This window comes from Aphis gossypii, unplaced genomic scaffold (genome assembly GCF_020184175.1).
Source record: "Aphis gossypii isolate Hap1 unplaced genomic scaffold, ASM2018417v2 Contig00062, whole genome shotgun sequence".
Taxonomy (NCBI): domain Eukaryota; kingdom Metazoa; phylum Arthropoda; class Insecta; order Hemiptera; family Aphididae; genus Aphis; species Aphis gossypii.
Genome location: NW_026082996.1, coordinates 1 through 69,271, shown reverse-complemented (window position 1 = coordinate 69,271; position 69,271 = coordinate 1). Strand labels below are relative to the sequence as shown.

The window sequence follows — 69,271 nt, the reverse complement described above, 5'->3', positions numbered from 1 at the left end:
TAAAAAAACTGTTTTGAATAACGAATCTAAAGAAAACATAAAAAAAGTTAAATTGAACTCAAAAAAACTATGGGCTGATGTGAGATTTTATTATTTTTTAGGTTGTCAGATTCTTGTTAAAATGCCTAGAAAATCAAAAATTAACCCTGTAGAATTATTCAATGTTATACAAAACTATGATGTTTTTCATGAAGATTCTAACCATTTAAAGGGCCCTGCTCAAGAATGTTGGTCTCTAATACAAAAAGATCTAAATCATGTAATTGATGCAAAATATATTTATACAATTGTTTTGCAAAACAGATATGGTATAAAGGACAAAATAACTACAATTAAAAATCAAAATCTATCATCTAAAGTATCTGATGATATCGAAAAAAAAATTACAGTTGAAGAATCTTCTGATGAAAGTCAAAATAACTCATCTGCAACATTAGAACAAATATTTGAAGTTTTAAATTTCAATATTACTCTTTTGCCTGAAGAGTGGAAATCTATATATAATCAAAATCCAAACAATTTGAAACGTTCAGATTCAAAAAATAGTACGCGTATGTATTATACATTAGTGCCATATAAATGGACACCTATTGTAAATGAACACTTTTTTGAGCAAACCAAACTAGCGTGTTGTATAAAATACAAACGTGCAAATATATATCCTGGAGGCGAATTTTTTTTAAAAATTGACGGAATTTGTAAATTTTGTAATAGCATTTTTAATGGAAACCTAATAAATCAACCTGAAGAGGGGCGTAGGGTTATTATTCGGTGCACAATGGAAGGTCCTTACATACAATGCACAACAAGAAATAAAAGACGAATAATTGGAGAAAAGAAAGAATATTTTTTGAACAAGATGTTAAAGCAAAATATGTCAGCTGCTTATGTTCAAAGATCAGAAGCAAGAGAAACCATGGAATATGGCGATCCAGAACCTAGTCATTTACCATCATTAAATGCGTTACGTGTCATGAAGTACAAAGAAAATAAAAAAAATCATTTAAACGAAGACCCAATATTAGCCATATTGTTAATGAAAGGCATGTCTCCTTATAATAATATTATTCGAGATATTGGCTATGATAGATTTTTCGTACATTATTGGGCTGCTCAAGAAGTTAACTCATACAGAAATTACTGTAAAAATAACAAAATACCAACAATCAGTATTGATGCAACGGGAGGTATAGTTAAAAGCATTAATTTAATGTCTGGTCGACAAACAGGTCATTTATTTCTATACCAAATTGCTGTCATGGATTATAATAAAAAATCTCAGTTTGCAGTAGCACACATGGTTTCTGAACGTCATGATAATAATAGTATTTCGCATTGGCTTACTGAATGGGTAAGAAGTGGATTAACTACTCCGAAAGTTGTTGTTTTGGATCAATCATTAGCTTTGATGATAGCAGCAGTAAGAACATTCACTCAATATTCTAGTCTTGGTAAATATATTAACGTGTGCTCATCTCTGATATTGAATGAACCTGGAACTGAGGTACCATTATGTATGGTTAGAAATGATTTTAACCATATTATGCACTTAATAAGTACTTGGCCTGAAATTAAATCAAGTACTTTTAGAGTAAAAAATTTTTATTTAAGATCTATTGGTTTGATAATTGTAAGTACTAACTTTATTGATGTCAAACACTTATTAAAAATGATCTTTACCGTTGCGCTACATGAAACTGAAGGAAATAATATTAATAGTCAGCATACACAATGTGAAATCGCAAAAATTTATTTGAAACATCGAATTGCAACCCATACAGATTATTATGACCAGACAATTACAGACATTGACAACATGAAGGACAATACAAATTTACAAGAAGAGCCTGTTACAATTAATGATATTGATAATACTATTTTCAATGAAATTAACTGCATTTATGACCTCTGTATTGAAAGTTCAAATGATGAATCTAACAAAACAGGAGATCGTGATAACATACAGTTTTCTCCAAAAATCGCAAAACGCTTATTAGATTTTTGTAAGTTGATACCATGTTGGTCAGCTTTGATGGTTCCAATTTTCAAGTATGGACATTTTACGGAATCAAGTTGTACGTCGGAAAGTTTGTTTAAAGATTTAAAAACTGTTATATTTAAACACAAGGCATTACCACTTAGAATTGACGAATTCTTAAAAATACACATAAATTGTACACTTGGCTCAATGAATATGTTAGCAGATACTACTAAATATGACAAACAAACAACAATACAGAAAGAGGAATCAAGTGATGAAGAAACAAACAGTATCAAGAGATCGTCAATAATTAAAATTTCTAATGACACAAACGAATATCAGCCAATATTTGAATTTGAAGTTCAAAATGAAGCCTTTAATAAAGAAGCAATATTATCAAACTATTCACCGACAGAAAAAAAAAACTTAATAGACAAATCGTATGATGATCCTACCGCACTCGAGAATTGGAAAGGATTGGGGTATCAAGTAGGTAAGAAAAAAAGAAAAGGGACTTACCTAGACAAGGATCCTACTATATTATGCTATAACGACACCAGCCGTACTAAATGTAAAGTAATTGGGCTACTGAAAAATGGAAGTATTTCAGATCTAAAAAGTATTAAAGTTGATGACAAATTATATTGCGTAGGTAACAAATACTTGCGCATTTGATAGCATAGTCCAAATATTGTTTAGCTCATATGTTGATAGTGACGTATATGCTGAATGGCTTAATACCAATAGTTCAGATATACTTTTTAAATTGGTTATTAATGCAATTAGAGATGGCATAACTTCACAAACATATAAAAAACGAGCATATATTTTAAAGCCTATTATTTCAGAATATAAACAACTCAATAAAACACCAGATGGCTTAATTATATTAAATTCTGCATGCACAGCCAATTACATGTTCCAGCAATTATTTGAAAAATATCCATCATATACAGAAGTCAAAGAATGTTCAACTTGTAGTTATTACCAAAAAAATTGTATATAACCATTACAGCAAATTTGCCGACAGAAAGTATTGATTTTATGCAAGATGTTTTGAAAAGTACATTTGAAGAAAACAGAAAGTGTATTCAGTGTGCTTCTTCTATAAAACCAAAATATACTTCTGGTAGCCATTTGCTTATTGAACCAGTTACTAGTAAAGTTCAATATGGACAAAACAAAACACAATTTGATTTACCGGTTGTTTTAAATGATATTCCTACTAAAATCAGTATGTTTGATAATCAGTTCACTCTTAGAGGTCTTATCAATTTCATACAACCACCTAAATGTATTAGTAAGGATGCAATAGGCCATTACGTATCATATAATTGGAGAGAAACGAACAATAGCTGGGAAAGATGTGATGATCTATTAAATTGTATTCGACATGTAAGACCATCAACTAAAATCAATTGTCAATTTATAATGTACACTTTGTAAAAATAAGCTCCGTTTTATATAATATCTAGTTTATATTCAAAAACTTAATTATTTATAAATAATCTGTTATTCTTTGATTTTGATTCTGATACATGTATATGTGCTCATCAATAATATAACAATGACAAATTATAAATATTAATTTAAAATATTAATACATTTTTGTAGGTATACTCTTTATAATATCATATTATTATTTATTAATATTATTATTTTGGTGTGTTCAATAAACTTTAAATTGTTACGATATCATTAATAATTTGTTTTTTATATAAGTATCAAGTATTATATGTAGTATATTTTATAATACAAATATTGTTTTTGTCTGATATATTTATGAAAATGATGTACGTAAATACGTTCATGTAATACAATACGCATTGTACTTACATATTGTGTACAATGCGTATTGTTATTATATTATACATAATATTTTTTGCTTTTTAATAATCTATTTAATTATTTTTTATTACTATAATATAAAAGCTTGTTCTGTTATTTACTTATATAAAGAGGTGTTAGGTTAGCAATGATATTATACACCTAAAATTGGTTTTTCATGTATATATTGTATTGTTTTTGATGGTACTAACTACTAATACACAATAAAATGTATACAAAATATAAGTGTTATATTTATATAATTATTATAATATTTTTTTAAAAATAATATATTATATTTGTATTCAAATTTTCAATGTTTCAGCACACCTATGTTGTAGACTATTTTCTGTTTTAATAAATTGATTTCGTTTATGTTGGTTATGTAATTTTTATAAACTAATATCATACGTTTTTATTTTTAATTGATTTAGGTACTTGATTATATTAAAATAAACACATTCGATACATAATTTTACAACAAAAAGTATAAGAGCATAATATTATGTAAACGTAATATTATTGATATTTAATTTTTTTAATTATCAACGTATTATTTTTGAAGGTAAATAAAAATTTAAGTAAAAAATTCCACCCTATTCTTACCATAAAAAAATATTACAATTTAATTTAATTTTGAAAAATATGCAACACTCGTTACATACCCGAAAAAACTTTTTTAGATAATATTTAAAAATAAAATATATTTTATATACGACTCCACTGTTATTCACACAAATCAGTTACAAAAATTAGTTTAAGAAATATCTTTATTCTTTATATCTATTATTTTGGTTACACGTAATTTCCATTGATGACATCAAAAATAATTTTTTAACGTTCGAAAATCATGGGTTTGGATTTCCAAAATACATACAATGGATTTAAAGTAACACTTTTATAACAATTGCATCGTAAGTATTTTTTTTTTATTTACGAAAATCCCGCAAAGTGAATAATATAAAAATAATTTCTAATCCACAAGGGTATGGTTTTTCTGGCAAAATAATGTTTTACAACTATAGAGAGTATAAACCATAAAGGTAAAAATAATTATAGGGACAGTTACCATCAGATATATTTTTTATTACAAAAGGGAGTAGCTGGGAGTACATTTTAGCCCCCCACATTGAAAGTTGAATAACTTTGGAAGGGGTTGAGCACAAACGACGGGATTAAAAGCACAAACCAGCACAAACGAAGCACAAACGGATGGTAAATTTTGGTTTAAAAATTCCGTGGTGGGGGGCTGAGCATGTCCCCAGCCCCCCCACATTGAAAGTTGAATAACTTTGGAAGGGGTTGAGCACAAACGATGGGATTAAAAGCACAAACCAGCACAAACGAAGCACAAACGGATGGCAAATTTTGGTTTAAAAATTCCGTGGTGGGGGGCTGAGCATGTCCCCAGCCCCCCCACATTGAAAGTTGAATAACTTTGGAAGGGGTTGAGCACAAACGAAGGGATTAAAAGCACAAACCAGCACAAACGAAGCACAAACGGATGGCAAATTTTGGTTTAAAAATTCCAAGGTGGGGGGGCTGAGCATGTCCCCAGCCCCCCCACATTGAAAGTTGAATAACTTTGGAAGGGGTTGAGCACAAACGAAGGGATTAAAAGCACAAACCAGCACAAACGAAGCACAAACGAATGGAGTTATTTTTTTTTCGAAATTCCGTGGTGGGGGGGCCAGGGACATGGAGCTTCCAAAAAAAACACATCTGACTATCACGACGAAATGAACGGTGATACATTTTTCGAATGGTTCAGTGGCATTTTACCTTTATTGAAAGATAACTCAGTAATAGTCATGGATAATGCACCGTACCATTCAGTGAAAACAGAAAAATCACCTACCTCTACTTGGAAAAAGGCTGCCATAATTGAATGGCTTGAATCCAAAGGCGTAGAGACTAACCCGTCAATGATCAAATTTGAATTGTTAAAAGCTGTCCGAGAAATTAAACACAAATATGATTTGTACGTGGTTGATGAAGAGGCCAAAAACCAAAACAAAATTGTACTACGTCTACCTCCATACCACTGCGAACTCAACCCCATTGAGTTGGCATGGTCGGTTGTAAAAGGACATGTGAAAAAAAATAACACAACATTTAAAATAAATGACGTTCGGCAATTATTAAACGATGGTATAGACAAAGTGACACCTGAAATGTGGTCCAATTTTGTTTCACACGCTATTAAGGAAGAGGACAAATTTTGGCAGGTAGACTATATTACTGATGAAATACTGGACGAACAAGAACAATCGCACGTGTTAACTATTACTGGATTGACGACTTCTGATTCAGAAAACAGTGATTGACGAATTTTAATATTATTATAATATCTTTGTAAATTATCATTGCTATGATTATTATTTGTATTGTGCAGCTGTATTTTTTCTTTTTTTTTTATATAAGTTATATTATTATATACCCATGATATTTAATAAAAAAATATTGAATATATAATATGCATGTGTGTATACTTATAAACAAGCAGGCATAATAATATGCTAATGCTATATTTTTTTTTTTTATTAATATTTATACGGTTTATAAGATCTGTTCCTTTAGGAACAATAAGAATATGTGAGTAATGAAATAAAAAAAAAATAATGATATCTCACATATCATATTATTATGTTTATAAAAATAAGTACGGGATATGTTATGCCGCACCAGCCGGCAACACAATTAATTAGCTTAATTTTATAAGCCGCTGTATACACGTTGCCGTGTAGTGGGAATGGCACCATAGTGGGAGAAAATTCGGCCGGCAGACGTCGCGAGCGTCAATATCGATGCGCGGAATAAGGTCGCTCTCTCCTGGGCCGGAGTATATAATCTTATATTTGATTAATTATTTGCTTTAACATTATAATACTGTTTTACATTATTTTTATGTATGGTAATGCCTCGTCGGCCACGTTGTATAACTATATTTTCATCTCCTATTACTTCAATTACTATGACTAGTATTAACTTTATTTATTTTTAACAATTTGCAAACTTCCGTAAATGTTGTTTTCACTTTATTACAGGTTTTCTATATTTGATCAACCTCCTTGGTATATATTATCTGTTTGAAAATTACTGATATGATTATTCGTGTTATAATTTCTTGTATTATTTGTACGTTGAAAATTATTATTATTTAGTCGTGAAAAATTACAATTATCTCTATTACTAGAAAAATCGTTCCTGTACCTATAATTATCTCTTTCTGAATTATATTCTACTTCTTCTGATTTTGCCAATTGCTTAGCTACCTCTAATGTTTTAGGATTTCGTGCCTTTACAATTGTTCTTATAGGACTTATTAATCCTTTTATAAAAATAGTTAATGTTTGTTCTTTTAAAGTTTCGTGAATTACTTTTGCTTCTGATTCCTCTTTATTAAGTGTACATGCATTACATAATTTATAATACAATTTTTCTACTCTATGGCAATAATCATTGACGTCTTCACCATGACGCATCTTAATGGAATTTAATTGTATCTGCAAACTTGAAGCAGTTGTCGTATCTTCAAAAGCATCCGATAAATAACTCCTAATGTGTACCCATTTAGCAACATTTTTATATTTTATCATTTCTAATGCTCTACCGGATAACCTAGTTGTTATATATTTAACTAAAGTCGGTGCGCATTTTTCTTCAACCAAATTTACTGCCATATCACATGCATTCATGAACGGATAGATATCGTCTTCTCCCGTACACATAGGTATAAGCTTAAATGCTTCCTCTAATTTTATGGTAACCATTTTCTTTACACGCGGTTTTCTCCCGAACGTTAACTCAGTATGTTCAAAATCGTCCGTAACCTTGCTACGTGTAACCTTTTTATTGTCTAAACTTAAACTTCTCTCTAAGCTGTGTTTTATTTTCGCGCTCTGGCGTTCACTTTGGTTTCTAAATAAACTAGGGCGTTCTTTCGGGCTTTCAATAGGGCTAGGGCTTTTACTAGGGCTAGGGCTTCTACTAGGGCTTCCCAAATCAATCAACTGTTGGGTTTATTTAATACTTCTAAACTCAATTCTGGAGTTTCTAAAGACGTCTTATTCGATGGATTAGCTACTTCCAAAGGAGATGTACCTGTGTTCTCCATAAATTGCTTTCACACTCATTTGATACGTTTTACAATCAACTATAATAATATAACTCAATAATAATCTCAATAATATATGCCCTTAAATAATTCTCAATAATAATCTCAATAATTCACAATATGCCCTCAATAATAATTCTCAATAATAATCTCAATAATTCAACAATATGCCCTCAAAATAATATAATAATTAATAATAACTCAAATAACTCAATATGCCCTCAATAATAATATAATAACTCAATATTTCTCAATAATAATTCAAATAAATCAATTGCCCTTTAATAATCAAAAAAAAATTCCTAAATAGTTTTTTTACGACCTACTTAAATATATTCAGTTACTTAAATGATATTTCTTAGGTTTTATATTTTTGAACATATATCCGTGTAATAATTTAATTAACTATTCACTCACAATAATGCGACGTTCGTTGATGTTGTCATCCTGTCTGATACTTTCTGCAACGTTGAATTGAATGGTCTTCTCTGCTGGAGTTATCAACGAAAAAGAATGATCAAGTCTTCCTTGTTGATGGTAGCCTTTGACAGTTTGCCTCCTTGAAAAGTGAATCCTACCGACTGCGCCAAATTGTTGCGTGCCAGTATCAGATTTGAATCCAAATGGTTAATTTGAATGAAAGTTAAACTTAATAACGTAATATGTTTTATTGCATACAAACAAAATACATGTAACAAATTAAATAAGTGGCTGAGTGACGTGAAAGTGCTCTGTTGTTGATAACTTTGGTACATCTGCCGTTGCTGGTCTTCGGGCTCCCTTATATATTGTGGTGCGTCTCTTGTTTACGTCGTGTTTTCGCCTTCTGGGTAAAACCAGGTGTCCTTGTTGTTGTTGTTGCAAATTCGGACACGAATTTGAGAATGTGCAATAACATCTCAAATGCATCATTAGTGCACTGTAATTATTGGTGCGCTTACTATCCCGACACGTGTCATAGTAGCACCCGCATTACCCTTGACACGAGGCATGGTCATACTAACTTAGCCTTGTAATCTCGTAGATATCTTATAGATATCTCGTAGCCCATAACAGTCTTTACATTTATTCTCAGCTAAAGCATACAATTACGTTAGAAAGCAATTCAATACGATTCTGCCGCATGCACGAACATTGTCTAAATGGTACTCGCATGTTGACGCTAAGCCTGGCTTTACTAATGAATCCTTAAAAAACCTCGCCTTGAAAGTTAAATGTTCAACTGTTCCTGTAGTTTGCACCTTGATGTTAGATGAAATGGCAATTAGGCAACACCTTGAGTTTGATGGAAAGACTTACTATGGTGGAGTGGATTTAGGAACAGGGATGGACAACGATAATTTAGAAAAAGCCAAACAATGTCTTGTATTTATGGTTGTATCAATAAATGAAAATTGGAAAATACCTATTGGCTATTTTCTTATCACCAATTTGAATGGATCACAGAAGGCTGAACTTACAAAGCATGCACTTAACTTATTGAAAGATACAGGTATCTCTGTAGTTAGTTTGACTTTTGATGGTTGCTCATCAAATTTGACCATGGCTCGGCTTTTAGGTTGCGATCTTAATATAAGCACATTAAAGACCAAATTTGATGATGTAGTTATATTTTTAGATGCCGCCCACATGATTAAGTTAGTACGTAACGCTTTTGGGGATAGAGAAATTTTTAAAGATAGTGATGATAACTTGATAGATTTCAATTTTGTAAAACAACTTTTTGTACTCCAGGAAAATTAAGGTTGCCACATGGCAAATAAGTTGAGGAAGAGCCACATTTTTTTTTTCCAAACAAAAGATGAAAGTCAAATTAGCTAGTCAACTTTTGAGTCAATCTGTGGCAGATGCTTTAAAGTTCTGCAAGTACAATTTAGGACTTGAAGATTTTGAAAATGTTGATGGAACGGTAAAATTCATTTCAATGTTTAATGCTGGTTTTGATATTCTTAACTCTAGGTCAATCAGATGCTTTGAGAACAAAAAAGCCATTTGTGATGACAATATTGAGCAGATAATTGCATTTACGGATTTGATGACCAACTATATTAAAGGGCTAAAAGTTAAGGAAAAAGAAATGTTTGTACCTATACTTGACTCAAACAGCGCGAACTGGATTTTTTGGATTTATTGTATGTTTAAATTCAGCATTATCATTGTATGAAAGTTTAATTAAACCCAAAAAAATAGACCATATAAAAATGTACAAAACAAGTCAAGACCACTTGGAACTATTTTTTGGATCAGTACGAGCATTGGGAGGTTTTAATAATAACCCTACATCCCGTCAATTTCAATCCGCTTACAAAAAACTAGTTGTCCATTCAACTAACATTGAAAACTTCAACACAGGCAATTGTATCCCTCTAGAAAATATAGACATATTACACTATTCGAGTTCTGATCCTATAAAAACAATCAATATTAATACAATTAACCATAACATTGATTCAATTTCCCGGGAAGAAAATGTCCAAGAAGTTGATTCATATATAAACGATCATGACTATATATTCACTCAAAATATAACATCTAATTTCTCTAAAGAAGTTACTATTTATATTGCCGGGTTTGTTGTACATAAGTTATCTTCAACAATTAACTGTGAAACTTGTTTACATTCATTGTGTTCTAACAACAAAGAATTATTATTCAACTCCCTTATTCATCTTAAAAATAGTGGAGGTGATAAAGGAGGTCTAATTTATCCGAGCGACGACGTCATAATTATTTGTTTACAAACTGAAAAAATTCTTAAATCTTACAACTTTGAAAACCAAAAAATCAATTCATTATATTGTAACGAGATAAGATCGAACCAGTGTCGCGCTCTTGTATCGCACATTGGCGTGATATAATTACAGAAAATCGCCGACGGTCTGTTAGACCAAATATAAACACCATCTAGATGGCGTATATCCCGCCGCCGTCATTGCGACCCGGTCATTTATCAACTCTTTTATTTTTTTTCTTCAACAATAGTTTATCTCATAAAAAAACCACCTATATCATCTTTGAGCAAAAAACCTCTAAAACAATAATAAAATAATCCCGGAACAAATATTACACCAGAAAACTACTCAAATCTTCAAAATACTCATATCAACATACCAATGTCAAGAAGATCAAAATGTCTATATAAGACCGTCCGAGCCGCCGTCAAAAACACACGCTTCCCATATTTTGGCCTTTTTTTTCCGTAGCTGGTCAAGAACTCACCGGAAGGTATATCTGACTTTCAAACGGTGACGTCACTTCGACCACACAGCTACCCAAGCAACTGTTGTCGCGACGAACTGCAGTGCCCGCTTAAGGTTAACTTTAAGCGGGAATCACGCTCAGTTGTACGAGGCATACGCGTATATTTTATGATATATATTATAAATAAATTTATAATACTAATATATAATAAAATATACGTTCAATACTCCACTATATACACCCAATAGTGTGCGTACAGCGATATTATCCGACCAAGAAGACATCAAAGACAGAGTCAATATCCACTTCGAAAAACGGAGCGATAGATCAATGACGATTACCATTTTGTGAGTGTACATTATATCGGCCCCTCCTCAAATAATTGTCATTCCCCTTCATATTTGTTTTTTATTGTATTTAACTAAACGACCTTAAGTCGTAAAATTTAAAAAAAAAATAATGTAATCATATATCAAATTAAATAAGAAATGTAAAATATTAAATAAAAATTAACGTAATATCAAAAGCAAAAGACTTGAAAATTCGTTACAATATCTACAATCTAAAGTTCTTTATCATTTTTATAACTCAAACATATTTAATTCATTAAAATCCCATAGTTCAGAAAGTAATAGTCCTCTATCAGACCATGTAACTCTGTTAATAAAATCAATTTCATCAACATACATTAAACTTAAAGTTAATTATAATTTAAAATCTCATAACGAAACCACATCTCTTAGAATGTGGTACAACAAATTGACACTTTTTAAAGGACAGTAACCTATTTTTTTACTTTGTAATATACCTATAATATTTGTAATTGTAATATATAATATTTGTAATTTTAATATAAAATAATATTTGTAGTTGTAATATAACATAATATTTGTAATTATAAATATAAATATAGATTTTCAATTGTAATATATAATATTGTATTGTATAGTAATTTACTTATATAATTATAATGAAATTTTTTAATAATTAAAGAAAAACATTAACTACTCCTGATATTTTTTCAAAAGTATTTAATTTAAAAGACAATTGCATTTAATTTTTTTAAGCTACTATTAAAAACAATAAATACTATTTCAATTTATTAAATTAAATGCTGTTTTTTATAACACCATTTACAATATTATGTTAAATTTATTATTAAGGGGATTGGAAGCATTGATTTTCTGTCTTTGTCTTACACACATGGAATATAGGAAAAATAGCTATACGCGCCTGACAAAAATTAAGGTGCTTCTAGTTGTTCGATTTAAAATATGTAAAGATGATTGAATTGGTATACAAGTTTACTTTGCATCGGTCTAAGCACTTTATCGATTGTTTTATTGTTTAAAATAAATATTTTGATGAGAATAAATATTTTAAATTTAATAAATTTGTCAATTTTTATTATTAAATATAAATTGAAAATATTAAAAATATACTTCAACTGATGCAAAGTAAACTTGTATGCCAATTCAATCATCTTTACATATTTTAAATCAAACAACTAGAAGTACCTTAATTTTTGTCAGGCGCGTATAGCTATTTTTCCTATATTCCACGTGTGTAAGACAAAGACAGAAAATCAACACTTCCAATCCCCTTAAGGAAAAAAAATGTTTTTAAACCTTTTTATGTATGATTATTAGTTTATTAGTTTAAGTTGATGTTTCCAAACAAATTAAAATATTCAATTCTGTGTTAATAATGTTACAGTATTTCAACTTTGGTGAAATGGTAACACTGCAGAAGGAGTCTATCGCCGACTCAATTTTTATTCAGAATGCCGCCTCTATATTACTCTATGGTTTGAAAATGTCACTGCGCCTCGGCGGCTAATTACTAATCATTCTTTGGGAACAAATAGAGTTTAGGTATTAACACGTTCACTGCTGATGACGCCAATTGGCGTCATTTAGCATTGTTCCCGTATGCTGATGACGCCAATTGGCGTCATCAATATATGATTTTTCTTTTCTTTATAATTTTATCAGCGTTACGGATAAACAAATAAGTTTTCGTCAGCGTTATCTTCAAGTATTGTTTAATCGTTTTGTGCTAGTCGTACCTTGATAATTCTAATTTTAGATTTTGGTTTATCCAGTTTTATCTGTTACCTTTTTCGTCAATTGTGTTTATTATTTTTGATATCATTTTCACTTGTGAGTTGTGACAAGCATAATGTTATTTCATGTTTTGTTATAAATGTTAAAATTACAGTGCGTTGGTTCGATAATTTATCAATATTTAAACTTTTTTTACGGTTTCATTGAATTTTTTTAGTGTTTTTTTTATAACAAATATGGATGAACCAGGATCATCTCGACCAAAACGGAACTGTACAAGTCGTGAGTACGAAACACGAATCGAACAAATGCTTTTTGAATCAGATAGTGACGAAAATTTTGACCTAACTGATTCTGGTAGTGAGTATATGGGTGAAAATATTGAATTTTCTGAGAGTGATGATGAAATTTCTGATATTGAACAAAATATAAATACACAAACTCAGCTTCGTATTACTGATAATGAGACAGAAATTATTTGGGATGATGATGTAAATAAAATGATTGAATTTCCATTTACTAAGCAAAATGAATTGCTTATTGAAGTAGAAAATGAAAAAAATCCTATACATTTTTTTTTTTTGCTTTTTGACGATAGTTTTATAGATCTTTTGGTTTCTCAAACCAACATCTATGCCGAAACTGAGTTTCTACGTGTTGGTAGCGCACCGACTTCACGTATATCACAATGGAAACCGACAAATAAAAATGAAATGTTAACTTTTATTGCTTTAATAATTCATACTGGTACTATAAGAGTGAACAGGTTGAATGACTACTGGAAAAAACACCACCTCTTCAACTTCACTTGTTTTTCGGACTATATGAGTCGTGATAGATTTTTGATTTTAATGAGATGTTTTCATTTTGCTCCGAGTATTGACGCTAACCAAGATCAACCTCAGGATCGTTTATATAAAATCAGACCTTTAATTAATCATTTTAATAATAAAATGAATAATATATATTATCCAAAGAAAGAGCTTTCTCTTGATGAATCTATGGTGTTGTGGAGGGGGCGTCTTAAATTTCGGCAATATATTCAAAATAAGCGGCATAAATATGGAGTTAAATTATATATGCTCACAGAACCTCAAGGACTAATTTTGAAATTTGCCGTCTATACAGGAGCATTAGATGAAATAGGAGGAAAAGGCCACGCTACTAATGTTGTGTTACATTTAATGTCTGAAAAGTTTAACAATGGTCACTCACTGTACATGGATAACTTTTATAATAGTTTTGATTTAGCTACAAAATTACTAGAGAAAAAAACGTTTTGTACTGGTACTTTGAGAACAAATAGAAAAAATACTCCTTTATGTATACAAAGAAAAAAACTTAACAAAGGTGAAACCGTTGCAAAGTATGCTGAGGGTGTAATGATTGGAAAATGGAGAGATAAAAGAGATGTTACTTATATATCCACGGAATTTAAAAATAATATGATTATATCTAAAAATCGAAATGGCAAAGAACAGATGAAACCTGAGCCTATTTGGAACTATAATCGATTTATGAGTGGCATTGACCGCCAAGATCAAATGAATAGTTATTATCCTTTTACGCGAAAAACTATACGGTGGTACAAAAAAATTGGCATACATGTTATTCAAATGATGTTGATGAATTCATTTTATTTATATAATCAAAACAACATTGGCCCAAAACTTTCATTGTATGATTATCGTATGTCTATTTTAAGTGAACTATTGCCAAAACAACCAAAATCAAAAACTTCTTTACCATCAAAAATTACACATTTGCCTGAAACACACGAAATTGGAAAAAATGGTAGAGCTAATAGAAAAAGATGTCAATTATGTTATTTAGCTAAAATACGAAAAGACACTTCATACTTCTGTTCCAGCTGTCCAAAGCAGCCCAGTCTATGTCTAGAACCATGCTTCAAAAAATTTCACGATTCAAATCAGTTGTAATACTTTTATTACTATTATTTTGAAATATGTTTTTATGTATATTTTATAAAAGTTTTTAATTTTAATTTTAATTTTTCATTAAGTGTAAGAAAGTTTATTTCAATTTATATTAAAGTATATGACAACATTACATTGATGATTTTGAGTAATTATTTGGTATTAAATTAATAAAAATTAGTAATGACGCCAATTGGCGTCATGCCGCATATAAATAAAATATTTGAGCTGGGTGCGTATGACGCCAATTGGCGTCATTAAAAAAAACATCCCAATTTTCGTCAGCATAGTGACAGGTATATCAAATTATAGTCAGCAGTGAACGTGTTAAGCATGTGTACACTGTACAACTAGATTGTTTATGATATAAGAGTTAATCCCTAACCACTGAGATATATAAGATATACTGGAGCGCGGACTCGGCCGTAAAAACGAGCCGTCGTGTTTGACGTTACCCCCACCACCGAAGGGCAAAACATTTCATTTTTACATAGGAAAATACGATGAATTTGTAAATAACGATTTATTTTCGTTCTTAATCGCTGAGATATTTACTTAAATGCCTATATAATCTCAAGCCTTTTCGTTAGTTTGTAATTTGTTACAATTTTGTATATCTAGTATATTCAATATGGTTGTCTCGTGTTCAGCTTTTGGATGTACTAATAGGCACATTAAAGGTGGAAGTATTCAGTTCCACAAGTAAATATTAACATTTTATACAGTTTTATTTGTGGCCAGGGGCCCGGAGGTTTCTTGAAGCCCCGATGGTTTTATAATTTTATATAATTAAATATTTAATCAATAAAAAATAATTTTCGATAAGTAGTCTATACAATCATGAAAAAATTCAACAATAACCTGTAGGCTATATCTATACATAAAAAATTAAAATTAATTTAACTGTATAATAATGATAATTAACTATAAAAGCTAAGTTAAAACAATACAAAATTTAACTGAATAAGTTATATTATATTAATAAGTTTGATTGAACAAAAATAACTAACAAGTTAAGTTATTATAGGTAGGTACCTACCTAAATATTAATATTTTATAATATATAGATTTTCACTTAATAATCCTTAATATTAACTTGTTGACCCGACAGGAATTGTCATGTAATTTTATGTTAGATTAAATAGTAGTTTATTAATGTTTATTTATTATTTAACAAGAGCAACTATTTATAAACAAAAATGTCCATTGTAAATCTCAAAATCCCTGCTTGATCACTTTCCATATCGTTATATCTTATATTATAATCATGGTAATACAATAAGGTAATGAATAATTACTACTACATTTAATTTGTTAAAGAATTAAGAAAATAAATTAAGAATTATGAACGAAAATAATCATAACTACACGTGATATCGTATGTAAAAATGAAATGTTTTGCCCTTCGATGGTGGGGGAAGCGGGATTCGAGACGGCTCGTTTTTTGTATCATTGCGGGAATGGCGAGTCCGCGCTCCAGTATATCTTATCTATCTCAGTGTCCCTAACACTGATTATTGTACGTTATCACTAAATAAGTTATTATCAATAATAATTGATAATTGTATAAAATTATTATTATTAATTGACAATTGTATAATCATTAATCACATATTATAATAAGTAATAACAGAATTGATATTATTCTATTCTCTGTGTGACAGGCGATAGGTACTGTGAGTGTGAGAGCTTAATAAAGTATTCAAGTAATCAGTTTTTATTGTTCCATTAGTTATTTTTTCATATTTTTTAAAAATGAATCCAGTTTATGACGCGATTGTATTACTTTTAGAACATCCTTATAGACGTTGGAGAATTGTTGACAAAAACGATTTACTTAGACAAGGTAAACCAACTCCTTTTTTAACATATTTATCCGCAGACAAAAATGGCTCAAAAGTTTTTTGTAGGTCTTTCAATTCAAATGTATATACTAAACATCCTTGGGTATGTGGAAGTTTTTATTTACAGAAGTTATTCTGTTGGCCATGAATTTTATTGAGTCAATCAAATTCTGTTTGGATCACATTAGGATACTCTGATTTTAAAAATCTCTCTAGAAGTATTCTGAGACATGAAGTTTCCAAAGACCACATTCACAATTATTTAAATCTAAAAAATTTAGAAAAAAATACTAGTACTGTTATAGACATAATCAGTGAACATGGCAAATTATTTAAATTGCGTTTTAATGAAAATGTAAGATTAAATAGGTTATGCATGGAACATATAATTGATTTAGTATTATTTTTGGCTAAACAAGAGTTAGCATTCCGTGGGCATGATGAAAGTTCAAATTCCATAAATAAAGGCAATTTTAGAGAGTTAGTTGAATTACATTTTAGTAGATGCTCTTAGAGTAAAATATCATTACAAGTCATTACAGAATAAATTTACAGGTACATCAAAAATCATACAAAATGAAATAATTTCATGTATATCTGAATATTAACTGATCATATAAAACATGAAATTAAACAATCCATGTTTTATTCTGTACAAATTGATGATACTACAGACCTAACTCAGAAAACACAATGTTCTGTAATTTTAAGATACATAACTAGAGGTCGGATTTATATTCTCTTAAAATCCTTAAAATATGATGTTTTATGTCACATAAAATAGGCAATATATTCTCTTAATATTCTTTTAAAATACCAGATATATGATGTTTTATGTCTTTAAATATGCAAATATTCTTTTAATATTAAAAAAAAATTCAGTTTAAATTTATTTTTTATTAATTTGGTTTTAAATATATTTAATTTAATTAATTTTACAATAACAATTAATAACTATATATTGTTCCATGTGTTCCGGTGTCATTTTAGTACGCCGGTAAGAATGTTCTTGTATATGCTGAAGGATCGTTCGACATCAACCGATGTCACTGGAGAATATTGTAAGTCGGCTACCATAGTCGGTGAATAATTTTCCAGAAGTTGTACTGTGTTAGGTACTAAGAACTTGTCCAATATTTTTCAAAAATTTGTATCCTTTGTTTTTTTGTTGAAGTTGCAATATTTTTGTCTTTACTACTTCTCCTTTTTCTCCTGGTATCTGCTCAAATTGTGTAAAAGTGTTTTCGATAATATTTATCATATCAACTAAGGCAGTATTTGATTTTTCCAAACTTTTGATAGTTGTAACAATTTGAAGAAAATTAGTTTTATAAATTAAATCATTTTTTACTGACTGTAAGTGTAACATGTTTTTGCATTTTTCAATACTGACTGACGACTTTTCTTCACTTAATTTGTCTATAACATTTTTCAAACTCTCATAATGATCGCAATTAAATACAGCGGCTTCCAGCCAAGTTCCCCACCTAGTTAATACAGGTTCTGGAGGTAATGGCACATTGGACAATATTTCTTTGTACATCTGGACATGATATGGCGCTTTTAAAAATACTTTTTTTAGATTACTGATTAATTTGTTCCCATTTGGAAACATTTCTCTGACCTTCTCTGCAACCCTGTTCATCATGTGAGCTACACACGTAACGTGAATTATATTTGGGTAGAAAACTTTAAGTGTATCACCGGTTTTTGTCATGTATGGAGCTGCATCCGATAACATTAACACTTTTTCGTCATTTCCACCCAACGGCCATAATAATTTTAGTCCGTCATTGATAAACCGAGCAACAGTGGAATGATTAGTTTTTTCTAAAACTTTGCATGACAGGAGAAATGGGTTAGTTGGAGTATTTGATTTTAATATTCCCACCAGTAAATTTGCAACATAACGACCGTTTGTATCTGTAGTTTCATCTACAGCAATCCAAATATTATTTTCACCAATTTCATTTTTAATTTTTGTTAAAGTATTATAGTAGCACGGCTCTAGATAATTTTTACGTAACGCACTTTCATCTGGTATGTGTTTGCCAGTGTATTTCTCTAAAAATTACGAAATTGAGGCACTTGCATTTTATACCAAGGTATTGTTAGCTGCTACTAAGGCTAGACACAAATCTTTGTTAAAATCATTTAAGTCGTTTTCTTTGGGAGTAGCTTCTGATAAAAATAATTGTTTTGATGAAGTATTTAATTTACGTTTTAAACCATTTATATGGACATTAGTATGTACATGTTGTGTTACCTGTGATTTTTTGGTGCAAGGAATATTTTTGTCACAAACTTGACAAAAAATTGTTGCACCATCTGTCGTGAAAATCGTTTGTTGGTTATTGTACGACGAAATCCATTGAGCAAATAAACTTTTTAAACTGCTTGCAGTTTTCGGCATATTTGTATGTTGTATGTTATAGATAGGGAACGGATTTTATTGTAAATACATATTTTTATTGAAATGAGATATTTTTAATCTGATTAAAAATGTGTACGATTTAGATCGTTCTAATTAAAATAAACCCAAATTTATTTTACATATTTTTAAATATTTTTGTATACATACATATTTTTACATATTTGGTAAATAAGTACATATTTTGTACACATTTTAGTAATTTTTGATTTTTTCATCGATTTCTGACGACCGAACATTATCTCATCGACCACCAAATATTATACGTTATCTAAATGGCATTTACGTACTTATTTTCGGCACACCGCATGCCACAATATACATTAGAACTAGTTCATTATTTGTCAATCTTGGAAATGTCGGACGATGTAAGTATAAAAGAAAGTGATATACGATAAACATTATCTACATTATATAAATGGACTTACGTACTTTATACACCGTGGACAAGTGAGTAGATAACGTGTTTATTCAATGTTATGGTTTCACTCTTCAGTCTTCGGTGTATGTCTAGTTACTGATCTAGTGTAATTATTTGCATCGTAGCTGTTTTTTTCTTTGTACTTACATCGAAATTTTGTTGTTTTTTTTGTAAAATTGTTTAAAATGCCTAAAATTGCAAGTTCAATCAATAATAAAGTAGCCGCATATTTAAAAGAATTTCCAAATGAAACATTTCAAAGCGATGGTAAAGTTTTATATTGTAAATGTTGTGAAAAGTCGGTATCAATAGGCCAGCGCTTTCAAGTAAGTCAACATATTTCTACCACCAAACACAAACAAAATAAAGAGCGTCAAAATAAATTTAAGCAACATTTTTTAACATCTTCTGATGATAATTCGTCAACATTTCATACTGATTTATGCCGAGCATTTATTCGTGCTGACATTCCAATTTTTAAACTAAAAAATCCAGCATTGAAGGATTTTCTAGAAAAATATACTGGCAAAAACATTCCAGAAGAAAGTACGATAAGGAAAAAATATGTAAATGTAATTTATGAGGAGACTTTAACATCAATTAGACAAAATATACAGGATGGACCTATTTGGGTTTCTATTGACGAGTCGACTGATGCGGATGGTAGATATGTGGGTAATGTTATTGTTGGTAAACTTAGTTCTGAGCCTTGTAATTCGTTTCTCTTAAATTGTGAGCAGTTAGATAAATGCAATCATAAAACCATTGCTAAGTTGTTTAACGATTCAATGAATTTATTATGGCCCGAAGGAGTAAAATATGAAAATGTATTTTTATTTTTGTCCGATGCCGCGCCATATATGTGTAAAGCAGGTAATGTTCTAAATGCATTTTTCCCTAAACTAATACATGTCACTTGTTTAGCGCATGGTTTTCATCGGGTGGCAGAAACAATAAGATCAAGTTACCCTGACGTAGACCAATTAATAGCAACGGTTAATAAAATATTTCTTAAAGCACCAAGTCGAGTTTTAAAATTTAAAGAACTGTACCCCGATCTCAATTTACCTCCAGAGCCTATTTTAACGAGATGGGGTACGTGGTTAGAAGCCGCTTTGTATTATTGTGAAAATTTCGAAAAAATTAAAAATATAATTTCAAATCTAAATACTGAAACTACCACCTCTATCGATAAAGCAAATAATTTGATGGAAAATAATAATTTAAAAAATAATTTAATACACATTTCAGCTAATTTTGGTTTTTAATTCATACTATATAAAACAAGGAAACTAGAAATATGCCTTATCAGAAAGTTTATGCATTGTTGAAGAATCGCAAAAGAAATTAGAAAAATGTCAAGGTCGCATAGGAGATGTAGTTAGAGAAAAATGTAAATATGTGATAGAAAAAAATCAAGGACTGAAAAATTTAAAAATAATTAGAGATATACTGCAAGGACTAAATCCAACAGAATTATTGGATGTCGAACTCACACCACTAGAGATAGTAAATATGAAGTATGCTAGCATTACATCAGTCGATGTGGAACGTTCATTTAGTCAATATAAAAACATTTTATGTCCAAACCGCCGCCATTTTACATTTATAAATCTTAGAGAATATGTAGTCTCACATTGTTTTAAGAAGTAGATAAGAGATAAATTTTTTATATATATTATATTGTTTTTTGTATTCATTTTTTTGTTAAGCGGTTATTACATATTTTAATTTTTTTTTTTACATATTTCATTAAAAATAAGTACATATTTATGTACATATTTTAATTTTTTTATTACAATAAAATCCGTTCCCTAGTTATAGAGTATAGACAGTAACTCAGATATCAACACTCGACGCGACGCGACGGACAACTAGTAGACGACGAGAATAGTCGTGACAGCTAACGAAATAACCGATGTGCTATCGCAATCGATAAGGAATACATGGAGATTAATTTTTATTAAAACCCAGAAATAAATCATTTAGTGAACATTGTATTTATCAAAGTGCTGATATACGTGAATTCTGTTCATTATATGCCGATGTTAGAAAAATATTCTCAAATATTCTTTAACGTGTTAAATATTCTCTAACCCCTAAAATATGCTTTTTTATGCAAAATAAATTTTTTCCTGTGAATTCTGTGTTTCATGAATCTTAAAGATTTCTCACTCCCATTTAACTGCATAAACTAGAAACAAATATGTAAAATCATAAAAATCCGACCTCTATACATAACTAATAAGTCTGAATTAGTTGAACGTTTTTTTGGTTTTTATGATGTCAGCGAAGATCATACTGCTGAAGGATTATTTAATTTAATCACTTCTCTTTTACTAGAGTTTAATATTGAAAAAAAATTGGTTGGTCAGTGCTATGATGGTGCTAGTGTGATGGCTGGGAATTTAAATGGCTTACAAGCTCGAATAAAAGAAATTGCACCTAATGCATTATTTACTCATTGTTTTGCACATAAATTAAATTTAGTATTGCAACATGGATGTAATAGTAATAAGACATGTCGCATATTTTTTGCCAATATTACTTGAATATCTGCTTTTTTTCATAATTCAACATCCCGTACTAATGTGGTAGATAGCATTATAGGCAAACGCATTCCCCAGTTTGTACAGACAAGATGGACATCTAGATCAAAAATTATACATTTATTAGTTAAAGAATGGATTAACTTTAAAGAAGTTTTTGAAGCTATAATAAATGATCCTAAGTCATCATCTGATTCTATTTGTGGAGCAGTTGGACATTTAAAAAATCTTCAATCATTTGATCATTTAAAATCATTTGATATTGAATATTGTTTAAGGAAAATAAGTATTGTATGTGATCTTATAAAAAACAAAAGAAACGAAACAGAATTTTTAAAAATATATAATAATGCAGTTACTTTAACTAAATTGCCCAAACCTTCTAGAAACAATACCAATATGGAATCAAATTATAGAATTTTATTTTTTGAAATTATTGATAATATTTTAATGCAGTTAAGTGTTAGATTTAAGGATACTTATAGATTAATATTTTTACAATTAGCTGACATTACAAAATTTAAAGATTATTGTGGTATATTATATTATAATATACCACAATATTATATTATATTATATTGTGGTATATTCCCCACATGTGCTTTAAATAATCTTATAAAAACTTATTCTAATATTTTTCATAATGTGGACAAATTAAAAGTAGAACTAGAAGTGTTGTATAATAATGTCAACTATCATAATCTACCACATATTTATGATATGATCAAGATTTTTGAAAAAGATGGCTTAAAGGAAGTTATGCCCGAAGTATATAAGTTATTTTCCTTAATATTAACCATTCCTTCTACTAGTGTTTCTGTCGAAAGAAGTTTTTCTTGTCTGAAAAGTATTAAGACTTATTTAAGAAACAGTACATCTCAACAGCGTTTAAGTTCTTTGTCTACAATATCCATTGAAAAAGTATTAATCCAACAGCTCAAAGAAAATGAACCATTTTACGAAGACATATTAATATATATGCCAGTAAAAAAGATAGAACTATTGAATTAATATACAAAGTATAATATTATATATAAACTAAAATCTGTTATAATTTTTATTATTATTCAAGTATGTTTTTATGTAGGTACTTTTATTTTAGTTACCTACTTAAAATTGTATGATGTTTTTCAATTTAGAAACTAAAAATTGTTATTATTTAGATTATAAATTTTTCTTTTAAATCAATTTATAAATATTCAATTATTTGTAACTCAAAACTTTATTTACTAGAAGAACTCTTTATAGGTTTATGTGTCTAAGTTTTATTCAAATTAAAGATATATAGTATATTGTATACCTATTATACATTATATACCAGTAAATAATTTTAAGTATGAGAAATAATAAAAAGGAAACAGTCCTCTAACAGATTTTTAAAGAAAGAATACTGTTTTTAAATAAAATAAATGTTTAGAAGGGTGCAAAATTGTTGCCTCCTTAAAAATTTTATGCCAGAACCGCCACTGCAGTCAACACTTACACCAGTGAACTTTTTTTGAAAAAAAAATAAAAACTACAGCAAAAGTTAAGAAGAAAAAATATAAAAATACTTAACCTACAAGAATTATTGAATGATTTGAAAACTAAAGGTCAATTGATGGTGAACCAGTAAATATAATAGAAAATAGTTTCAGCGGTAAATATCAATGTTTAAAAATGTGGGCAAAAAGTGTAGCAGGTTGACACGGTCGTGTCGCACGAATACCGCGATCTCACCCTCTAGACCCCCTTGCCTAGGTATCACCACTCGTTCAATAATCATTCGGGACGCCCGAGCGATTAATCGAACCAGTTTCTGAGTCGGCGATGAGCCCCGAAGCTCCCGCGACGTGGGTGACGACCGCCGAGAGCTTCGGCGGCGTTTGTCTGTTGTTAACCGTTCGTTACGACTGATCTCCGCCCGCCGCCGTTTTTCGCAGTCCGTGCATTTCCGCGACTTGTTGTGAAATATTATCTTTTATTTCTTTTTTTTTGTTTTTAGCGACAGTGGCTTCATTTAAAATCTATATATATATATATATATATATATATATATATTCTTCTCCCTGTCGACTTTATTTTGGTTTGTTTTTTTTTTTTCATTCGTTATATTTTCTCTTGCGAATTGTGCCACGAAAGTATTACCTTTCGAGAGTGTTGTTTTATTTTATTATTATATTAATTGCTGTGTAATATCACATACATTTGTTGTTACTTCATTCGTTTGTCCTTTTCCTATTATTACTTTTATTAACTTGTGCTACGTGACAAGGTGATCTACAAATTGAATCGTGGAAAAAATGACCACGGAAATAAAACCAAAACTAAAAAACACATGTCGGAAAAAAGCCCAAAAAAATATTTTATACATAATATATTTCCATTTATTTATGGATACATATTTTAAATAATATTCACAGTAGTAAAATATAATACTTTATTAAATTATACATACATACATACTTTTTAGCAATTCAATTCAATTTTATATTGTTTTTTCTTAGCTTTTTATTGTTAATTATCATTATTATACAGTTAAGTTAATTTTAATTATTTTATGTACAGTTATAGCCTACAAGTTATTATTATAATTAACCTTATAATTCAAGAATTTACTATTGTATAAAAGTAGTATTAGTAGTACTAATAGTATTAACTATTGATTGTTATCGTTTTGACACCATTTTATTATTGTCTTAAATGAGACAAATGTAATCAATGATTATTAACTAACCCTTAATAAATGTTGATTTTGCTTAAATAAGTTTAACTTTTTTTTTATAGACTACTTATCGAAAATTATTTTTTTAAATTAATAATTTATTATTATTATATTATTTAATTATTATGACTATGCGATCTCTCGTATTATAATTATTAGTTATTATTATGTTACCAGAAACGAGAATATTTTGTTCCTGTGTTCTATTAAATAATTATATGATAAAATTATTTTAAAAATATTTGTTATTAAAAATTCGTAGATCACTCTATTCGTAGATCACCTGCTATACAAATACCAAAATTTGTTTATGAAATATATTGCTTGAATTTTCTGCTTCTAAGCATAATTCATGCTTTTTTATTAATTTGTTGAATGTCTATTTTTAATTAATTTAAATATACATCTTATTAGTCTTTAACAACTTATCTATATCTATTATCTTCCAGAAGCATGCATTTATGGTTTCATTATAATTATTTATGTATACTTTTTCAGTACTATTCTAACTCTTCCTAATCCATTTTCAATTGCTAATTGGATCTTAACAGTTAAAGTCAAACCAGGTTTTTTTAAAGAATTTTTTTAGAGCATTAAGTTAATTCCAGCTAATGGGAAAGATTGTAATTTAGTTTTTGACAGTATGTCAATAAGAAAAAAAATTGTATTTGATGGAAAAGATGATAGATTTGTAGGGTACTATGATTTTGGTGGCATACAAATTGAAACTCAGGAAACCCCAGCCACTGAATCATTATTTTTTATGTTGGTTGGACTCAATGGCAAATGGAAATGGCCAATAGGATATTTTTTGCAGGCAAAAAGTACAGCTATAATTCAAGCTGGACTCGTCACCACTGCAATTCAAATGGCTAAAGAAGCCGGGGCTAGAGTTTGGGGCGTCACTTGTGATTGAACTACGACCAACTTGTCAACTATGACACACTTGGGGGTACAAACTAAATGGTTCTTAAGAAGAAATATGTGAATCATTTAGTATTCCTGGAATTGATTGGAAGGTAATGAACATTATTATGTTGAACTTAATTTAACATTAATATTAATAAATGGTTTTAAATTAATAAATAGATATATTATGTGCCTGATGCTTGTCATAATCTTAAACTTGCCCGCAATGCACTAGCTACTTATCAGCAATTCAAACACAATGACGATATTATTAATTGGTCATACATTAGGAATTTAAATACAGGTATAAATTATATTGAATTAATTGTATTATATTAATTAAATTTACATTAAATATTTTTAATTTTATTTAAGTTCAAGAAAACCTAGGGTTAAATGTCGCAAATAAGCTATCTAACACCCATATTGATTGGAAGAAAAATATCATGAAGGTAAAACTTGCAGCACAAACTTTATCCTCATCAACAGCTGATGCTCTAGAAATTTTCAGATATATAAATAACCTACATTTAAAAGCAGTTGAGATCAAGTATTGTACATAAATGTTCATAATCTGTACATAAATATTTTTTGATTAATTTCAGGTGAACCAACTGAAACATTTATTAGAGTAATCGACAGAACATTTGATTTTTTAAATAGTCGCAATCCATTTGGAAAAGGTTTTAAAAAACCTCTGTATAGAAATGATGTTGATAGAATGAGAAGTATAATTATACTCCAAATTGAGTACTTATTAAAACTTACAAATATCGAAGGAAAATTTCTTTATTTAATTCCACGTAAAACATTTATTCTTGGTAAATATAAATTTATTTTAAATGAAAACCTATTAAAGTATCTTCGAAAAATCTGCCCCACACAGCTTTCATTTCCCCTTTAGGATTTGCTGTAGCAGTTAAATCAATATTTAGCATAGCAGATGAATTGTTTTATACTACTGAATATAAGTACATCCTAACATACAAGTTTTCCCAGGACCACCTTGAAATGTTTTTCTTGAAAATAAGGCAGAGTTTTGGAAACAATAATAATCCAAATGCTTTAGAACTGTTGTATTAGGATTTAATGAATTTCAATAATTAAGCAATAATAAAAAATAGAATTTAAATTGGTTAAGATAACAATTGTGAAACATAGTGTTGTTAAAATTTTATATTTTAGTTAGCATATTCATCAAAACATAGTAGTAATAAATGTAAATAAAATAGTTATTAATCGGGTTAAAATAATAATTACGTATGTTAGGTCTATCAAATGTAAATTAGTATAATAAGAGAAAGATGTAACAATCGATAATTACTCAATTGTAAATTTAGTATATAAGAGATATGGTTAAGGCAGAAAAGGGGTCATTGGTGGTGATCGTGTGACTCGATTACCACTGGACGTCGCGTTCAAATAAAGTACTTTGCGTTATTTTGTGTTTTACTTCATTTTGGTATACGTCCAAGTAGTCGGAGTATACGACAAAACTTAGAACAGCTTTGAAACAAATCCTTTTAAAAATTCAATTTCTTCATCATATGCAGCTAATTGTATTGCACTAGATAACACAAGTTCTGAAAGTGTTTTTGAGATACGCTGGGCGAAAAAAACATTAGTAGACAATGTTATTGAAGAAGAAGAAAATGAAAATTTATCAAATTTTCTGCCTTATTTTGATAATTTTGATTTAGTGAGAGACAATATTTTATATTATATTCGTGGATTTATCGTTAGAAGTGTCTATAAAAAAATTGATTGTCAAACTTGTGCCAATAGTATGATAGAAAATGAATCTGAACACAGTTATAGTCATAAATATCCCCATTCAATATTAGCAGATGTTAAAAATAGAGGAGGTTTAATAAAAAGTTCAAAGAATGTGGTAGTAATTGTTAAATTTATTGAAAGTACATTAATTCAATTAACATCAAATTTTTATTCTTTAATACCAGGCTTAAATCAAAAAATAATCCTTGCCGTTAAAAATCATGCACATAATTATAGTATTTTTAAAGATTTAAATTGTGCAAATGACAGTTTTTTGGTAAAACACAAATTGAATTTAGTCACTTTAATTTGCAAGCAATATTGAGAGTTCGTCTTCATTATGTGGCCAAGTTAAAAACAAGTGCAGACGTTAGTAAACGTCGCTTATTGACCAAATTAATATTATTTAACCATCAATAATGTTATGTACTTATGTGTATGTTGTTTGTTGTATATTGTGTTATGACTTATAAATTGATGTAAAAATTATACTAATAAACAACTATAAAAGACGAGTTATTCATACATACCTGGTCTTAATACCATTGCTATAAAATACTTAGTAAAATCTATAACAACACATCATTTAAGAAGTTGGCGGTTTTTGAAGACTCCAAATACAACCGTCGGAATCAGATCTAAAATCTGAAGTCATAAACTTGTAAGTTATGTATAGAAGTATCGAATTTATGTAATATATTACGCTCGTAGCAGTAGAAAATTCGAATATTTTGCCAACCAGCAGTATGGCGGCAAAGTGATAAAGCACTGATAAGCGCTTGAGATCTGTCTTCACTATTTCCAATGTGCAACGACGCGATTACCTTATCTAGTATAATGTGGCGATAGTGGTTGAGTTGACGCCATGGGCGCCCATTGGGAGGGGTAAGGGGGGGCACTTGCCCCCCCTGGACAAAAAATATTAAAAACTTGTAACTCAATAAATATAACCATAATATAATTATTATCTTTACATTTGAGAATTTTTTATTTTGACCCCCCCTAAAATTTTACTTATGGGCGCCCATGGTTGACGCACTATCAGCCAGCAACTTACGCGCCTGTTGGCCGCGTGTAAGTCGGACCTCCGTTGCCTGAAAGAAGGACGGGAGCGTGAAATAAAGTACTCGAAAGAATTTCGAGTGTACGAAATAAGATTTATTGACAACACGCAAATAATAAAAATACACAATATCAATAAGAAAAAAGATATAAGAGACGCGTACGTGAGAGTTACAAAAAACTAACGTAGATCGTCGGCGCACGAGGTTATACCGGAAAGTCGGTCGATAACCAGTAAAAAAGGTACAGCTCGGAGCTTAGTGAACTTGACGATTCGGACGTCGAGAAAAGAGTGCGAAAAAGGGAAACGCGAATCGAGCGTAACGGTCGTAACGAACCGAGGAGCGCGGGCTGGCGGGGGGTAGCGCGAGATCCAGACGTCGTTACAATTGGACGTTCAATACAGACGGCGAATTGGGATTCGGCAAATTAGGTTTCGGCGACGTGGGAATACACGGTTAAAATACACATCCATAGATATAACACACAAGACACATAATACAATAATTATACGCTAAAGGTACGGTTTCCTATCTGCGACTGACCGCATACGACTGAACGCAACGACTAGTCGCAATGACTGATCTATATTTAAACTGCGAACGTGGTTTCCAATGTGCGATCGACGCGAGCGTGTTAAAAATAGTCGTTGCGGCTTGCGACTGTAGTGATCCAATAGCAGTATTATCCATCAGTCGCATGCGTATTTTCAATTGTTTATTTGTGTTTAATTTATTAGTTATTTAACGCAATATAAAATAATTATGTCAAAAAATATAACGTTAAAATTTTTGCCCAACGAGGACGAAATTTTAGTTGTTGAAGTAGAGAAAGAACGTGCTATTTATGATAGTTCTCTCGAAAAACACAAAGACTATGGATATTTAAATAAATGTTGGAACAATATTTCGGTTGTAGTTGGTAAATCATGTAAGTATATATAGATTAACAATTTTTAGAACGTCGCATTCTAATAAATAAGGTTAAAGCTCAGAATATATTCAGTGAATAAATATTTTAATTCATATTATATTATATACATATTATAGCTGAGGATTGCAAATATCGATGGCGGAATATACGTGATACCCACATGAGGCACAAAAAAAAACTTGGTACTGGATCTCCGGCCATATTGTCCAAAAAAAAATGGCCTTTAGCTGGTCATTTGTCATTTTTGGATAATGTTGAGTATGAAAGAGTGTAAGTAAATATATCAATTTCGTACTTTTATTCATATTTTAATTTTACTAGAGTTTTAATATTTTAGCACGGTATCAAATGTGTGCAATGATCAAGACTCGACAATAGTTGAAAGTAACCAAGATAATACCGGAGATCCATTGAATGAATCAACTGAAGAAACAGCTGAAGAGGTCATATAAGGAAAAGATCTAGAGGCAAGCATGCAAAATTAGAGTACGTTAAAAGAATGAACGACAGAACAGCAATAATAAATAGCATACAAGCTCAAAACGAAGCAATTTTGGGCAGAGAATCATCTACTGACGAGATAGATTTATTTTTTAAGAGCATTGCAATTTCAGTGAAGAAGCTACCTCCCAGAGGCAAAAGTGAAGCTAAACTTAGTATTCTATCTTTAGTTGCACAGCTCGAAGATAAATACCTACATAACACTGGAGCACAACCCACTCAACCGATGTTCCAAATACCCACTCAAATGATGTTTCAAACACCCTCTAGGTCTACAGATTACAACAATATTATGTCACTTTCGAGTACACCATCGCCAAGCCTCAATTCATCATCAGCTACTTCTCAAGGATTTGAGCCATTTATGTACAATAACCAACTATAACTATATCTAAATATATGTATGTATATTATTATAATTATTAATTAACAGGTTGTTTTTAATATTTTAATGAAATAAAAGTATACATAATATTAAATAATGTCATATAGTATAAGGAATATTGTTTTTAATTTTAATACATATAAAGTTTTTTCGTTTTATTATTTGATATTTAAATATAAAAGTTAAATAATATCTTAATATAAATAACTTATGGGTTATTCTGCCACGAAACAGCGCCTTCATTATTAAAAAAGTCCTTATATGCTTCTCTGACGTCAAATCCTTCAGCGTTTGCAAAACCACCTCCTCTTGCAATTGGTATTATATTGTTAATTGGTACTGGTTCTCTTGAGTCAAATTCTCTAAATGCTCGTCCGTTTTCTTCTAAATATGCATCTCTTAGCATGTTATGCAGACAGCAAGCTACTGTAATTAGGTCATCACATGTCGATGGTTCAATGTTTATAGGCTGATAAAAGACGCGAAAAACCTGACTCAATAAACCAAACGCATTTTCCGTCACTCGTCTGGCACGACTTAATCTATAATTAAATATAGACTTTGTCTTATCATCTTTTGAGGCTTGTCTTGTATATGGTTTCATTATATGAGTGTGAAGCCTAAAGGCTTCATCCCCACAATAACATGAGATAAAATTGTCGATGACCCTGGTAATTGTTTTGCTTCTGGAAAACCAAATGACCCATCTAATATTTTTTTACCCATGTTCGACTTTAAAAATATTCCACTGTCACCTTCTCTGCCAAACGAACCAATGTCTACAGCAATAAATTTGTAGTTGGCGTCAACCATAGCCAGCAGTACAATTGAAAAATAATCTTTATAATTGAAAAAAAGTGATCCAGTGTTATTTGGACTTCTTATTCTAACATGTTTTCCGTCAATTGCCAAAATACAGTTTGGAAAATTCCATTTTGTTCAAAATTCTAAAGCTTTGACATTAAAATCTACGGTTGATATATCAGGAAGAAATATAGGTGTTAAATGTTTTTTTAAAGCTGACAGTGTTTTTTTGACAATTAGACTGATATAGCTATGTGAAATCCTAAATGCAAACGACAGTGATCTAAACGATTCCCCTGTTGCAAGATACCTACGGATTTAATAAAATATATTAATTGTTTTAGGTAGGTAACTAATACTTTAAATATTGCTTGTTATTTTGAAATATAGGTATGTAATTCTAATCACTGTTTCTAATCACTGTTGTGAAGTATTGAGTGTACGAACTTGATACGATTACGATAAAACCAATTACTATTATTATTATTTAACTAAAATACTTCATAATTTAAATATTTTAATAAATGTAATTTAACTATTTTAATTAATTATGATAATTAATGGAATACAATATTTAAAAGTTACTTGTAAAAATTATGTGTTCTGCAGGTATTTAATAAATGTAAATGTAAAACATTGTTCATAAAAAGTTATTAGAGAAAATTCAACGTCTTAACAAAATTGGTCAAAATCAGGAAAATTGCAAATATTTTGAGTTTTAAGTTAATAAAATGTTCTATTTTTATAGCTAAGGATTGAACATAATGAATATCTAATATTAATGTAATTTTGTTTCTAGATCATAAGTAGTTCAAACTGTAACCGAAATATATAATAAATATAAAACACTGTTTTTTTAATAGATATTTTAAATTCGAATTTGGACATAATAAGATATTTTAATTTTCAAGTGCAATGTGATTGGTTAAAATTAATTAAAACTATATATTAGCTTACTTAATTATATTTACTTAAAGTAACTGCCAATTTTTCGTAAGGTTGAATCGGAACGTCTCGCTAGCACCGCCCATTCAAAAATTTGAAATTTTTTTTTTCGCGGAAAATTAGCATGCAATTAGCATGCATTTGCACGACTACTCCCAAAATTTGCATGACTAAGTTTACACCCCTATGACAAAAAATGTCGGGCGGTGCTGGAGAGACGTCTCTCCAGCACCGCCCATCGTGAAAAATTAATTACAATCAACAATTTTACATACCAACATTTAGCACGCGATTAGCATGAATTCGCACGACAGACTCCGAAATTCGCACGTGTCTGGTTCGCGAGTAAAACCGGTTCAACGTTTTCGCGCGTCTCGCCAGCACCGCCCAAAATGGAAATTTTTCGAAAACCGACAAACTTGATATACCAACATTTAGCACGCGATTAGCATGAATTTGCACGACAGACTCCGAAATTCGCACGTGTCTGGTTCGTGAGTAAAACCGGTTCAACGTTTTCGCGCGTCTCTCCAGCACCACGTAAGTTTAAAAATGTCGAAAGTCAGTGCACAAAACGTACGTTGCACCAGCCCGGCCTATTTTGAAATATTGAAAAATGTTTGCACCAATATTTAGCATGTAATTAGCATGAATTTGCATGACTAAAATTAGAATTTGCATGATATTGGTTTAACGGTTAAATCCAAAATTTGATGAGCCGGGCTGGAGCAACGTTGCGCTAGCCCGCCCAATAGAAAAAATATAGATATCGAATATACATATATATATATCAATATTTAGCTCGCCATTTGCATGAATTTGCACGACTATCGCCAGATTTCGCACGACAATTTTTTATGGTTAAAAAACCGTTTACGTGATTTGCCGTTGCGCCAGCCCGCCCATTATAAAAATTTCGCGAATTTTGAGATTTTGGCTATTCCAATATTTAGCACGCCATTCGCATGAATTTGCACGACAATTTTTTATGGTTAAAAAACCGTTTTCCTTTCCTGACGTTGCGCCAGCCTGGCCTACAATGGAAATTTTGCGATTTTTGGGATACGAATAGTGTTTTTTTGCAATAAAATGTACTGTAACGGCTGTAACACTGTAAAGAGTAATATCATTTTTTGATATCATCAGAAATTTTAAATTTGCATTAATATATTACTTTAAAATAAATATAATATTAAAATTGTTACAATTTTTTATGATTAAAAAACTGTTTTCATCACTTACCATTGCATCAGCCCGTTCTATTTTGGAAATTTTTATATTGGTCAAAAAACAGTTGTTGTTACCGGCTATTTTGCCAGCCAAACCCATAATCGAAAGATTTCGATTTTTGTCGTTAGATACATATAATATGCTAATTGTTTATTGGTTATAAGTATTACACTTTATTTGAGTTAATTTAAAATAAATAACGTATAAATAACATTTGAGTCAATTTATTAAAAGGTCGTATTTGATTAACATACTAAATGGTATAAAATAAAAATTCACATGGTACTTTTGTATTCATAACTATAAGAAAAGCATAAATATAATTTATTTAATTTGCTTTTTACATGATTAAATTTGACAATTGAATTGAAATTGATGAAGTGCAATTATCAATACATCTTGCATTTTCCGTATTCACACGTTCGTTCAAAAATGATTGTAGCTCTTTAATCATTTCGCCGTTATTTACTTGATATGATATAAAGTAAATATCACGTGTAGATTTTGATAATGTACCAGGATATTTCTTTTTTGAACAGGACCTTTGCTAGCAAAACAATCGTTTTTTATTTAGAACACAATCGAAATAATATATTGTTCCAGCCATCAACATAATCAAATATCGTATTATTAGTATACACAAATACAAAATATGTTACAAGCTTACAACGTAGAGATATTATTATGAACATTTTAAATTTAATCATGTAAAAAGCAAATTAAATAAATTATATTTTGTTTTTCTTATAGTTATGAATACAAAAGTACCATGTGAATTTTTATTTTATACCATTTAGTATGTTAATCAAATACGACCTTTTAATAAATTGACTCAAATGTTATTTATACGTTATTTATTTTAAATTAACTCAAATAAGTGTATACTTATATAACCATAAACAATTAGCATATTATATGTATCTAACGACAAAAATCGAAATCTTTCGATTATGGGTTTGGCTGGCAAAATAGCCGGTAACAACAACTGTTTTTTGACCAATATAAAAATTTCCAAAATAGAACGGGCTGATGCAATGGTAAGTGATGAAAACAGTTTTTTAATCATAAAAAATTGTAACAATTTTAATATTATATTTATTTTAAAGTAATATATTAATGCAAATTTAAAATTTCTGATGATATCAAAAAATGATATTACTCTTTACAGTGTTACACCGTTAGCCGTACAGTACATTTTATTGCAAAAAAACACTATTCGTATCCCAAAAATCGCAAAATTTCCATTGTAGGCCAGGCTGGCGCAACGTCAGGAAAGGAAAACGGTTTTTTAACCATAAAAAATTGTCGTGCAAATTCATGCGAATGGCGTGCTAAATATTGGAATAGCCAAAATCTCAAAATTCGCGAAATTTTTATAATGGGCCGGGCTGGCGCAACGGCAAATCACGTAAACGGTTTTTTAACCATAAAAAATTGTCGTGCGAATTCTGGCGATAGTCGTGCAAATTCATGCAAATGGCGAGCTAAATATTGATATATATATATGTATATTCGATATCTATATTTTTTCTATTGGGCCGGGCTAGCGCAACGTTGCTCCAGCCCGGCTCATCAAATTTTGGATTTAACCGTTAAACCAATATCATGCAAATTCTAATTTTAGTCATGCAAATTCATGCTAATTACATGCTAAATATTGGTGCAAACATTTTTCAATATTTCAAAATAGGCCGGGCTGGTGCAACGTACGTTTTGTGCACTGACTTTCGACATTTTTAAACTACGTGGTGCTGGAGAGACGCGCGAAAACGTTGAACCGGTTTTACTCACGAACCAGACACGTGCGAATTTCGGAGTCTGTCGTGCAAATTCATGCTAATCGCGTGCTAAATGTTGGTATATCAAGTTTGTCGGTTTTCGAAAAATTTCCATTTTGGGCGGTGCTGGCGAGACGCGCGAAAACGTTGAACCGGTTTTACTCGCGAACCAGACACGTGCGAATTTCGGAGTCTGTCGTGCGAATTCATGCTAATCGCGTGCTAAATGTTGGTATGTAAAATTGTTGATTGTAATTAATTTTTCACGATGGGCGGTGCTGGAGAGACGTCTCTCCAGCACCGCCCGACATTTTTTGTCATAGGGGTGTAAACTTAGTCATGCAAATTTTGGGAGTAGTCGTGCAAATGCATGCTAATTGCATGCTAATTTTCCGCGAAAAAAAAATTTCAAATTTTTGAATGGGCGGTGCTAGCGAGACGTTCCGATTCAACCTTACGAAAAATTGGCAGTTACTTTAAGGTAAATATAATTAAGTAAGCTAATATATAGTTTTAATTAATTTTAACCAATCACATTGCACTTGAAAATTAAAATATCTTATTATGTCCAAATTCGAATTTAAAATATCTATTAAAAAACAGTGTTTTATATTTATTATATATTTCGGTTACAGTTTGAACTACTTATGATCTAGAAACAAAATTACATTAATATTAGATATTATTATGTTCAATCCTTAGCTATAAAAATAGAACATTTTATTAACTTAAAACTCAAAATATTTGCAATTTTCCTGATTTTGACCAATTTTGTTAAGACGTTGAATTTTCTCTAATAACTTTTTATGAACAATGTTTTACATTTACATTTATTAATACCTGCAGAACACATAATTTTTACAAGTAACTTTTAAATATTGTATTCCATTAATTATCATAATTAATTAAAATAGTTAAATTACATTTATTAAAATATTTAAATTATGAAGTATTTTAGTTAAATAATAATAATAGTAATTGGTATTTATCGTAATCGTATCAAGTTCGTACACTCAAATACTTCACAACAGTGATTAGAAACAGTGATTAGAATTTACATACCTATATTTCAAAATAACAAGCAATATTTAAAGTATTAGTTACCTACCTAAAACAATTAATATATTTTATTAAATCCGTAGGTATCTTGCAACAGGGGAATCGTTTAGATCACTGTCGTTTGCATTTAGGATTTCACATAGCTATATCAGTCTAATTGTCAAAAAAACACTGTCAGCTTTAAAAAAACATTTAACACCTATATTTCTTCCTGATATATCAACCGTAGATTTTAATGTCAAAGCTTTAGAATTTTGAACAAAATGGAATTTTCCAAACTGTATTTTGGCAATTGACGGAAAACATGTTAGAATAAGAAGTCCAAATAACACTGGATCACTTTTTTTCAATTATAAAGATTATTTTTCAATTGTACTGCTGGCTATGGTTGACGCCAACTACAAATTTATTGCTGTAGACATTGGTTCGTTTGAGAGAAGGTGACAGTGGAATATTTTTAAAGTCGAACATGGGTAAAAAAATATTAGATGGGTCATTTGGTTTTCCAGAAGCAAAACAATTACCAGGGTCATCGACAATTTTATCTCATGTTATTGTGGGGATGAAGCCTTTAGGCTTCACACTCATATAATGAAACCATATACAAGACAAGCTCAAAAGATGATAAGACAAAGTCTATTTTAATTATAGATTAAGTCGTGCCAGACGAGTGACGGAAAATGCGTTTGGTTTATTGAGTCAGGTTTTTCGCGTCTTTTATCAGCCTATAAACATTGAACCATCGACATGTGATGACCTAATTACAGTAGCTTGCTGTCTGCATAACATGCTAAGAGATGCATATTTAGAAGAAAACGGACGAGCATTTAGAGAATTTGACTCAAGAGAACCAGTACCAATTAACAATATAATACCAATTGCAAGAGGAGGTGGTTTTGCAAACGCTGAAGGATTTGACGTCAGAGAAGCATATAAACTTTTTTTTAATAATGAAGGCGCTGTTTCGTGGCAGAATAACCCATAAGTTATTTATATTAAGATATTATTTAACTTTATATTTAAATATCAAATAATAAAACGAAAAAACTTTATATGTATTAAAATTAAAAACAATATTCCTTATACTATATGACATTATTTAATATTATGTATACTTTTATTTCATTAAATATTAAAAACACCTGTTAATTAATAATTATAATAATATACATACATATATTTAGATATAGTTATAGTTGGTTATTGTACATAAATGGCTCAAATCCTTGAGAAGTAGCTGATGATGAATTGAGGCTTGGCGATGGTGTACTCGAAAGTGACATAATATTGTTGTAATCTGTAGACCTAGAGGGTGTTTGAAACATCATTTGAGTGGGTATTTGGAACATCGGTTGAGTGGGTTGTGCTCCAGTGTTATGTAGGTATTTATCTTCGAGCTGTGCAACTAAAGATAGAATACTAAGTTTAGCTTCACTTTTGCCTCTGGGAGGTAGCTTCTTCACTGAAATTGCAATGCTCTTAAAAAATAAATCTATCTCGTCAGTAGATGATTCTCTGCCCAAAATTGCTTCGTTTTGAGCTTGTATGCTATTTATTATTGCTGTTCTGTCGTTCATTCTTTTAACGTACTCTAATTTTGCATGCTTGCCTCTAGATCTTTTCCCTTATATGACCTCTTCAGCTGTTTCTTCAGTTGATTCATTCAATGGATCTCCGGTATTATCTTATTAACCTTTTAAATAAATAAATCAGTCAATAAATTGACTCAAATGTTATTTATACGTTATTTATTTTAAATTAACTCAAATAAAGTGTAATACTTATAACCAATAAACAATTAGCATATTATATGTATCTAACGACAAAAATCGAAATCTTTCGATTATGGGTTTGGCTGGCAAAATAGTCGGTAACAACAACTGTTTTTTGACAATATAAAAAATTAATTTCCAAAATAGAACGGGCTGATGCAATGGTAAGTGATGAAAACAGTTTTTTAATCATAAAAAATTGTAACAATTTTAATATTATATTTATTTTAAGTAATATATTAATGCAAATTTAAAATTTCTGATGATATCAAAAAATGATATTACTCTTTACAGTGTTACAGGCCGTTACAGTACATTTTATTGCAAAAAAACACTATTCGTATCAAAAATCGCAAAATTTCCATTGTAGGCCAGGCTGGCGCAACGTCAGGAAAGGAAAACGGTTTTTTAACCATAAAAAATTGTCGTGCAAATTCATGCGAATGGCGTGCTAAATATTGGAATAGCCAAAATCTCAAAATTCGCGAAATTTTTATAATGGGCCGGGCTGGCGCAACGGCAAATCACGTAAACGGTTTTTTTAACCATAAAAAATTGTCGTGCGAATTCTGGCGATAGTCGTGCAAATTCATGCAAATGGCGAGCTAAATATTGATATATATTTGTATATTCGATATCTATATTTTTTCTATTGGGCCGGGCTAGCGCAACGTTGCTCCAGCCCGCTCATCAAATTTTGGATTTAACCGTAAACCAATATCATGCAAATTCTAATTTTAGTCATGCAAATTCATGCTAATTACATGCTAAATATTGGTGCAAACATTTTTCAATATTTCAAAATAGGCCGGGCTGGTGCAATGTACGTAGTCGGCACGCAGCGTTCAGTACTTGCGACTAGTCGTTGCGGCCAGCCGCAGATAGGAAACCGTACCTTAACGCGGCGACGACAAATACCACGACACTGAGATAATACCGTATCACAACAATAATATAGATATCTGTGGTTTCATATTATGATATTGTAATCACTAAACTATGATATCAAAAAATTGTAAAATATGTTAATGATCAAACTTTGATTATAATTTGATTGTGATATCATCATAGATATTAAAGAATGGATAGGCCATCGCTATATTAATCGTATAGAGGGAAGTGTGCCGGAATGGGGAAGAGAGAAAGACAGATTTTATTAATGCCTCTGACTCTAGCAGAGGTCTTATCATAAATTATATTTTGTGATTATTATCATTGATGGATGTATAGATAATTAATAGATATTGGAATTTATAAATTATTAAAATATTATTATTATAAAATGTAATATGTTTATTGTATAATATTATAAATAATTTTTAAATAATTAATCCTAATTCTGTTAAGACCTCTATAACCTCAAAATTATTTCTAATTCATGCCCGTATGATAAGCACAAATGGCCTATCCATTCTTTAATATCTATGGATATCATAGATATTGTGGTGATTACGACGTGTTATCACCACTTACGCTAGCGCGTCCGCCGTATTATAATTGTCGTCACTATTTTGTTTTCCGTTCCTAACGCCGATGTATTTTTATTGTATTATGTTGTAAACGTTTATTTGTTATATTGTATTTTTTCGTATCGTCTTTGATCGCGCCACGACGCGCCATCTTAACTTTTTCTCCCGCCTCGCGCGCTAACGTTTTCCGCCGTTACGGGCTCCAAGCTTTTTCTCGCTCGCCTCGAGTCCTCACTCCTGTTTTCGCGATTCGACACGACGCATTACAACCTTAAGCCCTCTCGCTTTAAACTTGTCACGCGTTTTATTTTTTCTTGTCCGTTACGACATTTTGTATTTTTGTTCCGCCGACAATCGTCCGTTTACATTTTTTTTCTACTTAATTATTATTTTTTGTTTTGTCAAATAAAATACGTTAAGTACGTCGTTTTCTACAAAACGTTGGTTTCCTTTTTTTTCTTTTACATAATTTGTAAAAATATACCTTCTCCTGTCGGAGTCAGCTAAAGTGTTTAGACCTACCTTAACGAGGTAGCTAAAATATCAAAGTCCACTACTGTCCAAAGTCCATAATCCGTATTCGTGTTGTAATAGTAAGTAGTATTGGCAGGTACCAAACTATAAGATATTATTACCTTGGGTCGAACGATAACAATTATTATTTGACTATGGGTCTTTACAAACAATAATTGTGTTTTAAATTTTAATCAATGTAATTAGCCGTAATAACCTGTGAGACACTGAGAATGAACACTTGAAAACCTCAAACCACCTAATTTTGAGCAGCTATAACTCTCTAACGATTAAATGGAAACTAATAATTAAAATGTTAATAAATAAAAAAAATAGCCCTATTATTATATGACATTTAAAATATAGGTTGCCATTTGAAAATCAATAGTTGATAGAGGTTTCACTATTAAATATAAGCGTAAAAAAAATAAAAATATTTATAATTTTAGAAAAGCATAAAACTAAACATTTTAAAAAAAAATTGAAAAAAGTCAAAAATTTTTGAAATAACGAGTGTTCAATGATAAAAGAATCACCCTGTATATAAAAAATAATGTACCGAAATCGAAAAACATGATTATAATACACACTTTAAAGCGTAAAAATGTAAAGTTTGCGTTTAAAGAAGTTATTATAATAATAATTTAAATAATTATATATATATAAGTATATATTGTAAATTTGGCTACACAGACGTATTACGTACACTTTAAAATTTTCAAAATTAGAAATATATCGCGTTTTATTAGTTTTATGTTAATAAATATAATAATAATTTTATATAAAAGACAAATACAAGTTTAATATACTACTGAGTACTGAGTTCTTGGAAGTAGCTTGATATTTTAGATATTTATAAGCTATAGTAGGTACTATACAATTGTATGTCAGAAAATTAAAATTAGTCAATTTTTAACAAACAATTGTTCATTTCATGTAAAGTGAACTAGTAGTATTTACTTAGTACTTGTCTCTTCTCTATAACAGAGCTTTTTTTTAAGATCGTATAATATGCGCGTTGTATTTGTGACTTTCTAGTGTCTATTGTCTTATTTAATTGTGGTTTTGAGAAATATAATAAAATGGCACCAAAAAAACAAAGAACTCGGGTACATAAACCATCTCAGCTGTTAAAGAAATCTAATTATGGGCGGTGGTCATTTGGGCGAAGGTAATAATTTTTACCAAAAAAATAATAATCCGTTTAGGCAACCATCATTTGTACCATTTGGGCGAGTGAAATTATTTTTACCTGTGCGAGGTAAAAACCAGGTGACAAATACTCTGATGATATTATTGCAATATTGCTAATCGTTATTAATCACTATTATCGAAAATAAAATTACGATTCAGACACGCTGTCCAAATTGTACATAATAACACTGTAGTATGCTATGTGTAGTGTCTTGAATAATACTTTCACGTGTACGATTATTTAAAAATTAATTCTAACAATATTAGTCAGTTGTAAGTTTTTATATTTTCTTACATTTATAATGGATTTTAAAATTGAACATATTTTAACTACGAAAAGAGGTAAAATATGTATAGTTATCGAACAGTACAAATACACAGAATCAAATATTCTTCAAAAAGAAACAATTCGATTTCGTTATACAAACAAAAAATGTAAAGTAAGTGTCTTAATTGATAGTAATGTAAAAAATATATTAGAGATGACAACACATTTACATAATCATGATCCGAGTACAAAAAGATCTTTAGCTATAGATATAATTCGAAGTTCTTCTAAAAAAAGCTACTGAACAAACACATGAAAAACCTAATACAATTATTAGGAAAGAATTATTAGTAGATAAATCAGGGCTTCAGAATGAACTTAACTATTCTGATATTAATTGAATTAGGCGATCTATTTATCGTAGTCGTAAACAACAGTACCCAGTATTACCAAAATCGCAAAAAGAATCATTTGATCAATTATATGATATGCAATCAACAATTGAATACAATGATCAACAATTTTGTTTTGTAAATCAACAAAAGTCAATTGTTATTATAACTTTTCGTGAAAATTTACAACTCCTGTATAAATCTAAAAATGTCTTTGGAGACGTAACATTTTCGTATTGTCTCAAGTTTTTTTGTCAACTATATACATTACAAGTCTATACTTACAATTATTATGTACCAGTAGCATATATATTTTTAACATCAAAATCAACAAACAATTATTTGAATATGTGGTTTGAAATATCTAAGTTATGTAATGAACTAATTGGCAAAATCCTTCATGTAGATTTTTTTCATTCGGATTTTGAAAAAGCTGCACATTTAGCTACAACGTAAACATTTCCTAACTGTCAGTTAATAACATGTACATTTCATTTAGGCCAAATTTGGTATAGGCTGTTGCGTGCCAGTATCATGGTCATACTAACTTAGCCTTGATATCTCGTAGATATCTTATAAATATCTCATAGCCCATAACACCTCCCAACAAAAAAAAAGGTTTATGTCTGCAAGACAGAAATCTTTACAATTTTTCTTTAATGCACTCAGTTACACTTAAGGCTCGGGCACACAGAACGCGGTCTGTCGCGGCGGTCAGCGATATTTTCCCGCGGCGATAAGGCGATAAAGACGTAATACGTAATATCGTATTATCCCTGTCACACAGAGGGCGTTCTGTCGCGGTGGTACAATTTAGATCGCAACGACAGGGGATACCGTTGTACAAAATTACAAAATTACGCGCGGGCAGCTGTCGATCTATTGTAATTTATTGGTTTTTTTTATATTCTGTTAAAAACTTTAAACTTATAAAGTAGTTATATCATATTTTTAAAATGGCTGAAGAAACTGAAATGCTCATCGAACAAGTAAGAAAGTATGTGTACTTATTCGACACATCTAATGAACATTATAAAAATGTAGTAAAAAAAGCCGAAGCATGGAATAAAATATCCGAAGAACTGGGTATAACCGGTAAGTATATAGTATATACTTTATAGTAGTAACTAGAAATAGTAACATAGGTATAGTAAAATATAATAGATTTAATAGAATTGACTTCTATAATTATAGTCTTTATGTATTAAATATTTAAGTATCTAATTTATAATAATTATTCACTATTTATTTATTGTATCACAAATAAATCATCTATTATGTTCTGTGCTATACTAGTATACTAGTATGTAATAATAATACAGTATTATATATTATACATTATTAAGTTTAATTAGTAGGCACCTACTAAACTAGTCTTACTATTTTATTAAATATATTATTTTTATATTATGGTGTGATTTGTGATTTGTGACGAACAATATATTTCGGCATTCAAAAATGTCATTTTATTTTAATTTTAATTTTACTATACGCTATAAATAAGAATCTGATTTTTCCATCTCAAAATAGTATAAATATACTGCCTATGTAAAAATGAATTAGAATAGTTTATTAATAAGTTTTTCTATAATAATAATACTGAATTACAATATACAGTAGACGTGGAAACAAATATGGAATATTATAATATGATTTCTGATAATAATAGTACAAAAACAAAATCAACACTATACACTATTTATTTTACTTTTAAATATACTTTATATTGAGAATAGCATATTATAATTTTAGTATCGTAATAATATTTTTTTAATTTTGAAATATTATGTATGCTGTATGGTGTAGTAAATTATCTATTGAAGTAAGCAGTAAAAAGTTCGCGGATTTCTAAGGCAGCTGCATTCGATCTCCGATTGGCCAATGCTGTGTCTAATAATGCTCGTATAGGTTGAGATTGCTCTTCACTTTCAATGGTTGGATATTCTCCGTTATTTTTTCTCATGACGAAATTGTGCAAACAACATGCTGCTTTGACAATACATTCCGCAGTTTCAACGTCTGTTTCTATAGCTCTTAAGAATACTCGCCATTTCATAGCCAATATTCCAAACGCGTTTTCAACTACACGACGTGCTCTGCTTAGTTATGCATTGAACTTTTTTTTTCTCACATCATAAATCATCCCAGCTTTGGGATAAGGTCTCATCATATAAGTTTGAAGTGCAAATCCTTCGTCACCTACAAATACATGAGGAACAGGGACGTCAGTGCCTGGTAGTGGCTTCGGAGGTAAAATAATTTTATTATTCACGTATTCCCGGTAAAAAGCTGAATTTTCAAAAATGCCACTGTCGCTATGTCTCCCATAACTGCCAATGTCAACAACCATAAATTTGTAATATGGGTCAACTACAGCAAGTAGAACAATCGAGAAAAAATTTTTATAACAAAAATAACTTGTACCGCTATTTTGTGGACATTTTAGTTTAATATGTTTGCCGTCTATGCTTCCGAGACAATTAGGAAACCCCCAAAGTTCTGAAAATCCTTCTACAGCATCTATCCATGTCTGTGTTGTAGGTTTAGGTAAATAAGTAGATTGTAGAACGTTCCCAATTTCCTGGCAAACATCTTTCACAATTTTGAAAACAGTTGATCGTCCCACTCGAAAAGAGAATGCAATAGTCTGATGACTATCACCTGTTGCCAAATATTTGAAAATTGAATACAAATCGAAAATTGATAAATAATAAATATTAGAATAGTTTTTTTGGTTATACAAAAATGTTTTATCGACACTTAAAAAAAAAAATACTTAGAAAAATTGAAAATTTTGGTTAGGTTCAACAAGTAAAAATATAGTAATATATAATATAATAAAAAATATAATCTAAAATAGTATATAATATAATATAATATCATATTATATTATATATTATATAATATACATAATATCACAGGCATGAATATATTTTTAAAAAAATGTTATGGTGTTGAGACCCCTAAATAAACAAATCAGCGATCGTTTAGCATATTTTGATGAAAACTATTCTAAACGGTGACATTAATATGTTAACCTAGGATAATTTATATCATTACATTTATTAGTGATTTATAATTGTAATAAGTTTAAAAATAATAATAATAATAATACAAATTTAAACCTTCAAATGTTTCTAAAAATATTTACGGAATATTGTTCGACTATTATAATGTTACCTAATATTTATATTAATCTTAATTTATGTTATAAACCTTATATTATATTTTATAGCCGACTCCGCAAAAAGTAAATGGAAGAATTTAAGAGATTCTTATATGAGGTACAAGAAATGCGTACAAGGAGAAACAGGACAAGCTAAAAAATATCATAAATGGCCATGGAGTAGTCATTTAGAGTTTTTGGATGACAGTATCAAATACCGTCCACAGAGTAGTAATATAACAGAAAGTGCAGAAAACATCATATCACCTCCAAAAGAGAAAACTCCACCAACAGTTAAAAATTTACAAAAAAACAATTTCTCTAGCGACGAATCTCCATCTTCTTTACGAATGCAACCACAGAAGAAAATTAAGATCCGTCCTAAGGAATCATCTGAAGTGGATACAGTGATTGAATACTTGGAAAACAAAAAAAAACCAAAAATGCATGATGGCATAGATCATTTATTTTTGAGCTATGCAGATACTTTCAAAAAGTTTCACCCAAGAACTCAAGCTGAATTGAAAATAAAGATAGCTACATTATTTGCACAAACCGAAATGAAAGAAATGCAGTATTATGAACAAAATATTTCACCTATGTATTCCGACAACTCTACTACCAATTATCAATATTATGTTGGATCACAAAGCTCTTCCAACTCGGTACACACTTATAATGTACCAAGCAGTGAGACATCATACAAATCAAGTGACACTTCATTGACTTCGGCGCGGGATTTTTATGAAAGTGCGAGTAATTATTCAATAGCTGATTTATTAGGATTACCACCTACCTCAAACTGAATAATACATTTTTTTCTTTAATACATAGGCCATAAGGTATAAGGACATACCAAACATATTTTTTCATTTAAAAAATGTGTTATACATTTTGTTTAAAAGGTTTATCTAATGTTATTTTTTTATTTTATTAATAATTAAAAACTGAATTGTTTTGTTTGAATAAACTAACTTGTAAAAGTATTGTATTAAATTTATTTATTTTATTTTTAAATTCATAAATACCTATATCCTATAATATAATAATATATTATATAATAATTATATAGGTATTATATTATAATTATTATATATTAACTTACCTCAAACAAATTGCTAATATTTCCTTTGTCTCGATTGGTTTTCTCCAGTTTGTAGGACATTTCTTAATATTTGGTTTTATTAAATTATGCAGTTCTTCAAAACACTCACGTGACATACGAAAATATTTGAAAAAACGATCTTCGTGTGACAGCAGTTCAATACACAGTCGATGGTATTCACCAAACTGTTCCCTGGTTGTATTAATTTCATGCACCCATTTTCGTTTTTTCCTTTTATTTTTAAGGGCAAGTAATAAAAGAAGTTGTTCTTCGTCAGAACTTGACATTATTTTAAAATGATGATTATAAAAAAATGAAATAAAGTGGACAGATATTATAAGCAACTGTGTACTAGATTACTAGACTGTGACTGTTGTAGGCTGTGTAGACCGCTCATAAATTTGAAATTATCGCTGCCTGTGTGACGTCATTAGATCGCTGACCGTCGCGACGATCGCGTGATCGCTGACCGCCGCGACAGACCGCGTTCTGTGTGCCCGAGCCTTTACAATTTCAGTTTTACATTGGTAACTTAATAATAATGTTAGTTATATCAAATTTAAATCAATTAAGAATACAATATTAAGTATGTTAGTATAGTATATTTTTAATATATATATATATATTTTTTTTTAATATTTAAATCTCCTTCACCTTGATTAATACAATTAAAATAATAAAATAAATTCGTAAATAACGTACGCCAATACACTAACGCGCATGGTTGAAAATTAGTTGATGTATGTACCGTTGAATTATATACAAAAAATGCATAATATGGTAACAAATGATCCCAATTATTTAAATTCTTATCCACGTAATGTCTTAAGTACTCGGCCAAAGTTCTATGTGATCTTTCGAGACCTCCATTTGTTTGTGGTCTAAAAGGACTAGTATTAACTTTATTTATTTTTAACAATTTGCAAACTTCCGTAAATGTTTTGCTAAGGAAATCCGTTCCCTGATCTGTCAATATCGTTCCCGGTATTCCATGTACACACACGAAATGTATAACAAAAGCTTCCGCGACCGTGTTTGCCTGATGGTTAGGTATTGGTACTCCTAGAGTGTATTAAGATAAGTCATCTTGCATTGTTAAAATATAATTATTACTAGACAAGGTCGTTGGTAATGGACCTACAATATCTAAAAATATTTTTTCAAATGGTTTTGTACTTGTTGATGTAATAGCCATTGGTTGCTTTACATGCCGATTTGAAATTTTATTTACTTGACACGATGTACAATTTTTTACGTACTTTTTAATATCATCTTTCATACCTTTCCATCTAAATTGCTTTTATATGCGTTTAATAGTTTTGTTAACACCTAAATGACCTCCTAGTTTAGAATCGTGAAACTGTTTAAATATAGTTACTTTCTCTTCTTCCGTATATTCTACGTTCGCACATACCATAATTTCGATCTTAGTATTACGAAATATGTATGTTAACATTGACCTTATTTTTCCCACTGTAAATCATCATTCATACCTAGTTTATTCATTGCTATTTTATCTAAATTATTTTCCTCACAAAACTGTTTCAAGTTCACTAACGCTATATACATATTCTCGTACGTTGACCTCTGACGATCTTTATTTTTCGTTACTAGAAATATTATATACCGGTCATTCTGTACTACATACGGCGTATCGCCTATCATTTTACTAACTGGTAAAAATGAAGTAATTCCAAACTTACGTCTTATTTCGTAATTTATTCCTGATGTTAAATTATATTGTTTCGCTATTTCTGTCACTATATGATACTCTACTGGCGACTACAAAAGTGTACCTATAGCTTCTTTTACATTGCTATTGGTAATTGGTATTGGTATTTAAAAAATCTGTTGATTTTTAACATGAAAATGAAGTTTGTATATATTTTTAACACATCTATTAGTCATTACTGTTACTATAAACAAAACACATCTCAGTATTCCATGGTCAGTTAATGTTAATCCAAACACCTAAATTTAGCATTAAATATGATAACATGATAGTATACTTCTATTATTCTTGCATACATGCATCTTTACAGTGTATGTGAATTCAGAGATCAAATGTAAAGAAATATACATGTGAGAAAAGGAAACAATATATCAAAAATAAAAATAAATATACAGTGGCGTGTCTAGGAATTTAAAACGGTGGGTCAGAGACATTTTGTAGAGGCCATCCTTTTTTAGAGGTCACGCAACTTTTTTAAAAGCAAGTTAATTTATTTAAACAAAAATGTCCTCATACCTCTTTAACTCGAATCATGACTTAGTGCTTTAAATAAAAAATATGTTATACCTACTCATACATGTTTTTTTGTGAAAAACAATATAAATAAATGATACAAAAGGTTATCAATTTTAAAATGTAAATAATTCTACGTCTTCTATAATTCTAACTACCTTAAAATGGTAATTATTTAAAAACCTTCATAATAAATTATGAAATTTTTAAAACCATTAATAATATATTAAGGCATTAACTACTGGTAACACTTTTTTTTTAAAGAAATAACAGTTGAACAAATAAATCGGTACCTTTATTTTCTTCTATAGAATACGTTTTTTACAAATTTTAATTCAGAGCATCTAAAAAGTTTTTCTTCTTTTCTTCATTTTGGCAAATGTTTCAATAACATTGTTGTAATCCATATCTTTAGCAACATTTCTTTCTATGTTTAAAACCGCCAAGTTAGACATCCTATCCTCAGCAATTGTAGAACGGAGGTATGTTTTTATAAGCTTCAACCTACTAAATGACCTTTCTGCAGTTGCACTACTTATAGGCAGAGTATAATATATTTTATACAATGTTGATAAATTTGGATATGAAGAAATCATATCATTTTCTATCATGAATTTTAACATATTGTTGTCAAATACTTTTTTATTTTTTATTTCTGCAATTAATTGGTTATAAATAGAACAAAACGACTTGTACTCCAAAATAAGATTTTCTTGTTCAACATCTACTTGATAAAATGTAGAAAGTTCTATAAGGGGTCCAACTAAAATTTCATTACTGGGTCTACCTTCAAAAGATTTTTTTGAATCAAGGATTTCAAATTTTCTTACAATACTAGAAAAATCTTCAAAGCGATATTTTAAAACATTGGTAAATGCATCTAAAATGACAAAATAAGTATTGATCCTAAATCGCTCATCAACTGAACTTATTGACTGAACTTCTGTACTTTCACCAAAATTGGTTTTTATTTTTTTACATCTAGGTTCATCAAACTGCTTTCTACCGTCAAATCCATTGCAAAACACTATTGCCTTTTCTTTAACTTCCATGAATACTTCAATTGTTCTCATAGAGTCAATATCAGTAAAACAAGCTTGAATCATGCTTTGAGCTGTTAATAAATTAATTGAAGAGTTCTGTAAATAATTTGATAATATGTATACTTTGTCTAAAATTGTTCTCCACATAATTAAAAAAAAACTGAATTTAAAATTTATTATATGTAAAAGTAAACCCTGAGCTTCAGAAACAGTTTATTGTTTTGTATTTCTCCTTTGCTAATTTTCTTTAATGTTTTAACAATTGCAGGTAAACTAAAATAAACTGCATCTACAGCACGTTTATGACTAGCCCACCTTGTCTCTGAAAGTTTTTTCAATGTCAAAACAATACCTTCTACTTGTTTTTTTTGTTCTTCTTCCAAAATATGCAATCTAGGCAAACTGCTAGTTAAAAAAGTATACAATGATTCTAAAGTACCAAAGAAGGAAACTGCATCGATGGAAGATTTGATAGAATCAATTAAAACTAAATTTAGATTGTGAGCACAGCAATGAATGTACAAAGAAAGGGGTGATAATTATTTGACTTTTGATTGTAGACCAGAATAACGGCCAGACATTGTACTAGCACCATCATACGACTGACCTCTACACATAGAAAAATCTAAATCAAATTTTTTTAAACATTTTTTAAGAACATCAAAAAAGTTATCTGCAGAAGCCCCTGGTAACTCTTCAAAACACAAAAAATGTTCTCTAATTATTCCACCTTGATCCACAAATCGTATACTTAAGGAAAATTGATCATCTCGACTGATATCAATAGTTGAATCAATTATGATAGAAAAATATTTTGCTATCTTTACTTCTTTCAATATTAACTGTAACGTTTCTTGAGTCATAGCTTCAATTATATCATTTTGAATTAAATTACTTAGGTAAATTTGGTTTTTTTTTTGACTCTAATAGATGTTTACATAATACTGCATCATACTTTGCTATAAGCTTAACAAGTTCTAAAAACAGTCCATTATTTGATTTTCCATCATTCAATTTTTCTTTATGTCCTCTAAATGGGAGACCATTTTTTGCAAGAAATAGGGATACATCAATTAGACGTTTTAAAACATTACGATTATGTTCTTTTTCAGACTTTTCTGCTCGCATTAAGTTATGTATAATTGTATTATCATTTTGTAATCGTGCTTTTAAAACTAAATATTCTTTTACAGTATTTGTATGATCACTAGATGTCTCATGTTTGATAATTTTTTCTAGTCCTTTACGAAAATTATTCACTCCTTCGGCAGGGTCAGACCAATTAGAATTATGTTTTGATAATGTGCGAAATAAAAAACAAGAAAAGCAGTACATTTTGTTACTTTTAGGAGAAAATACTAACCAATTTCTTTTGAAATGGAAGCCGGATCTTGATTTAATATCATACCAGTCTGGATTAAAACAGTTACCTTTTTCATTTTTTGGAAATTTGAATTTTTTTTCAATTCCTGACTGACAAGGACCTACTTCAATAAGAGCTCTAATTAATGCCTTCGACAACGTAATATTTTTGAATAAATATGGATCTGAAGGGAAATCTTGGCATTTATCAATCAAAAATGAAAAGACTATGTCCAGTGATTTTTTATTGGTATCTGGTTGTACTAAAGTACCTGATAAAGAAATTTTTTTAATAGTTATTTTAATAAAACAATTTAATTTACCTTCAAAATCATTATTTGTATATTTATTTAAAATTGGACCATTATTAAGAACATAATCTTTTTCTTCATATGAATTATATTCAACATTTGTGATTGTTGGCTGTGGCAGAACTAAAAAAAAAAATAATTTAGGTAAATAAAAATTTAAAATACACATTAAAATATTAAAATTACACTTTTATTATTTTAATAAAACAATTTAGTTTACTTTCAAAATCATTATTTCCATTTTCATCAACATTTGTTGATATAGCAGCTGTACTATTATTCGGGTATTAAGCAATGGACCATTATTAAGAACATAATCTTTTTCTCCAGATGAACTATCTTCAACATTTGTGATTGTTGGCTGTGGCAGAACTAAAAGAAAATTATTTAAGTAAATAAAAATTTAAATACACATTAAAATTTACTATTCTAATTTGTATTTTTATTATTTTAATTAAACAATTTGAATGCAGTAATTTTTTTGAAAATTGTAATTTATATACTAATAAAGTTGTAACTAAGTGCAAATAATTATGCATTTGCAATTTTTTTCTTTAAACTTAATATAAAGTATCTGGGTAGCATGAAATAAATTTTTTAACTTTTAAAATATAAAGATAAAAATATGTACCTATACTCTATAGGTATGTCAAATGTGGCATCAATTTGCATACTCTGAATTATTTTCCTTTCAAAGCATATTTACTTCTATTTACACCTATCTACTACATATTATTTACATGATATTTAACATTGAACCATGTTTTTTTTCACAATAGGTAGCTATAGTATTTTAGAAAATTGTATTAATTAAGTTTATAGAAACAAAAATTGTTTATGATAAGAAAGGGTTACAATAAGGGCTATAATATTTTTTTGCAATTAAGGTATAATTATTAATTTTTAATAAATACTCCTACTTAAGTTTAAATCATTTTATAAATTATTATTTTAATATTTTAGAACAGAATGTCTTATACTTATTTTGTTTTTAATAGTTTAAATTTATAAAAATTGAAGCAAAATAAAGTAAACATTTTTAATGCATTAAAATCCGCCCTTCAGTAATAAATGTATGCTGATTGCTGTGTATAATAAATTGCGTTTTTTCCAATTGATTTACAAATAAGTTACTCTACATACCTTTTTTAAAAGATAAGTGATTAGTAATATTTATATATTTTATAATGTGAATAATAAATAATTAATATTTATTGGTAGGTACTAAAACCTTAATTCTTACCTTGTAATATAGAAGGTGTATGTGTATTTATAAAAGATAAAATACTAGTATTTCCTTTAACCATCTTTTCTTTTTCTTTTATTATTCTTCGAGCTCCACCAGATAGCCGTTTTTTTTTCATGTCAGATTGAATGGGTTTCATAATTAAAATTTAAAAAAATTGCGATAAAACACAGACAAAACAACAGAATTAACAACAATATATAAGGATTTTATAAAATCAACGCTTATAATATGCTCAATGTAAATACGAAAATTTTATTAGCACCCATACTTATTATTATTATTTATTATCACACAATATTGAATATTGTTAGTATCTGCTCACTGCTGAAAATCTATAAACGTAGACACTCTCGAGGAGTGTTGATGCACGACATGTAATGTAAATATAGGAATTCCCAATACATTGTGTTCGGTTATTTATTATTAGAGACGTTATCATTTCATAACAAAGCGTCTTATACGAAATACGAATTACCGATTACGGTGTGCCACTGTACCACAGTCCACAATATTACTTAAAATAATATTATAATTTATATTTATACTATTATTATGCACTAAATAATATTATTTACGAGTCGTAAAGCATAATATTATGACATTAATCCAGGAGGAATTAGATTACCTACTAGGTTTGGGATTTTTAATTTTGAGAGGCCAGTCGATTACTAATTCAAATGAGCGGAGGGTCAATTGACCTCCCAAACCTCCTACTAAACACGCCACTGTAAATATATGAATTATGATAAGTGACTTTATTACAAAAAAAAATAATTTAATATCTATAGAGATTAGAGATATTACACAAAATAAAAATAAATTAACTTAAACATTTATAAAATTAAATATAATTTATTTATGTACATAGTTTTGTATTATTATTATTTTTTTTTTAATACAACTAACAATCATATTTAAAATGCCCGTGAGCATAGGTATGTTTCTATCGGAGTGTGCTATCCTTTTATCATCGTATCGATTGAAACATATTTTGTTTGATTTGATTGTTCGTATCTTATGGTTGAATGATCTGATGGATACATTTTCCCTGGTATACAGTTTAGAGTTATCTTTCTCGTCATCGACGAAAAGGCAATCGAAATGATCATTGAAAGTCATATGATTTTTAACTACATGACCTCTAACGCCTTTTGCCTTAATTTTCTCTTTGTTATTTAGTATGTAAGCGTATGACTTTGCGCGAAGGGCGATAAATTCAGTAATTGGTTGTCCCTTCGCTTCATCAGAAAACAACCCTGGAATCTTTTTTCGTTCAGCTACATAGCAGGGATGATCTCTAGGCAGGTCTAAAGTATCCATACAGCTTAGTAAGTTTGCATTGTTCTTCAAATCTTCATAAAAATCGTCGGTCTTAATATAATACATCAGTGAATCTAAAAAAAAAAAAAATAATAATAAATTAAAATAAAATATTATAATGTTTGTTGTAGAAAAATTGAATAATAATAATAATTTACCTGTATCTGTATACATGAGGTTGATATTGTCTTTGAAATGACTCTTCATAGTATCATAATGATACTTATACATCAACCACTTGCTTATATCTAGTACTGCAAAACCTAAAATAAAAAAAAATAGTCGATTAATTTAAAATTAAAAACATTAAAATATATTATTTTTGTGTATGTGTGTAATAGTTACCTATATATATTGGCTTGCAAAACTTGATAATTTTTTTTTCTAATGAGACAGCATTCAAGTTATCATTATATTTTGTAGAGTGTTTAAATGTTTCTTTATTCATTAGTTTCTGTAATCTTTTTTGACATGCTACTATCTCCATCTTAATACGCTTCCGCATTGATTCCATGGTTTTTCCGAAAACGGCGTTGTTTAAGAGTTTGAAGAAATCTTTCTCAAACTCATTAACTGCTTTTTTTCTCATTTCAGTGTTTAATTGTATGTATTTAGCAAGCCAGGCTAATTGATGAAACTCTAGAACTCTGTGTACTTTTTCAACAATTAATCCATTTGTTATGGCTTGTTGCAGGTTGCGATAGTGGATTACATAATTTTTTTTTTGGTTCGAGTGTCGCCATAAGTTTTTGGACTTTCGAGCCTAATGGAATTTTATTCTTGGGTAAAAATGGAAGGTCATTGTGTACATCATGTAGTTCATCGGGGTATGATATGTCTACTTCATATACTCTGCCTAAATCTGAGGTTGGCGTCAAGTCATTGAGTCCACTCAAGTTAGGTTCAACCCAGTTGAACCCATCATATGGCATGTACTGTGACATTGCCCATCCATATAAATTATTGCAATCTTGATAGACTATCCATGATTTGAATTTTGTGGGGTCATAATCTGTAGTATTTCCATTATTAGCTTTAGCGTACCTCATACTTGCTTGCGTGAGGCTACCCCGTATTGAATTTTCGAAAAACAAGTGCATGTCATAGTCAGTGAGTAATTCTAGTTTGATGTTGGTATATTTGAGCATCGCATCGAAAGAAAAACTTGGACAGGTATAGTAGAACACTGGATCCAAGTTGTAAGTGCTTAAACATAGATCTCTGAAATTTTCGAATACATCGGCCAACAATAAAAGTCGATTTTTAGGTAAAGATCGCTATATTCTCCCAAGTTTTTGCATTTGAAATGATTCCATACTGTGACTGCGTGTTCGTATTCGCTATCGTATATATGTTCTTCGGTTAACGTACTATAAAAATCTTCTTTCTTCGGCAAATGAATTTCTTCTAACTTGCTCCAACTATAGGTAAACTCATAGGGGTATACACCTTTACGTGTGACAAGGTCCATATCTATGGATACAAATGCTTTTGCTGTTTCTCTAAACTTCTCGAAATCAGATGTTATTAAATTTTTGGCTAAAGTCGATAAGCTGGAGGCCATGAAACGGCATGAGTCTAAGAATCTTATTGTAAAGTTGTTGGAAACATTTTTCGAAAAAGAAATAAACTTTTCTTCACTATTTGGAATTACTGGGATTTTATTAGTATCATACCCGAGTTCGGTTACGATAAAATGTGCATCATAATTTGATAAGTTATGTAGAAAACATGGTATAAAATTTGGTTTTTGCAGTTTAAGATTACAGGTATTACATAGTGTCTGTCTAAATTTTCCTGATAAATGACAGTGATCAGCCACTTTTTGATTTTTTTTCGGAAAAATTACATGTATTCTTTAATGTATCTATGTGTTGTTGTTCTTCGGTTATTATTATAGGAATATTTGTTTTAAACATATCTTCAACTTTTCTTGCAATATTAGTAACCTCATTCACAAATCTTTTGGCTACGTCTTGACGTGACTCATTACCACGGTAAATAATAGGTGATGTTGGTATATTATGTTTCTCAAGCAAATCAGTCGGAATATTTTCTGTGGTCTTTACATAAACTCCATAGCTCATTGATTCATGTTTTTGAAAAGCTGATGTATCTGCACCTTTTCTTTCTGTGCATTTAACAAGAAGTGCCTCGAAATCGGCATAAATAACTAACGGGTGGCATTGAGTCTTACCCCATCCATCAAACTCTAACATTGTACCGGCGGCAGGCATATCAGGTAAAATTGGTTTGTGTGTTCCACATATTAGTTTATGTTGAACTAGTGCTGCGTGTCCATATGGTTTATTTTTCAGGGGTTGATTATCGAATGACGTTAAGCAGCGTTTGCAAAATATAACAGTTTCTTTATGAGCCGTTTTTTGTGCTCTTATAAGACGTAAAAAATCTGAGATGAATGTGTAGTGGCTTTTATCTCCGTTGGTAATTAATAGTAGATCGAAATGTTCTTTTTTTTCTTCATCCACAATTTTAAGTGGATAAATAATATGTTTCTTATTATTTTCTTTTTTTAATCCATAAACATTGACGGATATTTTCGGGTTATTTTTTTCAAATGTTTTTATTTCCCTCATAGGTGTTGGGAATGTTAAACCACCGAAATTAAATTTATCTTCATGTGATGTATAATTTTCAGTTACAATAGTTTTATTATTACCCATAACGTATTTTGCAATGATTGGCCACTTAAAACACTGTTGGTCTGAGTTTTGAGGGTTGATAATTGCTTTTTTGTTTTTGATGTCAATTGGTAGTGGAATATATGACGATCCACCCATAGGTGTATAATTATATATGCCTAATAATAAACCGTCTATAGATTCTAAACTAAACCCACTTCCTTTAGAAGTTTAAACGTCTTCCTCAGACATAAGATTAGCGAAATCTATATCAATCTTAGACTCGATATCTGTACTCAAAAAAATTTCTCTGGCTTTAGTCTTAAACGCACGATTTTCCGATGAATTGTCTACGTTTGGGCGGTTATATGTTGCTTCTAGTTTTAAATTATATTTAATTGGATGTTTTGTAGAGATTGATTTGAGTAGATGTAATAAGTCTTTTTTTGATGATTCCAGAAATATATTGTAGTTGATCAAATTATCTATATTTTTCATATAATACCACTCGATTTTATCTGCGAACGACGTGCCTGTCTTAATGAAATCAGGGGTATTGACGCTGTTCATACGTGTTTTTTTAGCATTTACTGCTTCATTCGAATTTTCCACATGTGTACGGTTAAGATCATTGTGATTTCTGGCCGAAGGAACTGAAATAAAATAAAAAAATTATCGTTGTAATGCTAAACATAGAAAAAATGTGTGTGAAGATAAATTGTTAACATAAATATGTATATTTTTTCAGTAAAAGTAGCCGAAGAAAAATTAAGAATTTAAAAAAAAAATTATATGTTTATCATATAGAAAAAATGATTTATAAAAAAAAATATATAGGTATTAATAATAAAAAAAGGAGATATGTATGAAGCAATGTATATGTAATGTAAATATATATATATTTTATTATATATATATATATATATATTATGTAAAAGCAACAAAACAATATGACATAGGGCTCTCGGTTAAAGAAATAAGACACAACGTTCTTTTAATTATTATAGTAAAAGTAAGGTGTTTATAAGATGACCTTCGTAATAATAATAGTAATAACTAATTATAACTTTGAATATGTTTATTCGAAATATTATCAGATTATTTTATATGTAAACATTCTTTTGTATAGCATGAAATAATAGTACTAGTAAGTTATAGATACGATAGTAACAATATTAGTAAATATATATATATTTATATTAATGTTGTATCATGGGAGGAAAATAAACATATTACGAAATAGATATTTACCATTATAATTGTAAATGTGTTCAGCTAGTTTAAAAAAATCTTGAATTTCTCGCTTGGTTATGGTTGGTTGTAGTTGGATTATAATATTTGAACCTGAAAATAGTATTATTTATTATTAATTTGATTATGAATATTTTATCTAATAAATTTGTAAATTTTTATTGTGAAAAAAAATACTTACGATGTTTTTCTTTATTATGTCTGACGAGGTTATCTCTTCGCGTGAATATTTCTGAGCAAATACTGCATACGATTTTAGTAAGTGATTCGTGTGACTTGGCATGTCTATGTAGATTTTTGATCAATGTAAAGGTTTTATCGCATACACTACACGAAAACATGATTATGTTTAACACTGAAGAACACTAGTCGAACTCGCGAAACAAGACTGTACCCTTCAATGAATATATGGGTAATGAATTATAGAAATTGTACTTTAAATAACAGTATGAAATAGTTGTATTTAAGCGATTTACTAGCGCATGCACACAATATAGTGGTAGAAAAAATGAACTATGGTGTTCATTAAAGTAAAATAAATAATTTGATTTTTATAGTACTTGTAAGATATTTTACACACTCTAAAAACACACACTGAAATAACACGACTTGTCACTTGAATGCAAGTAAAGGGACTGATCTCATATTGTTCTATGCACTATACTTTATGGTTGGAATTCATCAACAATACTCGAACGTGTTACTACAGGCTTGAACATGTTTGTTATCGTACGATGTTGCAAGGGTGCGAGGACGGAAGGCGGGGTGGAAAATATATTTAAGGTTGACACTCTATTGGATTGGAATGTTTTATTGTTTATAATTGTGACTATGTGTGACTATGACGTGTGTATGTGTGTGTGTGTGTGTATGAAAATGTATGTAATTTAATGAACAAAGGTCTGAGCGGCTAGCAGGTGGTTGTGTGCTATATAGAATATTGTTAACGTATGCTTTAGCGAATGAGATTATAATCTGAAAATGGTATAATATTTTTAGATATGTGTGGTGTTGTAGGTATCTTATATTATATTATGAGCATGTATGTATGTATGTATGTATCATATTATAGTTTTTAAGTATAGTTACAGTTATAGTTTGTATGGTCATATCATAATTATATGTATATTATATATACCTATGTAGTATGTATCATATGCTAAATATGTGTTTTATTGATATGTAAGTATATATTATATAAATTGTATATGTTCAGGGGTTTATGATAATGATGTGTGTATTGTTTGGATATAATATGTAAGTATGTATATATTTAAACTAGGTATATTATAATATATTTGAATGTGTGTTTGTTTGAGATACAATCCAATGTATAACGTATGCTTTAGCATGATGTTTATTCAAATGGGGTTATAATCTGAAAATTGTATAACATTTTTAGATATGTGTGATGTTGTAGGTATACCTTATATATTATATTACGAGTATGTTTTTACGTATGTATTGTATGTATGTATATATGTATGACGTATGTACATTTATGATGGTAAATAATATGTTGTGTGTGTGTGTAAATAAAAAGGGGGAGGGGGGAATATAATTGAGGAAAAATTTTTGACGGACAAGTATCTTATTTAGTCGAAATCAAAATATTATATACATTATTTTTCTTCAAAAGGTGGAGGTTTGAAGGAGAAGGTATAAAATATATGCCGGTTACGTGCAGGATCTGGCGGTGGTGATGGGTTTATGCGTGTTGCAGGTTGCCTATATTGAGTTATTACTCGTTGTTTGGGAGGAGCCTGTACTACGAATTGCCTATACAGAGGAGCCTATGCTTTTACATGTAAAATTTAAGGGGGAGGAGATCCAGAAGCCCCTAATTCCTTCTACTGGCTACGTCCACCATTACTTTGTTTCTTAGTAAAAATTCATGTCCTAATATACCGTCCTTAGGTATAGGGAATAGCATTCCCACTACATAAAATTCTATGTCTATATTTTTGTTATTTATTATAACTGGTATTTTTATTTTGCCTATTGTTTGTATTAACTCCTTATGAATGCCTCTTAAATTAATTTTTTGTGTTTCATCTATATTTAATTGTCCTTGTAAACAATTTATCTTAAGTATATTTACCTGACTACCTATATCTATTAATAAATTTAACTCGTTTGTTTTGCTCGCAGGTGATATACATGTTATGTGATTGTTTTCTAAAGCAGGGACGATGTGGTAACATTGTGTATTTCCTCCGCGATTATTTGGTTTATCGAACGAGTACCACGGTCCTCGCCCGACACGTTCGCGTTTCCCGAATTGTTGTTTCTACTTTCATTATTACGTTTTTTATAGCATGCACTTATATCATGGCCACTTCGTTTACAATATGCACACGTGGTTGTACGTGCGTTATAATTTGTTGGTGGTTGAGTAAAGCTATTCCGATTAGATGGACGATTATTGTTACTTGCAGGTTTATTTCTACATTGAGCTGCATAGTGATTACCATTACAGTTATAGCATTTAATAGGTGGTCTATTAAAATTATTTTGCTGAGTGTAATTATTTGTTCGTCCTTGATAACTTGGTTTACTAAAGTTGTTCGGTTGGAAATTCCTAATACTACTATTCGTATTATTATTTCTTGTATTATTCACACGTTGAAAATTATTATTATTTTGTCGTGAAGAATTATAATTGCCTTAATTAAAATCGTTCCTGTATCTGTTATTTTCTCTTTCTGAATTATATTCTACTTCTTCTGCTTTTGCCAATTGCTTAGCTACCTCTAATGTTTTAGGATTTCGTGCCTTTACAATTGTTCTTATAGGACTTATTAATCCTTTTATAAAAATATTCAGTGTTTGTTCTTTTAAAGTTTCGTGAATTACTTTTGCTTCTGATTCCTCTTTATTAAGCGTACACGCACTACAAAATTTATAATACAATTTTTCTACTCTATGGCAATAATCATTGACGTCTTCACCATGACGCATCTTAATGGAATTTAATTGTATCTGCAAACTTGAAGCGGTTGTCGTATCTTCAAAAGCATCCATCAAATAACTCTTAATGTATACCCATTTAGTAACATTTTTATATTTTATCATTTCTAGTGCTCTACCAGATAACCTAGTTGTTATATATACTAAAGTCGGCGCGCATTTTTCTTCAACCAAATTTACTGCCATATCACATGCATTTATGAACGGATAGATATCGTCTTCTCCCGTACACATAGGTATAAGCTTAAATGCTTCCTCTAATTTTATGGTAACCATTTTCTTCACACGCGGTTTTCTACCGAACGTTAACTCAGTGTGTTCAAAATCGTCCGTAACCTTGCTACGTGTAACCTTTTTATTGTCTAAACTTAAACTTCTCGCTAAGCTGTGTTTTATTTTCACTTGGGCTTCTAAATAGACTAGGGCGTTCTTTTAGGCTTTCAGTAGGGCTAGGGCTTTTATTTGGGTTGGGCTTTTACTTTTTAGGGCTTCCCAAATTAATCAACTGTTGGGTTTTTTTAATACTTCTAAACTCAAATCTGGAGTTTCTAAAGACGTCTTATTCGATGGATTAGCTATCCAAAGGAGATGTACCTGTGTTCTCCATAAATTGCTTTCACACTCATTTGATACCTTTTACAATCAACTATAATAATATAACTCAATAATATATGCCCTTTAATAATTCTCAATAATAATCTCAATAATTCACAATATGCCCTCAATAATAATATAATAACTCAATATTTCTCAATAATAATTCAAATAAATCAATTGTCCTTTAATAATCAAAACAATTCTAAATAGTTTTTTTACGACCTACTTAAATATATTCAGTTACTTAAATGATACTTCTTAGGTTTTATATTTTTGTAACATTTATCCGTGTAATAATTTAATTAACTATTCATTCACAATAATGCGATGTTCGTTGATGTTGTCATCCTGCAACATTGAATTGAATGGTCTTATCTTCTGGAGTTATCAACGAGGAAAACTGCGCAATCTTACTTGTTAATGGTAGCCTTTGACGGTTTGCCTCCTTAAAAAGTGAATCCTACCGACTGCGCCAAATTGTTGCGTGCCAGTATCAGATTTAAATCCAGATGGTTATTTTGAACGAAAGTTAAACTCAATAACGAAATATGTCTTTATTGCATATAAATTAAATACATGTAACAAACAAAATAAGTGGCTGAGTGTCGTGAAAGTGCTCAGTTGTTGATAGCTTTGGTACATCTGCCGTTGCTGGTCTTCGGGCTCCCTTATATATTGTGGTGCGTCTCTTGTTTACGTCGTGTTGTCACCTTCTGGGTAAAACCAGGTGTTCTTGTAGTTGTTGTTGCAAATTCGGACACGAATTTGAGAATGTGCAATAACATCTCAAATGCATCATTAGTGTACTGTAATTATTGGTGCGCTTACTATCCCGACACGTGTCATGGTCATAGTAGCATCCGCATTACCCTTGACACGAGGCATGGTCATACTAACTTAGCCTTGATATCTCGTAGATATCTTATAGATATATCATACCCCATAACAAGGCAAATAGTAAAACATAAAAACTTATCGAAAGCGTATTCAATTAAAGATTCTGAAATCGGATTGTGGTTAAATTTTTTTTTTTGGTCTATCATTTTTGCCAGCTGACAATGAATGTGTACAATTTGCCGATTATGTCTTGGACACCTATATAGACGAAAACTCAGAGTTCCCCCCTCATTTGTGGGCGTCATCACCAATATTTGACCATCCCAGAACCACAAATGGACCAGAATCATTTCATTCTCACTTTAACAAACAATTTTACACACCACACCCTCATGTACATCAGTCATCAAGTCATTGCAGTATAATTAGAAATCCAAACTGAAAATATGATTAAAATCAATTCCATTTCAAAAAATATCCCTATAATGTTAAATATAATAATTATCCCATTTTACTAATGCTTAACGGAAAGAAACTATAAAAAAAAAAGAGTTTGTGCAAGAAACGTGGAATAAATATGAAAAAGGGAACATTAGTTAATTAGAATACATAAAATGTTTAGGTTTAAAATATCAGGCTAATAAATTACTTTAAACTGTACTATAATTATATAATATGTAATTTTATTTATAATTGTTGACTTATTATTAATTATTTATGTGTTATAAGATTTTTGATTGCAGATTTCTTATATTTTATATGATTTTTGACTAATTATTTGTGTTTTATATGATTTTTGACTGCAGATTATTTATATTTTACATTATTTTAGACTTATTATTAATTATTTATATTTTACATTATTTTGACTTATTATTTATATTTTATATGATTTTTAATTAATTATTTATGTTTTATATGATTTTTTTTAATTAATTGTTGAGTGTATATTATAAGCATTTTCATACCACTCAAACCGCGGTATTTTTAATTGAATAATTCTCGCCCAAACAGTATGTATCTATTCGCCCAAACGGTAGTTTTAGTTTACTAAACCCTCCCCAAACAGTATATAGTTTGGACTATATTTTGGGTCGATTCGCTCAAACGGTATACGCCCCTAATTATGTATACCTACAATATTTTTTTATTGATTATTTTTCTATTATTTTAACATAAATTGTATAAGTAGGTACAGCTGATGACTAATTAATATATAATTATTATTTTTGATATCCAAGAGTATTTTAAAACAATGTTTTGGTAGACGTAACATTGACATGGTGTTTATATTAAAAAGTTGACACACAGATGGTTTAAGATCGGAGCATTATTCCGACTACTTATCGTGTAAATAGATTCAAAAATAAAAAAAACACACATCATAGTAAAACCAATACATTCTTCACTCCGCTCAGAATCTAAAATGTAATTTTATAAGTTATTGCATAGCTAAATGTTAATCAATTTTCAGTTTTAATATATATTACCTGTACATAATAGGTACTATAAAGACCAATTACATATTATATTTGATATTTGATATTTATTCGTATACAACCGAAAACGGATCAAATCTGGCAACTACAACAATAATTCAAAGTAATATTTTGTCTAAATTTACGTAAGTAAATATAAAACTAATCTTAAACATAATAATATAATAATAATAACATTAAGTATACATGATTTAAAGACGTTTGTAAACATTTTTTTCATTGACTTTACTCAACTTCTTTTATAATTATTCTAAGATAAACTCATATATGGAAAACCTATCGTACCTATTAAATTTTAAATTTTTAGCTTTTTATATAGAAATAAATAGTTTATAAAATGTTATTGCATTTTAAAATTAATATAAGACGTCGATTAAAAATTTTGGCTGAGTCAAAATACTTGAAAATTTAGTACAAGCTTCCTCATAAGTTGTAGTCTTACAGTACCTAATACAAAAATTATAAAAATGGGTATAATCACAATTTTTTTTGTTAGTGTTTGAAGTTGAAATATTGACAAAATTCGACAAATTCACAAATATTCGTAAATGAATTTTTAGTTTAAAACGTAGACATTTTTTTTTTAAATAACGATTTATGATTGAACGATTTTAGATTTTTTTTATTTTATTTTTTTATTTGTTCTAATTCTAGTCGCAGAAACTTTACACTTTTGTACTTTAAAATTTAATGCAAGGTATTAATTATGTTATTTTTTTTCAAAATTTGATTTGAAATTATATCTAAACTTTAAGTTACACAATTGAAAATAGTGCAATAAAATACCAAAAATATGACCTTAATATTTGCAGTTTAAATGTCACAATGCCTGAAATTACTATACCGGACATGGAAACTAGTTCTTTTTTTCCTGTGTCGAATAGTACACCAGTATCAATGAATACAGATAAACAAATAAATTTAGAAAATACTGATCCTTGTTCAGTTGATTTTATGGATAATAATTTGTTAGTAGAATCAACTAGTGATGAGGAATCCGTCGTTCTTGAGTATAATAAAATAAAATAAAAGTATTATGTATTATAACATTATTTATTTTAGTATTTATTTATAAACTTAGACACCTAGAAGGTCGACGAATTGTGAATATTAATCATTTATTCGAGCAAATAAAAAAAATCCGACATGAACCATTCAACTGCTCATTTTTGGACATGGTATTTATATCAGAAACTCGTAAAGGGTACATGTCTTTACATTTAAATGTAAAATGTGTAGGTAACATTATTTCAAAAATGACATCAGAAATATTAGATAATACTTCACCTTACTTGCCTTTAAATAAAGCTATAGTAAATGGTAGCTTAGCTATTGGTATGTACATTTTATTATTAGGTAATTTTTTTTTAAATCTAACTAAAAATTTTATTATTATAAAAGAATAGGCCAACCCTCCGAATTATCGGCTTCAATCGTTCTACCATTTATCTCGTCTACTTCATACATCAGTCATTTATAGACTGTAAGCAATTCAGTGCAATATACTGCTATTGATGAGATGATAAAAGCTGGTAAAGAAGAGAGAGAAATAGCTATTAAAAATGGAAATGTCGATGAAAATAGTACACCAATGTGTACAGTGATAGCTGATGGCCAATGGTCAAAGAGATCATATAAAACAAATTATAATTAATTTCCTGGAGCGGTAAAAAACGTATAAAAATAATTTTAAAATAAATCTAATTCAATTTTATTTTAGGCGACTATTATTGGGTTCAACACAAAAAAAGTACTATTTGTTGGTGTGCGTAATAGTTACTGTTCTGTTTGTTAGCGAGGAACAAACAGAAAAACTGAACCACCTGTTCACGTTTGTTTCCTTAATTGGAAAAAACCATCCACCGTCATTGAGGCGGATAGTATATTTGAAGGGTTTTCCAATAGTTTAAATATGCATGGACTAAAGCATAATAAACTTATCGGTAGGCAATAATTAATTTCCGCCAGTTAAAATATAGGATTGTTAAATTTATTTTAAGAAAAAGACAAATTGATCATTAGTTTGTGTAAAAGATTGGGAGTAAACTTAAAAGGGTATAAACATAAAAATAACCCACTTCGTCGTAAAATATTTTTTTATGCATGTTAAGTGATGGTGACAGCAGTGTCACTAATAAATTAAATGAAGTAATGCCTTATGGACCATAGTTTATAATAAAAAAAATTTAATGTATAAATCACATCCTCCGTAACTACGGAATGAAAATGTCAGTTCTCTCGAAAAAATTTGAATATCCAGCTATAATTCGTAAATTTATCACTACTATCATTTTACGTTTTCGTTCAGATATAACTAAGGCTATTGAACATCATTTAAATGAAAATTCACCACTTCAACAAAAAATAAGAGGTTTGTAAGTTTAATTACTATATGTATTTTATAGTTTTTATTTTTTCAAACAATCATACTTAATTACCTAGTTAATTGCATGTTATTTAGTTAGTTTACATTTTATACATAATTTTCTGTTATGTTATTTAAAATTTACCTACTTATATTATATTTTAGACCTTAGAAAAGATATTACAAACAGCCTATACCATCGTCTTGGACAGCATGATAACTGTGCTAACTACTTTTGTACCGGGCCAAAAGTTGGAGAAAGAAACTTCGTACCTGAAGCTAATGAAACTGGTCTCATGGCTGAGATTAGAAAAAATGTTTATAGACTAGCAGCAAATACCGAGAGCTTAATTTAAAACACAGATAACAACCCCTGTGAACAATTCAACAGCCTCATAAACAAGCACATTGGCGGAAAACGGATCAATTATACACAGGAATATAATTATAAAACACGGGTCGAAGCTGCGGTTGTGGCGTATAACTCTCATAATTGTATACGTGTTGTACAAAAAACAATTATTTCCAAAAGTCCAGGTAAATTATACACTAGGTAATTTTAAATTTTTTTTTATACATTTTACTCACCGAATATGGCATACTATAAACTATTTATACTGTTGACTTACTAACTATTTGTTATAGTTTAGTTATATTTAGTTTATTAATTATAATTCATTGTATTTTTAATAAGAAAATTCGGTAATAAGTATTCAATTAATATTACTAGAATTAGGAATAATACCAACATTAGGAGACGAAAACTTTTTAGTTCTGGAATTGCACGAACAAAACCTAAGTATAAATGTAGCGCTTCTGATAACAACTACAGTTTAGCTAAACCTTTAGACGATAACCTCAGTTTAAATAATGAACATTTTTTGGAAAAAAAAATTATTTTTACAATAACTCACTGATGTGAACCGGTGTGAAATTGAAAAAATTACTAGGGATCAAAGTCATAGTGAGATATGGTTTAGAGAAAGGTGAGTACGTTTGACAGCTTCAAAATTTGGCGATATTTGCAAAATGAGAGACTCTACAAGCTGTAAGATAAAAGTCCATGGAATGCTGTACTATCTGCTATGTGTAAATCAATGGCGTATGGTATTGAAATTGAACACCTAGCCAGATCGAGTTTTGAAGTTTTACTTCAAATTTTCGTGCAGTTTTGTGGTTTGTTTATTGATCGAGAGTATCCATACTTAGCAGCTAGCCCAGGTGCTTAATTATTTATAAAATATGGATATGTTATGTATATAAATATTAATTAATGTTTCTTTAATTGTATTTAACTCAAAATGTAATTATTTTATAGATGGACTAGTTGGTGAACATTTCGTTTTGGAGATCAAGTTGTCCATACGCCGCCAAAGATACAATTAGTGCTATTGAAGCGATGGAAAAAAAAATTTGTTTGTATAATGTTATTAAATTATAATACATGCATGCCTATACGTAAACAAATTTGTATTAAAATGTGGGGAATATGTTAAAGTTGCCAATATTGTTCGGTTACTGAAGGAAAAATTGTGTTAAAAAAAAACCATGCTGTTGCGTGCCAGTATCAGATTTGAATCAAAATGGTTATTTTGATCGAAAGTTAAACTTAATAACGTAATATGTTTTATTGCATACAAACAAAATACATGTAACAAATAAAATAAGTGGCTGAGTGTCGTGAAAGTGCTCAGTTGTTGATAGCTTTGGTACATCTGCCGTTACTGGTCTTCGGGCTCCTTTATATATCGTGGTGCGTCTCTTGTTTGCGTCGAGTTGTAGCCTTCTGGGTGAAACCAGGTGTCCTTGTAGTTGTTGTTACAATACGGACCCGGATTTGATAATGTGCAATAACATCGTGAATGCATCATTAGTGCACTATAATTATTAGTGCGCTTACTATCCCGACACGTGTCATGTTCATAGTAGCATCCGCATTACCCTTGACACGAGGCATGGTCATACTAACTTAGCCTTGATATCTCGTAGCCCATTACAACAAATAGGTACATCACACTCTTCACAGTAGAGCATACTTCGACGTTTATGTGCGCGTCGTACTTGACCAGCAAATACAGGTTGTGCGGTACAACAGACTCATTTTCAACAGGGTGACTTCTGACGTTGGCCACAAGTCCGTTGTTCGGTTTACGGTACGTCAGATAACCACTGTCGAAAATATATACAGTATCTTTGCTATATTCCTTAGGATACTTCTTTGAACAGTTGTTGTCCACCATACACGGACTATTGCGATTGAGTCCACAAGGTCCGTGAATCATATGCGACGTGACACTGTTGAATAGAATTGGTTTCTGGGTCAGCAAGTATGTGCAACGTACTCTGATACTTATATTAAATATAGTATATAAATCACTACATACCGTAGCCAACAATAACCACAACACTAGGAGTGAGCAGGTGAACAGCCAAGCAATTGGTGATCGAGTATAATAAATTGGGACCTAAAACGATAGGTAAAAACCAATCAAAAGTATCATTGCCCGTATGCTTTCTACCCTCTAGAATATAACAACTATATGATTGCTGCCGGAGGCACGTAATGAATACATCACCACCCGGTAAAACATACTAGGTACGTAATTACCCACCCGGAAGAATATTATAAATACACAATTACCACCCGATAGAATGTATAGATGTGTAATTGACGCACGGCGTCGCTCAGATAACGCAAAACGTGGGAAGAAGCGGATGCAGGTGACGCTGACCATCAAGGACCTGAAGGTACCGCGGGAGTCCCTGGATGATATATAAGGGGGCCCAGATTAGGCACATTTCAGACGTGATTCACTAGAGTTAGAGCGAGCACCTTCACGTCACCCAGTTCAATAATTTTGTCATTTGGACATAGAATATTTTTTACAGTTTAATTTATTTAATTATTTGGACTTAGAATATTTGTGTCGAAATAAAACACTTACAATATTCCATTCGATACTACATCATTCTATTGCTTGTACGTGGCACGTTACATATGCGCATACAACGTTGTCGACGTCAGCTTGCTGTCCTCGTGCAAAATGGTGAGTGTGTGGAAGACCAAGTTTCTGAAACTCAATAATATACACATAAGCATCTGTATTACAAAAAAACCCTATTAACTGTGATTGTCACACATAAGCTACTTTAGCTTTGCTTTAGCTTCGCCACCAAATCGGGACTGTCGTTTGCTATTAACCAAGTTGGAATGTTGTCTACGATCTTTGGCCACTTTGGG

At 29.9% G+C, this 69,271-nt stretch overlaps 5 protein-coding genes and 1 pseudogene across 5 annotated transcripts; 4 read left to right on the top strand and 2 right to left on the bottom strand.

Annotated features, from left to right (window-relative positions):
* The first annotated feature begins 5,547 nt into the window (after positions 1-5,547).
* Positions 5,548-6,135, top strand: LOC126553068 (uncharacterized). Its single transcript, XM_050208258.1, has one exon. It carries the CDS (start codon positions 5,548-5,550, stop codon positions 6,133-6,135), a length of 588 nt encoding a protein of 195 aa, XP_050064215.1.
* A 20,573-nt stretch (positions 6,136-26,708) lies between these two features.
* LOC126553067 (uncharacterized) lies at positions 26,709-27,954 on the top strand (annotated as a pseudogene).
* Positions 27,955-29,589: 1,635 nt separating this feature from the next.
* LOC114124816 (uncharacterized) lies at positions 29,590-30,210 on the top strand. The gene is made up of 3 exons (XM_027988208.2): positions 29,590-29,755; positions 29,875-30,028; positions 30,096-30,210. The coding sequence occupies exons 1-3, from the start codon at positions 29,590-29,592 to the stop codon at positions 30,208-30,210; spliced, it is 435 nt and encodes a 144-aa protein (XP_027844009.2).
* An 11,086-nt stretch (positions 30,211-41,296) lies between these two features.
* On the top strand, positions 41,297-46,040 carry LOC126553066 (uncharacterized). Its single transcript, XM_050208257.1, has 4 exons — positions 41,297-41,385; positions 42,083-42,206; positions 43,007-43,163; positions 45,304-46,040. Exons 1-4 carry the CDS (start codon positions 41,297-41,299, stop codon positions 46,038-46,040), a joined length of 1,107 nt encoding a protein of 368 aa, XP_050064214.1.
* A 10,702-nt stretch (positions 46,041-56,742) lies between these two features.
* On the bottom strand, positions 56,743-58,103 carry LOC114125268 (uncharacterized). The gene is made up of 2 exons (XM_050208256.1): positions 57,944-58,103; positions 56,743-57,164 (listed from the first exon to the last, which is right to left on the bottom strand). The coding sequence occupies exons 1-2, from the start codon at positions 58,101-58,103 to the stop codon at positions 56,743-56,745; spliced, it is 582 nt and encodes a 193-aa protein (XP_050064213.1).
* A 2,326-nt stretch (positions 58,104-60,429) lies between these two features.
* LOC126553065 (uncharacterized) lies at positions 60,430-61,008 on the bottom strand. The gene has a single exon (XM_050208255.1). The coding sequence runs from the start codon at positions 61,006-61,008 to the stop codon at positions 60,430-60,432; it is 579 nt and encodes a 192-aa protein (XP_050064212.1).
* Positions 61,009-69,271: the final 8,263 nt, after the last annotated feature.

Coding starts and splice junctions, on each gene's coding strand:
- LOC126553068 (XM_050208258.1), top strand. CDS start 5,548: ATGAACGGTGATACATTTTTCGAATGGTTCAGTGGCATTTTACCTTTA.
- LOC114124816 (XM_027988208.2), top strand. CDS start 29,590: ATGTCAAAAAATATAACGTTAAAATTTTTGCCCAACGAGGACGAAATT. Junction 29,756..29,874: donor GGTTGTAGTTGGTAAATCAT/GTAAGTATATAT, acceptor TACATATTATAG/CTGAGGATTGCAAATATCGA. Junction 30,029..30,095: donor AATGTTGAGTATGAAAGAGT/GTAAGTAAATAT, acceptor TTAATATTTTAG/CACGGTATCAAATGTGTGCA.
- LOC126553066 (XM_050208257.1), top strand. CDS start 41,297: ATGGCACCAAAAAAACAAAGAACTCGGGTACATAAACCATCTCAGCTG. Junction 41,386..42,082: donor CGGTGGTCATTTGGGCGAAG/GTAATAATTTTT, acceptor TAATTGAATTAG/GCGATCTATTTATCGTAGTC. Junction 43,164..45,303: donor CGAAGAACTGGGTATAACCG/GTAAGTATATAG, acceptor TATATTTTATAG/CCGACTCCGCAAAAAGTAAA.
- LOC114125268 (XM_050208256.1), bottom strand. CDS start 58,103: ATGTTTTCGTGTAGTGTATGCGATAAAACCTTTACATTGATCAAAAAT. Junction 57,165..57,943: donor ACATAATAAAGAAAAACATC/GTAAGTATTTTT, acceptor ATTTTATTTCAG/TTCCTTCGGCCAGAAATCAC.
- LOC126553065 (XM_050208255.1), bottom strand. CDS start 61,008: ATGGTTACCATAAAATTAGAGGAAGCATTTAAGCTTATACCTATGTGT.